Below are 72,089 nucleotides of genomic sequence, written 5' to 3'. Positions count from 1 at the left end.
GGCAATGCGTGTCTTGGGCTAAGTTTGCTTAGATGCTTGTGACACTTGCCAACCCTAGGGTCCAGGCTCGACTCCAAGGTACAAAATCTAAATATTACTTGTTTAATATAAAGTATACATGATTTTTTTGGTTGGGTTAATGTTAGTTACTACTGAATATAACACGGGCTATGAAAATAATACTACCTGGATATATGCCTCTCCTAGGTTTTTTCTCCTTGTAGTACAGTTTCGACTTTGTGAAAGATTGTAGGATTGTAAAACACACCCTTGAGTGTTTATCGACGGTCCAACCAATGAACTTGAAAATTTTAAATTATAATCAACGGTGGCAATGCGTGTCTTGGGCTAAGTTTGCTTAGATGCTTGTGATACTTGCCAACCCAAGTGTCCAGGCTCGACTCCAAGGTACAAAATCTAAATATTACTTGTTTAAAATAAAAAGTTACGTGACTTCATTCTTAAATGGATAAACTTAGTTATAGATTCTTAGGTTTCCAATTAAATTTAAATATATAGTTGCATTAATAAATAAGTCATGCTTTAATTTAATTATGTTTAAGGAAATATGGACTATTTGTACTTAATTGATGAATGCAACCGCATGGTACCCTCCTTGACAAGCTCTTTTTTCTTTTTTCGGGTATACATCAGCCCAAAAATGTAGACATGGAACTATTACTGGGGTGATTGTGATTGACATGTAAAAGACATTCTGACCAAACAAAGATTGTGACTAGTATAGATGCAAGATATAGTGAATAAAAATATATAAATGATGGAATTAATATTAAGGATGTCATCTATCCTTATCAGGAAACCTAATGATCTCAACAATGATGAAATTAGATGGAAATAGCTAATTACCACAACTCTTAACCCCTCTTTGGTTCAACTTATTTTCATTTTAAAATAGAGTTAAAAATTTAAAAAAAAAAAAAAAAAAAAAATATCATCACCTTCCTTTCTAAGAAGGTATAACTGTAACCTAGCTCTTGCTTAAAGTGTGTTTTTTTTTTTTTTGGGGGGGGGGGGGGGGTGGGGGTGGAGGGGGGGTGATATATGAAGGCCGTACATGAGGCCCCCTCAATTTTTATTTTGTTTTAAGGGAATGTTAATGGATGCTCTAAGAATTGACTTTTTTTTATAGCTTTTTATATTTATATTAAAGTAGTATCAAAACTTTTTAAAAATAATTCTTTAACAAATTCTCTCCAAACATCCGTTAACAAGACCCTTTATTTAATTCATGAGAATATATAATTGATAACTTGGGAGGTTGCTTTTGAAAAGCGTTCTCCAACATAAATACTAATGAGTTTGACAAACGGATTTGCCAATGGATATTGATGATTATTTATAGTCTGTTCTGTTTCACTTTTTGATGGATAAAGATTCTTTGCAGTCCATGCTGTAATAAGTTTGATTTCTTTGAAAGATAATTAGTATTTAATATTAAAAAAAAATTAAAGACAAATAAAAACAACTAAAGGTCTCAACTGCAGCCAATAGGTAGCATGTGACCGATTCAGAGCTTCAATAAGAGCCACCCATACTTTCATCTCAAATACAAATAAATAAAAAGTCAGGCATACATGTCACAAGTGTGACAAGATCACAAGATGTCTTCCAATCCATTACCAGAGTTTTACACACAATGTCAAAATCAATACTATAAATAAAAAAGGACCGTTGAGTAACTTGTGTTTGACAAAATGGCATGGTAAAGACTAAAACGCAGATTCTCAAAAAAAAAAAAAAAAAAAAAAAAAAAACTAAGGTGGCATTTGGATTCAGATTATCCTACGTTTTCGTTTTGCGTTTTCTGCTTCTTTTTTCCTTTTTTTTCATGTGTTTTGCTTTAGGGGATAATTATCACCGTAGCAATATTGTTCGCACTGTTCATAGGAACCACAACCACTTTATTCAAAAAAAAAAATATTAAAAATGGATCCTATAGCACTATTCACGCATTTAAAAATTATTTTGCTATAATGTTTTCAGTTTTTAGTTTTCAGCAAAATAAGTTGTATGCAAACGGACTCTAAAACACAGAAGTAGAGGTTTTCTTTTATGCTTGTTTGTTGTGTACAGGTATATTTACGTTTCTATCTTTAAAATCTTTAAATCAAAAGAGTGAAAAAGCATGGATAGTTTTGTCATTTTGGCTCCACCTTTCTTGTAAACTCAAACAACTTAGTGTCTCACTGTCTACAGCCTCTTATCTTCTTCTTCTTCTCTCTACACAATTTTTTTTCTTCTTTCTTTTCCTCCCAAACCACCAATTTGTACTATGATTTCAACTCCTTCACAACCCAATCTCTCTCTCTCTCTACTAATCTAGATCAAGAAAAAATTGGAACCCAAGAACATTTGAGAAGAGCCAGAAAAAAAAAAAAAAAAAAAAAAAAAAAAAAAAAAAAAAGCCTCAAACGCTGTTTGTGATCTCTGTTGGTTGGTGGATGTGTGAGAGATAGACAGTTGTAGGTTTGGAACTCTATTTTATTTACTTATTTTTTGTTTTTGGTACTACAAAATCATGGTTACTATGAAAATTGGGGACAAATGGAAAGAAATGGAAGGAAATTGAGGATTTTTGGTGTTCGCTTTCAGAATCGAAAATTCGGTGCTCATTTCTCCCAAAATACTGAGATTTGAGTTTTTGTACGTATGTTTGTTTGAAAGTTTGGTTTTTTACTCAAATGAGTCAGAATATTTAGTGTTATATTTAGATTATATTAATGAAATTTTGGATATTTACTCAAGTTGAATTTGTGTTGTATTTGCTATTTGTAGGTGTTCTTCTTTGCAATTATCTCTACACGTGAGATTGAAAGTTTGGATATTTTTTTACTCAAATTAGATAATATTTGTATGTTAATATTTTCTATTAGGTGTTCTTTTGTCATATCATGTATGTAATTGTGTATGTATGTATATGAATGAAAGTTTGGGGTTATTTTTATTTTTTACTAATATCCTATGAATTTTGTGTATGCAGACATTCTTTCTGCAGAGTAGGATTGGTTTTTCATAGATGAATCACTTTAATCTATAATCTTTAGTAGAATGCCTTTTTGGTTGTTGGAGTTAAAGAGATTATAGGCTCTATCTCTTATTTGAAGGGGCCCTGTGGTTTACCCCAAGCCTCGGTGAGTTGTGGTTTTAGTTAATAGTCTACTGAGGTCCTTGAGATGGCACAAGGTAAAAAAAATTTGTGACCTATTCTTTATATTTTTCATGGTTCTGTTGAATGTTATAGGCTTTTGAGGATTTTAGATTTATAGGTTTTTGTTTTTGTTCACACTGACAGTCATCAAGCAGAGGTTTGTGATTCCAAGGCTGTAGCAGAGCAAGGGTGAGTTGTGTTTTTCATGTTTTCTTTGATTTTAATTTTAAATCCTTAAAACTTTTAATATATGAAGAAGGGGCTTGGTTTTTCTTGTGTATAAATAATTGTTTAGATTTTATTTGATATAAGTGTCGAGGACAAATTTTTCACACCACATGGAATTTATTTCATTGGAAACTCGCACCACATCAACAAATTATGGATTCTAGAAAAACCTCTATTAAAGCCCAAAAGAGCCCATATTCACAAAATGACGCCAAAGCCCATGGTCCAAAACCCATGGTGATATTATCTCATTAAAGCCTATAGTTTAAGCTCATGACACAACGTCTCATTTTCAGCTTATGATCCAAGCTCATGAGTCTCATCGGGGGAATTTTAGGAGTCATAGTTTGGAGGGCCAAGAAGTATGTTTAATAAAACTCTAGCAATTCAAAGTTGATAAAGGAAAACTTGCTTAGCATGTCTTCCCCAATTCCCTGAACTCTGACGGGTTAGTATGCAATAGGTAGCATCTGGTAAGCCTCTCATATCACATAACACTTAAAATGATAAAACTCCCCATACTCTTTACATAAAAATTAATGTTCATCATATAATATAAGTTTGAAAATATAATTATATTATTTCATATAAATTATATTATTATTTTCATTTAAATCAATCTTAAGCACATGGCTAAATCTATATTAATATCTCATATCTAGCATTAAATACTCTCCTTGCTCTCCAAGATTTGGTCAAAACACAAAGAAACCATAATTACATCTCTAAAACTTCATCAAATAGCAACCAACTAGTCTGTTACTTACCAAAATTATATTGTAATAAAACCATAGACTAAACATATAATTTTCCAAAAAAGACAACTTAGCCAAAAATATCAACAATAGTTCCAACAGAAACTACCTTAACTCCAGTAGAAGCTGCAATAGCTCCAACAGAAACAGTAATAGCTCCAGCAGAAGCTATAGTAGCTCCAGCAGCAACTGCAATAGCTCCAACAGCAACTTAGGTAACTAACACATGTCCAAAAGTGACATCATCAACCCATTAATGCCCAATCCCAGTAGCTTGCTACCATACCCAAAGAAGTAAGGGTCCTATAAAAGAAATCATACCATTTTAAACTAAGATTCTTAGCCCCAAGCTGCAATACCAAAAATAAAAGGATCCCATAAAAGCTATCTTACCATTTTCAGTCAAACCCATGAATTTAATACTAAATCTTTCGTCTAACAGAAGCTATCATTCAGGTGACATCATCCAACAGTGTCAACTACTGCAGCAACTACTACTGTAAAGCTGACAGTTGTGATTGACAGTTGTAATAGTAGCTTTAGCAGCATTAAAGTCTCAAAATTTCTTCTTTTAACTAAAAAAAAAAAATCAACTAAGGAAATCACTTTTTTGTCAAAAACCTTTCCTTATTTGCTGATTTTCCCTTCAACTAATTCAAACTTTGTTACATACTTGACTCTATATAAAAAGGACCAAGCAACACACAACTCACCACACCATTACCCACTATCCATCCCTCTCTCACGCTCTTATTTTGAATCTTCATTCACTTTGCTACCCATGTCTCTAAACATTTTCATACTTCTCCATCTCTCTTATAAAATCTCTCTTCTTAGATAAGACTATTACACCACACCATTATGCACTATCCATCCCTCTCTCACACTCTTATTTTGAAACTTCATTCACTTTGTTGCCCATATCTCTAAACATTTCCATACTTCTCCATCTCTCTTACAAAATCTCTCTTCTTAGATAACACTATTACAACACACCATTACCCATTATCCATCCATCTCTCATTCCCTTATTCTGAAACTTCATTCACTTTGCTACCTATTTCTCTAAACATTTTGTTTGTTTTTAGACCCCTTAAAACACAATTGGATTAACCTAGTTAATTAGCCAAGTGACTATTTAGTCCAAATTTCAGATATAGGTTAACACACATATATCATATCATTGTAAAGTGCAGAAAATAAAGAACACAACGATATGATAACCCAGGAAAACCAAATCGGTAAAAAAACTGAGAATGATTTAACCTAGCTATCCTCAAGGTAAAAAGCAAATCCACTAGAAAGAATTGAAGTTTACACAATAGCTACTTAGACCACTAACATCCTATTGCTACCTCGAGTAAGAAACTTACTTCTACGATCCCATGATAGCTCTGAGTCCATGGACTACTTCTTTCTTAGCCTTTGCAAAAAGACAAATACCCACGTTTGTGACTTTGAGATCACACTCAAAGGGTTAGTAACACAAACTCTCCTGTTTGTGACTCCAAGACCACCCTTGAAGGTTTAGATCATCAGCACCTTTGATGACTAGAGAAGGCAACAACTTCTACAACACCAGATCTTGAGATTCTTCAAGTAATAACACCAGTAGAAGATATGAGAGAGTTTTTTAGAAAAAAAACCTAAATACAAAAGAGGCACACTCTTCTCTCTCTAAAAAGCCTTATAAAAATGTGCTTAGGGTTTCCTTTATATAGTAGGAGAAGTAGATCTGAAACCCTAATCCTTAATGGGCTTGAATTGCTATTTGGGTTTAATTAAAATTCTTCAAATACAACTTTCGATCAGTTGAGCCTGTTCTTCGATCGATCAAACTAGGCAAATTCTGAAATCTTCTTTCTACAGCTTATATGTTCTTGTGTGTTCACAATTTGCCAATTGATCTAAACTTTTAAAACCTAACAATCTCCCCCTTTGGCAATTCGTGACAAAAGTTTCATACAAAATGAAATGCTCAAATACAAGAACAACCCAATACAATAAAATGCCCAATTACATCACAAATCCCAATCTAAGACTCCTAATTTAGAAGTTGCAAGAACAGGTAGAAGGTCTTGATCAAATGTACCTGTCTTTCCTGAAACACTCAACAAACACATCACCGCATGTATGGAAAGAAAGACATATAAACAATAATATGAAACAGAATATAAAAAACAAAAGTAAATTCTAACTCTCCCCCTAAGTTAGATACATCAAAAAGTTTTTATATTCTCCCCCTTTCAAAAAAAATTTCAACTCCTCCTAAACAAAGCAAACAGGATTCCCACATTTCAACTATTTCTCCCTTTTTTTGTCATGTATTGACAAAGACAACTCATGCAAAGAGTAAACAGACAACATATGCAACAAAAGTCAAGAGAAAATAAAGAGTTAAGGGAATACAAAACAATTGAACTCTATAGAAAATAGAGACAACTCCCCCTATGAAGAGCAAAGGTTAAAAACAAGCTTCCCCCCCCCCCCCCCCCCCCACCCCTATAAAAATAGGAAAAACACAACAAGTTTTGGAAAAAAACAGTTTTGGGAAAACTTTAGGAGGTGGAAAAAAAAAAAAAAAAAAAAAAAGAACACACACACACACAAACCAAACTTAAAAACTAAGTTAGGATACACATGAAGAAAAAATATTCTCTCTTTCAATAAATGCATACATGAGACTATGTGATCCATAAACAATTGCATGAGTAGAGAAAATATTTGCACATTGATTATCTATCATATCTCTTAAAAATATTTTATGTAGGTCACACATAAAAAATAGCATATACTAAAAAGTACATAGCTCAAAAAATTAATCAATCAATTTTTAAATCAAGTTGAGTACCCAATTTAGCAAAGTGTATGCATGTTATGTGTGAAACAATGAGAGATATGACTGTAAAACTGCAAGATGGATACAGAGAACAATGCAATGCATGTGAATCCTAAACATAAATGATGCATGAAAAAATAGATTGGTCAAATACTTAAAAACTGAAAAAATTTTAGTTTCGATCGGTCGAGCATTGATCGAATACCAGTCGAGCCAGGCAGATTCAAACCAAAAATTTTATCGCAATTTCGATTGGTCGAGAGACAGATTCAATCAATCGAAAATCTGGAAAAATTAGATTTTTGAAAAACAAAGCATTTTAATGCAAAAACTTCTCAAAGCACATAGTTTTATGAATGAAATGCATGAATATGAGATTAAAGGTTTTTCAAAAACACTTGAATTCAACCCGGATCTTCCAAAAACAAATTTTTCAATCAATTTGACCTCAAGTCTCAAACTTTAAACACATTTTGCATTAAAATCAAGGAACTTTAATCTTGGATGGCCACAACAAGATCACACACAATATAATGTACCAAGTTTAGCAAAGAGTAACTTGTGTAGTGTGTGCAACTAGCAAAATCTTGAGATACATGTAAGGTGATATGTAAATAGAAATCAACCACAATTTTTACAAAATTCATCACATAGAATTGAAAGAGACTATCATCTAAAGAGTTATATTATATAACTCTCACATCTCCTAGAAAACAAACTTGCAATCATGTAAGTTTCTTGATTTGCCTCATAATATACATACCAATTTTATTTGATTGTGAAGTTATTAAAGCTCAATAATGTACACACCAATTTTAGCATTTAAACCGAGGCTACACCTTATGTTCTTTTTGTGCATCAGCTACACTTTCTTAAGCACAAAATCTTACAATATGCACTAAGGTGTTTATGATTGGCTAGTAAATAATGGTGAGATGGTTATTTATACCTTTCTCAATAAGTTCAAGTCCAACAATCAAAGGCATGTGACTTCAAGATCAAGATCAAGATCATGTGATCAAAAACTATAAACATCTTCCCACACAACATGTACTACAAAGCTCAAAGTAGTAAAGTGCAATAAAATAAGCTCATCCAAGCTAAACAAGGTACATAAACTTGTTATGTAAAGATAATATGACCAATCCTTGATTATAAATCCAAGATGTGAAATACAAAACACAAAAATCTTTTTGGTTTTTAAAAAAAATTTATGACCAAAAACAAAAAGCACACATTAAGCTAAATGAACAATGCAAATGCAATGCATGACAGTGCTTAACTAAGCTATAAAGGGTACACAAATAAGAAATATCAATTTCTTAATTAACCCTTGAGTACATGTACAAACTAGTACATACTCACATAAAATCAAAAATAGCTTAGCATTTATGGAACACATACTATTCAAGTTTCTCCACAATGTCAAGCATGCTCTAAATCAAGAGAGAGATATCATAACTCATGTAATCCTCAAGAAAAATAAATCTAGACACAAAATAAAATATTTTTGTCTTTTTGAAAATTTTCAATGTTTTTGAATTTTTTTTTAATAAAAAAAAAACCAAGCAAAAACGAAAACAAGACATGTCCACAAACAATTGAAAGAATTAAATCAGGGACAAATCAGCAACACTCACTTTAGAGAATTTTTTCTCACCCATATAGCATGAGTCTTCGGCTTTGTTGGTGAAAATCCATGAGAAGCAGAGTGTATTTAAGGCATTACACCAATCATCTGAGAAAGAATAAAATCCTGCAAATTCCTTTCACAAGCCAACAAGCTCAAATTTTCCAAAAAAATATGAAACAATTTATATGGACTTATGGCAAGAGAAATATCATCACAAATCCTAAACTGAAACATAGAATGCTTAAATTTCAATTTATGACAATTAGGACGAATGTGACCAGAGACACCACAAATGTGACAAACAGGAACAAATTTAGGAACATCAATATTCCTAACAACAAATCTAGTCTCAGATTTTGGTTTTTACCTCAACAAAGAACAATTTGGTCTAATATGACCAATAGCACCACAAAAGTGACAAGTAGGCACAAAAACAGATTTATTATGCTCTCTAACAGTAGGTTTAGACATAGGTTTAGAAACATCAGTGTCTACATCAAAACTTTTACCTTTGTCTAACCTAGCAAAATAAACTTTTTCTTTATTATTCCTCTTGAAAGGAGGGATATAAACTTTCTCAGTTTTAGGCTTAAAAGAAACAGAAAAACTTCTGTTATCAACAACAGGTTTCGTACTAGACAAAATTTCAATTTTAGCTTTAGATTCAACTAACTCTTGTTCCAAGTTTTTCATCTTCTCATCTTGAGAGGAAATTTGATTTTTCAAAAATTCATTCTTTTTATTAGATTCATCTAATCTAACAACCAATTCCTCTTTTTCAAGATTAGCCAATTTTAACTCTTTCTTGAATTTCCTAGCAATTTTCATAGATTTCAATAATTCCTTACGAAGAGTTTCACAGGCATCAATAAGATCAAAAAAAATGACAACAGGAGTCAAGGATCAACTCTTAGATCAAAAGATCTAACACAAAAGAGCTACCCGCTTTGATACCACTTGTTTGTTTTTAGACCCCTTAAAACACAATTGGATTAACCTAGTTAATTAGCCAAGTGATTACTTAGTCCAAATTTTAGATCTAGGTTAACACACATATATCATATCATTGTAAAGTGCGGAAAATAAAGAACATAACGATATGATAACCTAGAAAAACCAAACTGGTAAAAAACTTGGAGAGGATTTAACCTAGCTATCCTCAAGGTAAAAAGCAAATCTACTAGAAAGAATTGAAGTTTACACAATAGCGACTTAGACCACTAACATCTTATTGCTACCTCGAGTAAAAAACTTACTACCATGACCCCATGATAGCTCCGAGTCCACGGACTACTTCTTTCTTAGGCTTTACAAAAACACAAACACCCACGTTTGTGACTTTGAGATCACACTCAAAGGTTTAGCAACACAAACTCTCCTGTTTATGACTCCAAGACCACCTTTGAAGGTTTAGATCATCAGCACCTTTGATGACTAAAGAAGGCAGTAACTTCTACAACACTAGATCTTGAGATTCTTCAAGTAATAACACCAATAGAAGATATGAGAGAGTTTTTTAGGAACAAAACCCTAAATACAAAAGAGGCACACTTTTCTCTCTCTAAAAAGTCGTATAAAAACGTGTTTAGGGTTTCCTTTATATACTGTGAGAAGTAGATCTGAAACTCTAATCCTTAATGGGCTTGAACTACTGTTTGGGCTTAATTAAAATTCTGCAGATATAACTTTTGATCGATCGAGCCTGTTCTTCGATCGATCAAATCAGGCAAATTTTGAAATCTTCTTTCTGCAGCTTGTATGTTCTTGTGTGTTCACGATTTGCCAATTGTTCTAAACTTTTAAAACCTAACACATTTCCATACTTCTCCATCTCTCTTACAAAATCTTTCTTCTTAGATAACACCGTTACAACACACCTATTACATAACACCACTATCCATCCCTCTCTCACTCTAATATTTGAAACTTCATCATTTTGCTACCCATAAACACATCTCCATCTCCTTCTTTATTTCTCTTACAAAATTTCCCTTCTTAGAAAGCAACATAACTCATGACATAACACACACAAAAAAAAAAAAAAAAAAAAAAAAAAACCCTCTCTTGTAGCCACTATAAGCTCATGTATTTACTACATTTAACCTCCATATCTCTCATACTTCCATTTGTTTTACAAACATATTCCTCACAAAATACCTGTACATATTACAAACACCATATCTGTATGTTTTTAGACCCCTTAAATACAAACAGATTAACCTAGTTATTTAGTCAAGCGATTAACTTAGGAAAATTATTCAAATCTAGGTTAACACATGTAAATCATATCAAGTAAACAATGCAGAAAATAAAGAACACAATGATATGATAACCCAGGAAAATCAAACTGGTAAAAAACCTAAAGAGGATTTAACCTAACTATCCTCAAGGTAAAATAGATCCATTATGAAAGAATTAAAGTTTTACAATAGCAACTTAGACCACTAACATCCTATTACTACCTCAAGTAGAAAACTTACTACCAGAATCACGTGATAGCTCTGAGTCCACGAACTACTTCTTTCTTGGATTCACAAAAACCACAAGTACTCCCACTTGCATTTTTTTTTAAGCTCTTTATGCAGCAATTGAAATTGTAATAGCCCAGCCCAGCCCAAAAAAAAAAAAAAGAATCAGATTTTTAAGGAGCCACACGTGTGACCCCACTTACCACCACACATTCTCTCAAAATATCTCCCTCTCTCCCTCTTTGGCAGGTCAAAGTAAGTGTCCCTCTACACTTTTCTTTTGTTCATTTTTCCTCACAAACATAACAAGCCCTCCTCCCTCACTCTCTCCCACCGTGTACCTCCTTCCCCACCATCTCCACCATCTTTTCCGGCATGATCACCGCAAAGCTCTCTAGGAACCTCTAAGGCATATTCATCTCTTTTGATTTAAGGTAAAAATATCTAATCTTTTAGTGGGTTTTATACTTTTGCCTAAGGTTATTTTAATCTAAGCTTTGATAATGATGTTCATGAGATTTATGAGCTTCTTGGGTGATGTTCTTGTAATTATGTATATGGGTTTTTGATTTGGTGGGCTTAATTGTTAAATGGTTAAGGGTTTTTACAAATGATGATCAATTGGGGTTTCTCCATGGTTAAAATTTGGATTCCTTGAGCCATCGTGTGGATTGATCTTGTGGAAGTTTGGGTGATTTTTGGAAGTGTGTTCTTTGCATTTTAAATGACTTTGGCAAATGTAGGTGTGAGTGATAACTACGAATTTATGCAAGTTAAGTGTGAGCATGTGCTTTTGCATACCAAGGGTTTGATAAGTTGTTTATATGAGATTTTTGGGTTTGATTCCTTGTTTTTAATATGCTTTAAATCTGGTGGTTTTAATGTGAGTGAATTCTCAAATAATTTGGACTAGTCTTATAACTTTAGCAATTTTCTATAGCTGTCATGACAGATTTGAGTCAGCCGCAATGCATGATTTTTAATAAATTACAGAAAATTCATTTTGGGCTGAATTTTCTGTGGTACATTGTATACATATAGGGGAATGTTCCCTTAAAGTTTTGAAGTAATCAGATAACTTTTCATTGACCAAACAATTTTTACAAAATGGCTGCCCTGCTATGTACTGAATCTAAAGGTAAGACTAAAACGTTGAGAAATTGTGGAATTAATCTCAAACCTTGGTTGATCTTATCTTTAGCTTATATATATTATTTGTACCCAAAGAGATTCATGAGTATGCTATATTATCTTATGATGCACATTATTGCGGCAATGAATTTAAAATGTTTTGGTTGTGTCAGCAATATGAGTTTCTTGGATGCTTGTTTGGTTCCTGTTTGGGTAGGGGTACTTGTCTTGGTGGTCAAACTAGGCTTTAGGGCCTTAGGTTTGATTTTTGAGGGAACCTTCTCGGATTTATAGAGAAAAATTTGATAGTGTAATTTTGTTGTAGGCCTTGTTTTAATAGGCTTGATACTTGTGTTTCTAGGTTCTAAAGTACTTGGTGATGGAACTAGTAACTTGATTGGTTGAATGCGGTGCCCAATTGAGGTAAATTTGGAATGGACTGCTGAGGTAAATAGCTTTTTAATGGGATTTTTGGAAAATAATCATGTTGCATAAACTTTGTTTGGGTCAAACACATTTTGGAAAATTATTTGTGGAACTATGTTTTTCTTAAAAAGTATTGAGTTTTGACCCTATTATATATGATTATATATATGAAAAGCGCATCATGTTTAATATTTCATATGGGGAAATGTATGATTTGTTAGTATGGAAGAGATAAACATCTTTGATATAATTCTTGGGAATGGCTTTTATGGATTTGTTGCATTATTTGCAAATTTTAAAGATGTTTTATCTTGACTTGTAATATTTGGGAAATTGATAGAAAATGTTATTGACAAGAAATGATTTTGGAAAATTTGAGAACCTTGTGAATATATTGGGTATTTCAAGGGTTTTTGTGAAACTACTTGAAATTGAACAATGTTTTGATTTCATGTAAACTGTGAGATCTTTATGCTTTTACCCTTGGGCTGTGATATGTGACTATCCAGTGATTACCTAGCCAAATGGCATAGTCTTTGTGACATTAGTATCTTGGCACCCCGTCTTTGTGACAGATTGATGTCTTTGTGGCATAATTGATGTCTTCGTGGCATAACTAATGTCTTCATGGCATAATTGATGTCTTCGTGGTGTAACTGATGTCTTTATGGCATAACTTGATGTCTTTGTGGCATACCTAACGTCTTTATGGCAGCTTATCATGTGGCCTTGGGTTGGATTTCAAGTTTTAAAAAGGGTGTTTTGATATCTCACAATAAATAGTACGTAGTTACATGTTGGAATACTTTGAAAAAGCTTAGTGCTACATTCTTTTAATCATTCTTGTCATTTTATTAAGAAAAATGGATTTGCTGGATTTTCATGAAAATTCCCAAATTATAAAATGTTTTGTAAAATGTTTATTATCATGAAACTTGTATTTCCCCCCACCCCATTAATTATGCTACTTACTGGGCTTTAGCTCATCCTAATCTCCAACAATTTTTCAGATAAATTAGCTACACGTCAGGCATGGAGCTTAATTTATTGGTGGTGATTGGAGTGCTATATTAAATTGGGAGACTTGGGCCATTAATAGTTGATGACTCAATCTTGCAAAGTTCAACGAAATCATAATCAATTATATTGGAGGTTGGATACTTGAGATCTGTTAGCCTTGGGTGTGGTAGGCCTAGATTTTCTGTTGAGGTTGCATACCTTAGAGAGGATCATGGCTTTGTGTTTATTTTATTTGGAACGTTGGATTGTTAAGTGTATTTGGAGACACGTGATTTATAGTTTGTATTGCTTGTAAATGTGTCATAGAGCTCTGACTTGTATTGTGGAGAGATCAATATATTTATTTATTTTATCAAATGGAAAAAAAATAAAAAAAAATTCACTACAATATCTCTTGAAGGCTCGGTGTTTCATGTTTTGGACCCTTTTGGGTTTGGGGCATGACAAAAACGATCACCAAGCTCTCGACATCAATCTTGATCTTGATAACCCTAAGTATGTATGAAGGCAAACACCTCTAGATCTCACAAGAGATTCACACACACAGCATAAACAACAACCTCAAAACGTGACTAGGGTTTTTCCTTTTATACTTAAGGAAAAACATAAAACCCAACACATCATATGGGCTTGGGCTTGAGTTGGAAAAATCTGCAAAAAAGCATTCTGCATGAGTTTCAATCGATTGAGTCTAATTTTCGATCGATCGAGCCTTACAGAAAGTGAACAGTAATTTTTTGTAATTACTTGATTCCAACTTTACAATCGACGTACTTTGAGCAGCCTAAATCTAGACTCTAAGTTTTGATTATGGTTTGCCAACATTACATATTGAAGTTCTAAAACATTTAAATCCTAAATCCTTAGAACCTAACCATATCCCACAAAACATTTTTTTTTTTTTTTACCGTCTCCATACATCTTAAAAGATATCAAACACTCTTCCATGAACATGTTACAAAAGCCCTTCTCATGGAAGGCATATAATTATAATGCTAAAAACTCTTTCTTATGAAAAGCACAAACTTATAATATTAAAAGCCCTTCTTATGGAAGGCAATATTACTCATATTTGATTAAAAACTAAAAGAGCATTACATGGGGAAAATCATTTAAGTGCATGATAAAGGGGATAAACTTAACCAACCTATGCACATGGGTGGACATACTCTCTCTCCCTCTAGTTGCACTCATATTTCTCCTTAAATCATAAAGTTACCATGAAAGGACTCATAATATCATATTGTACCGCTGGACTCATTTTATCATGCTGTTGAAATGTTATAAGTTCACTGATGTTATATGGCTAGAGCCACAAACTATGAAGATAAGTCATTATATTTTTATCTCCAAAATTATACTATTGAGTATATTTTAATTCATTATCATTGCACTACTGTACTCATATTGTTATGCCACTAGAATGTTATTAGCTCACTAACGCTATACGGCGGGAGCTACAAATCATATAAAGAATGAAGTGATGCTATACAGCTGGAGTTAGAAACATAAAAGATAAGTCAATGTTTTATCTATCTTTGAAATTAAATTATTAAGTATATGTTAACTCATTATCATTATACCGCTGGATGCAAGTTAATTTAATATTGTAAGAACACGAATGTTAGGGGCCCAAACCCACATAAAATAGTGAGGCCTATACCACCCAATTAGGCCCAAAAAAATAAATTTATTAAGAGAGTGGGGAAAAACAAGTCGGGCTCAAGTTTGAAGATTCGAATCAGAAGGGAATGAAAGGAAGCGAAAAACAAGTAGTATTGATAGTTTTTCTTAAGTCCCCCCGAGGACAGTTTTCTCACACCAGGATATACCCTCCTTTCGCTCTTTCTTTCTACTGTTCTTGTTCTAATCTATTTTTCTTGATTTTTTTTTTTTCTTTTGGATTTCCTCATATGGATAGAGCCATTTGTTTTCTTTCTCTAAGATAGAAATTTTATTTTAGTCTAATTTAAATGTATGTATATAAATCTTACTTCTAGAGATTTTTTTTTTTTTTTTTAAGAACATACTTCTAGAGACTTGAACTTCAGCTTTTGTCTCCAAACCTCACAAAAACTTATACATGTAGAGGGAGTATATAGTTATCAATTTTTTTTTATTGAATAAGATATTTTTACAAAGGAGATAGGACCACGTACGTTAAATCCCGAAATATTAGGTAGAAATTGAATGCTTTAATTAATATTATGCTGAATGCCACTGGTCAAATCTCCATCTCCTCCATGCCAAGCCACCACAATCGCAAAGCCAAGTCACCCAAAGCTCACTGACCCACTGTTGTCACTCAAATCAGTCCAATCTAGATGCCATGAGATGGGGACCAAATCCAGCGACCGGACTTACGCAAGAGAGAGAGAGAGAGAGAGAGAGAGAGAGAAATGAAAAAGAAGAAAAAAAAATCACACATGCACTAATACAGAACTGGGTATAGGAGGTGTTTTTGAACTCTTGAGTTGATGTTTTTTGAATTGTAGCTTTTGAGACTTGATGGCCTCCACCACAGATTATACTGTTTTTGCTTTTCTTTTTCTTTTTATTATTATAATTTTTTTTTTGGTTAAGAGGTCATTCATTAAGAACTAACTATACAAAATAGGAGGTTCTCAAAAAAAAAAAAAAAAAAAAAAAAACCTAGCCAAAATAGGCAGAGTATTAGCGCATCGCCTTAAATATAGACCATTCACATCATTGGGGTACTTTATAGTTTTCAAAATCCATTGGCATCGTGCATCCCCTCTTCGCAAACCAATCTGCACATCTATTCACTTTTCTAAAAACATGGCTATCTGTGACTTGCCAAAACTTGCATAGAAGGTATCTGCAGTCATTTAAGAGGTGTGAATATGCAGCAATGTGGCTCGAATTAGAAACTAAAAGCTGAACAATAGCTTTGGCGTCCAATTCTACTTCTAAGTAGTTAATTCCCAACTGTATAGCAATTTGCAACCCATCTCTCTAGGCCCAAAATTTAGCTAATAAACTGGTAGCGTAGCCTATTCTTCAAGCAAATCCTTTGATCCACATCCATCTGTGATCCTTGAGGATTCCTCCACTACCTGCTCTCCCTGGGTTGCCTAAAGAGGCACCATCGATATTGAGTTTTGCCCAACCCTCCCTTGGCTTTTTCCACCTGATTTGAACTGCTGTGTAATGTTTTTCTTTTGAGGCTTCCCCAATGTAGAAAAAGTATTCAACAAACTGATTAATACAATAGGTATGGAGGCTCATATTCAAGGTAGTATTTTCGAAAACCACCTTGTTTTTGTGCTTCCATAGGTGCCAGACTGCAAACGGAAATTGGATTCTCCATGGGCATCCATTCACCATAATATTGGGATCAAAAAGACAGTAAATTTTTAGCCAATCTAGCAGCTCCGATTGAAAGGAAGCTTGAAGAGTAACTGGTGTTTTGATTTTCCTCCAGAAATCCAGAGCAAATGGACTTTCTCTCAAGGCATGGCTAAGAGTCTCTACTGCATTTTTACTAACCGGACAGGTTATATCACATTCCACTCCTCTAGCAGCAATGGTCTCCCTCACCGGCACACTTTTATGATGGCATAACCATAGAAAGGGGACTATTTTAGGTACAGTATCAAGCTTCCAAATCCATTTACCCGAGAACTCCAGAATTTGACCTTCTTCAAGCTTTGCTAATTTATAGGCTGAAGCCATGCTGAACTCTCCATTTGGGGCATATTTCCATCTAATAAAGTCCTTACTTTCTCCAAATAGAGGGATGGGGATTGCATTAATTTTTTCCTTAATGGTGCTTAGAAACACAAAGGACAACTTTTTCCAATTCCAGCAACCATCTTTGAACATTTCCTCAATGGTGAGCTTTTCGTCATTACATTGCAACAGACCTTCAATAAGTCCCCTCATCGTGGCTCCTTTAACCCAAGAGTCTATCCAAAAATTAAGCTTCGAGTTCTTGCCTACATTCCAACAAATACCCTTTGCAAATAATGGGAACCTGTGTTTGACTGCTTTCCATGTGATAGAGCATGGGAGTTTATCTGGATCCTTAGCTTTATAATAATAAAGTTCTATAGCTGATTATCAGGAAAAATTTGCCAAACAATACAATTTCCGAAATATTTCAGCCGGATAGCACACGTTCAAATCTTATCCGGGCTTAGATGGGCTTAGTAATGGTGGAGAAGAAAGATATGTCTTCAATTCTTCAAAGGCTTGCTGGCATTTGGTCATCCATTCAAACGACTTCCTTAATGTGCAAAAGAAAGGTAGGCACTTATCTATTGCTCTTGAGATGAACATGTTTAATGTAGCTATCTTTCCGTTCAAGCTCTACACTACCTTGACCGTCTTTGGCGGAGCTAACTCCATTATAGCTTGTATCTTTTCTGGATTGACCTCAATACCCCTTTGAGATACCATGAATCCTAGTAATTTTCCTACCGTCCCCCAAACACACACTTGTTCAGATTCAGTTTCATGTTGTACGACCAAAGGGTGTCAAATGTCTCTTAAAGGTCATTCAAGTGGTTGTCCTCCCGTATGCTTTTCACCAAGATGTTGTCCACGTAAAATTGCACATTCTTTCCAATCTAATGCACGATCATTCTATTCATCAACCTTTGGTACGTGGCGCCCACATTGAGTCCAAATGGCATCACTTTGTAACAAAAGAGACCCTGACTGATTACAAATGAAGTCTTCTTTTGATCCACCTCATTCAGTTTGATCTGTTTGTAACCAAAAAATGCATTCATGAAGCTCAACAGTTGGTGTCTTACAGTTGAGTCTACCAAGGTGTCAATTCGTGGGAGAGGATAGCTGTCCTTGGGGCAGGCCCTGTTTAGGTCAGAGAAATCTACGCACATTCTCCACTTTCCGTTAGCTTTCTTGACCATCACCACGTTCGTCAGCCAGTCAGGGTAGTACACTTCTTGTATGAAGTCTACTTCCTATTGTTTTTGAACCTCATCAACTATGGCTCTATCCTGCTCCTATGTGAACACTCACTTTTTCTTCCAGATGGGAGAAAATAAGGGTTATACATTTAACTTGTGGACTATGATTGATGGATCAATTTCTAGCATGTCCTCATGTCTCTAGGCAAACATGTCCTGGTTCTCCCTTAGGAATGTCGTGAGTGCTTGACGAACTGGCTAGTTAGCCAAAGTACCTATCCTCGTTGTTCGTTAGGCCTAGAATCATCAAGGATTATTTCTTCCAACCCCTCCACCGGTTCTACTACTGTCTGTTTTTCTTCTATACACATAGTCTGCAAATGACCGTCCATCTCCAGCATGGCAATGTAGCATTCACGTGCCGCTACTTGATCCCCTCTTACTTCTCCTACTCTGTTCTCAGTGGAAAACTTGATCATCAAATGGTAGGTTGAGGTTACAACCTTCCATGAATTCAAAGTAGGGTGACCCAATATGGCGTTTTACATGGATGAACAATTAACAACCAAGAATGTGACATCCCTGGTGATCTGCTGAGGTTAGTCTCCGACCGTTACTGGCAGGGTGATTGCTCCTAGGGGATGTACCCTTGTTTCTCTAAAACCTACGAGTGGTGCGTTGGTTGGAATTAACCATTCTTTCCCTATCCTCATCTGCTAGAATGCCAAGTAGTATAAGATATTGGTAGAGCTCCCGTTGTCTACAAGGACCCGGTGTGTGTTGTAATCGCCCTATGCGTATGTTGATTACAAGTGCATCGTTGTGTGGGTGATGGAGGCGTAGGCGTCTTTCACCATGAATCCAATTATGGGGTTGTCAATTCACGCCATTTTTGGAACATACCCCATCAACTGGACGTTCTAAACCATTCGTAGGTAGGTCTTTCCTGCCTTCTTGAAAGAACTGGAAGTTGTACTGCCCCCTATAATCATCCTTATGTCTCCCAAAGGTGGCTTAGGGCGCTTGTTTTCTCTTCGAGCAGGCTATCCTTAAGGCTATTTCATCCCTTCCTTACCGATGAACCTTTGCAACTTCCTTGCCTTATGAGAGCTTCTATCTGCTACTTTAAATAGTAGCATTTGGACATGTCGCAGCCGTGATCGCGGTGGAATTGGAAGTACTTATCTCTAGACCGTTTGTTGGGGTCTCCCTCTAGCTTGCTTGGGAATGTCAAGGCCCCTTCATCTTTGATCTGCATCAAGACTTGATCAATTAGGATGTTCAGAGGGGTGAAGCTTGTCAACCTTCCAGTTGGAGGCTTGGAGCAGTTGTCTTCCCTTCTATCTCCTGTCCTAGCCATCTTTCGCCCCCTGTCCTGTCATGACTCTTCCTGTGTTTCTCTCTTCTTGGGCTTCTCTTCGCAAGCCAATAGTGTGTCTTTCGCGTTCATGTATTTAGTAGCCTCATAAAGCACATCCGACATGGTTTTCAAGTTATTCTTATATAAGGAAAATAGAAACTTACCTGTCTATACCTCGTTTGTGAATGCGGCAACAAGTATCTTGTCGTCAGCTTCATCGATTAAGAGTGCCTCCTTGTTAAAGCAAGCTATGTAGGACATCAGCGTCTCATCCTCCTATTGCTTAATGCTCATTAGGCATGCAATGGATTTCTTATAACTGTGCCCCTCAATAAAGTGTGAGGCAAACCATGCGCTCAACTCCTTAAAGGTATCAATGGAATTGGGTGTCAATCTACTAAACCAAATCCTTGCGGGGCCCTTCAGCATAGTGGGGAAAATCCTGCACATAATCTCGTTTGCCACTCCTTGCAGGTGCATCAAAGTATTGAAGGACTCTAGATGATCTAGAGGGTCCTTAGATCCGTCATAGCTTTCCACCTGAGGCATGCGGAACTTTAGTGGTAGGATGAACGATGTGACAAATGTGGGTAAATGGTGAGTTAGTTCGATGGACCAGGTCATCGAGGTCGCTAGATACCTGCCCTCTAAGGGCATTCATCATGAAGTTCATCCATTCCTTTATCATCTGCATCTCCGCGACTATGTGGGGGGGAGCCGTATCTATGGCGGATGGATGGCTGGTATCCTGTCGCTCTTGTCTGCTTGGGGCATTGTTGCCTTCCGATCCCTCTTGATTCCTTTTTTTAGCGCTGGTTCCTTCCTGATCCTACTCCTGGGTGTTAAGTTCTACGTTCTTCTAGCATAGTTACTCCTCTAAGTCATGATTCTACTTGGCGAGGCATTCCACTACCGCTACGAGGGTTTAAACTTGTCTCTCTAGGGCAATGGTGCACAGTTCGTCACCCTGATTGTTAGTGTTTGTTGCCATCGAACGAGTAAGTACCACGCAACTTTTTGTGCTGGAAGCAGTAAGTATGGCTTATCTCAAACTGTTTCCCACAGACAGCACCAACTAATGATACCGAAAATCGCCAGTTAGTTACACGGTCCTCACATGCTCAAGACAACACCTGCACAATACAAAACAAGAAGACCTTAGGAGAGTACCGGTGTGGTACCAGCCAAAAACCCTCCGAAGGTTAAATTAGAGAACTCTTCACAATTCTAGAGTGCTAGAGCTAAGGTAAATTATGCGTACCTTGGTTTGTAAGGGCTTTGAAGTTTTTATAGTAGTGTAGAGTTAACATTCATTTCTTGGGGAGGAGGGTCTTTCCTTATGGGGAAGATCCTCATAAAAGTACATATTTTACGAGATCCTTTCCATATAGCGATTTTGTTTATTAGGGTTAGTCATGAAGCGCAAGATATTTCCCTTTACTTAAACTGTGTGGAGGTCATGTGACCTTATCACCGTCCACATTACATCCGTCACCTTGAGGACAGTCTTACATCATGCGGATGTTACGTGACCCTATCTCTATCTAAATTGTACCTGTCCATCTTCTTGCCCGTCCTTAAAAAAAATCCATCCTCTTCCATCTTGATTTCAACCAAAAAGGTACCGTCACTCATGTTTGATCCAGTAGAATGAGACCGTCCACGTTCATTTTATCCTCTTCACGTACAATTAAGAATCCATTTCACAATGGGTAATTGGGTATAGAAGAAGAGGTTCTTCATCTATGGCTTAGATTTTTGAGCCCAAAAATATTGGTTCAGATCATCAAAGGGTTTGGGTTTCAACTTTCAACCATGGGAGGTGTGATAGCTCCAAGATCACCAAACTGACATTGACATTATCGTTTGGGGTGGAGCTGAGGACGTATGTTAAATTTCTTGGAGTGATAATTATGTATTTCAAGCTATTTCAAACCCATTAAAATCTCACCTCTAAAGTCAGGGGAAGAAAAATGTGTTAGTATTTATAAATTCTAGAACAAACATTTAATTGTCATACCTTTCACGGTCAAAGCGGGCATTTGCCCCTTTCGTCCAAAAGATGTAGTAAAATGTCCATATTCTGAAACTATCTAGCAAAATGCCCCTGTTCTGAAACTCGATTTCATTTTAGAAAATCGAGTTTCAATAAAAAACTCGATTTAATGAAAATCGAGTAATGTGAGAAATTTTACATGAAACTCAAGTTCATGGAACTAGAGTTCCACGTATTTTTTCTTTTTTTAAAGTTTGATTTCACATAACTTGATTTTCTAAAAATCAAGTTTTTCATTGAAACTCAATTTTTAGAAAATCGAGTTTAAAACAGAGGCATTTTGTTAGATAGTTTCAGAACAGGGACATTTTGCTGGAAAGTTTTGGCGAAAGGGGCAAATGCCCATTTTGGCCTACTTATCACTATTATTACTATTAGTGTGTAACTCCATGCATATGCACAAGTATAATTAAAAATTTTAAAAGAAGTTCAAATTATACATGATATTAGTTTACACTTTTTTTAAACCTACTGTTAGATTCTTAAGTCTTAGGATTTTATGTATTTAGAACTCTAATTTGTATTGTTGGCAAACCATGATCAAAACAATGTGTTTAGAAGTGTTTAAGTCTAGCTCAAAGTTGTACATCTATGTAAAGTTGGAATCGAGTTAAAGTAGGAAAGGATTGTGCCTTTCGGCCTGGCTCGATCGATCGAAAGACAGGCTCGATCGATCGAAGCTCGGGTAGAATGTTTTTCTGTAGAATTTTCCAACTCAGCCCTAAGTGTTTTAAAACGTTTTTAGGGTTTCTTATTTGTCTTAAGTATAAAAGGCAAACTCTAGCCACGTTTTAGTGTTGCTCATAATTGCGGTTTGTGTAAATCTCTTGTGAGATCTAAAGGAGCTTTCCTTTAAACAAACTTAGGGTTTTCAAGGAGAAGATTTATCTACGCCTTGATGATCAACTCAGTTACTACCATTGAAGCATAAAGAAAACGCAAGCGGGTGTGCTTCTATCTGGTGGTGAATCCAAGAAAGAAGGAGTCCATGGATTCGGAGCTTGCACGTGGTCGTGTCAGTAAGTTCTACTAGTTGGTAGTAATAAGAAGTCGAGCGTGGGAGCTTGTAAGTCTTATTGTATGAACTTCGATTCTTTCAAGATAGTGGATTCAAGTTTACCTTAAGGATAGCTAGGTCAAATCCTCCCCAGGTTTTTACCGGTTTGGTTTCCCGAGTGATCATATCTTGTATTATTTATTTTCCGCTACTTTGCATGATTTGATCTTTATTATTGTGATAACCTAGACTTGTTTAATTGGACTAAGTAACAACTTGGCTAATTACCTAGGTTAAATCAATTGTTTTAGGGGTCTAAAAACTATCACCTACATTTCTAAAATATGTAATGGTTTTTCATTAGATATATATATATATATATATATATGATTTAGAATTTAATTGGCTTTAAACTCTTTAGTTTTTGTATTCAATAATTCACTTGCGACAAAAATAAAAAACTTAGATGGACACATGGCGAAAATTGGATTCCAATTGAGATCTAATTTAGAATTTAATTGGATTTGGACTATTTGATTTTTACACTCAACAATTCACTTGGCACAAAATTAAAAATTAAATAGGACACGTGGTGCAAAATTGAAAATCCAATTAAAATCTAATTGGATTTTCTCTCTTCTTTCTCTATTAATATATGCTAGCTTGTACCCCACGCATATACATGGATACACTTAAAGATATACAATAAGATGTATAATATAATTCCTATATATATATATATATATATATGGGTCCGGTTAATATGTGTCCAACCATTTTGAGAAAGTTTTTATGAGAAATTGAAAAAGTTGTTAAAACAGTGAATTCCTTTTTCGTTTTTCCATGAAAAGTTTCCTAAAATAAATTACTAATATATGCTCCAAGGGCACATGTTAGTAAATCCCTATATATATAATTTAAATACTATTGATATTCATTTTTATATTTAGTTAACTCTTCAAAAAAATTTGTAAAAATATTATTAGGTATAAAATGTAAATTGTCCTTTTTTTTTTTTAATTATTGTGAAGCACTTTTTTTTTTTACGACTCATTTATTCTAGACTCTTTGGGTTTTGTACTTAATAATTTACTTAGATGAATTTTTATAATGTGATCCAACATTTAATTCTAAAATTAAGAAATAAAACTCTTTAAGAATAAATAATTTAGGACATATGGCACAAAATTGGAACTCTAATTTGGAATTCTAATTTAAACTTCTCTCAACTTCACCCATTATTATTATTATAGATAGATAGTAATTTACTCATGCGATACACGAATAATGTTGTAATATTTTATATAAAATGTTTTTGGAAAATGTTGAATATATATATATATATATATTAGTATAATTTTTATAGAACTTTATTAGTAATGAGTTCATCATAAAAAGTAACATTTATAAATTACACACACATATCCATTATAATTATTCTATTGAAAAAAAAATTAGAGGAATATTATAGAATAAAATTTCATATAGAATGTGTATTTCTCTTTCTCCTTAATTCTAAAACAAAATACACATTCCAAACACCTACATAACAATGGTAGTGGCCTCTTAGATTTTTCTCTTTCCTTACAAATGTTTTGTAAATCTCAGATCTTTTATTTTAGTAATAAAGAAACAGATCATTTCATTTAACAATCCACAACATTTTTGTGTCTCTATATCTCTCCCGATGGCCTTATCTAGTTAGTTATATTAATCCTCAATATTTTTTCTTTAGTTTTTAATATAACCTACCTACTATCCTCAAAACACACCTTATGTAGGCCAAAAATAATAAGCTCTAGGAGGCTTGCATGTCAAACACATGTAACAATTCCTTAATTTTGCAACATTTCAGAAATTAAGTATTTAGGAACACAAAGTTATATTTAGAGCAAAGTCCTAGTAATGCGTTCAACAATGACAACAATAGATTTCTTATATATTGAAATATAGTTATGTAATACTTGCAATAGATTAATTTATCCAAAGGGGAAAAAAAGTAACTACACTTCACCAAAAATAACAATAATAATAAAAATATTAGGTAAGATGTTGCATTTGGGCCTTGGCTCAAGTGGTAGAGGGATGACTGATGAGATATCGGTAGCACTTAGCTACAAATCTTGCTTAACAAACAGATGCTAAGATGATGACCAGTATTTTCCTTCCAGCATCAAATTTTTAGTTCCAAGCTACCACCTAGGATTCAAAGAAAATTCAAATTAGTAAATTCAACATGCTTGACATGGGTTGAATAAGTTAGCTAAAAAAGTTGGGACACCTGCAAGCATGTACGCCATACACACATATTGATACAAATGCATGTGAAGTCATTTAATCTTACCCATAGAAGATTGAAAGAAGCAATAAAAGATATTTCAAGATATACATGACACTATTAGCTTACTGCATCAACAAAACACATGTTCTCCAAATTGCAAACAACATGAACTCCCAAGTCCAGCAGCATGTGAAATGCCCTAACAAATTGGAACCTTTGTGTAGATGCAGCATCAAGGTAAAGAGTAGCATCTTCAATGTGCTCTAATATCCAAAGACAAAGGTGAATAAATAATATTAGAATAGATCAACTAAATGTTGGACAAAAGTAATCACATGTCAAGTTAATACCATCACTAAATTCAAAGCAATTGCAATATTGAACTCTACTCAGTGCCTCTCAAAATCAAATACAAAGCAGGAACCTAAAAGTAGAAACACATTCAAATACATGCATATTAAGAAAAAAGAAAACTACTTTAAAGCTAGACAAAAGCTATGTCAGTGATTAGGAAACCATCATCAAACTTATGCTTATGCCTCTAGTAATAATGTTCCCAATAAGGATATCAAATTTGTTAGGACATATGTGGAACATGTTTTGAACATATGTCATTTAGAACTGGCTAATCCTTTAACAAAACACACTTTACTTGTAATTGGGTAGAACTAGGATGTGTTTAATACTTCAAGGAACAAAAGTTCAAGTTTAGTATTAAAGCCATACAAATCTGTCCAAGAAACAAGTGAAGAAGTGTTGTTCATTAAAGCTCGACAGATAGCTTAACAAATAAATCTATCGAGGTTTAATGAATCTCGACAGAAGGTTGACAACTGTATCTATCGAGATCTACGAAATCAGAATTTTCAGATCTGATTTTCGGCCTATGTTGACATGTATGTGTAGGGTTTCTTTTCTCACAACCCTAGACATATATAAAGCTTATTTTAAAAGTCGTCACATAAGAGAATACATGGAGAACACATGCAAAATGTGATCGAGTGCCTTATTTTCTTTGAAAGAAGTTATTGCGTCTTTTACGCCTTAGGGTTTTGTAACCAAGTATTTCTTGATCTTCATTGTTGATGAAGTGAAGAATTTTGTAGCCAATAATCTTCCTCAAGTTGGTGTGTTAGTCACGTACTAAGATTCATGCAAAGGAATTAGTCACGTACTGGGATCCGTGCAAAAAGGGTGGTGTTCATATATTGAAGAGTTCAAAGGTTCTGAAGTGGTAGAAGGTTTCAACTATAAGTTCATATATGGGGATTTTCGAGTCTAGGGAGAAAGGTTTTGTACTAGATCTGAAACTTCTCTTTATTATAGTGGATTACTTTTTGGGAAGGTTTCCCCCCAGGTTTTTTACTGTGAAACTAGTTTGTTTCATTAGTTTTCCTAGGTCATCATATCTTGTCTTATTTACTTTTCCACTGTGTATGATATTGACATGATATTGATGTTTGTTTGTTTCAACAATGTTTATACATAATAAATCTAATTAACAACTTAGGTTAAAAACTTGTTAATTCTATCAATCGGGGTCTAAATTTCCCAACAAAATTAAACACACATAGAGAACAATGAAGGCGTCATCACTCTGGGATAAAATTTGTTAACTTACAACTTATAAGGCCTCAACTATTTCACAACATTCACCAAATTGATTTTGGTCTTCAACTTTGTAGTGGCTTCAACTTGAAGCACATAAATTCATTTAGGTGCCTTATAATTGGTCCTTGTCACAAAAGACTAATCCCTGTAGCCTAGGTGTCTCCTCTACTTTCCAAAGAAAATAAAAGATGGACACTAAGAACTAAGACATCATCACAAACCTCTAACATATGCTTGTTAGATTTAAATCAAATTACATATATCTCAACTCTGATCAAGCAAACCAGAATGTTCTTTATAAAATTAGAGAGCATTTTTACAAAAATATTTTATATAGACAATTCAAAGAACTATTTAAAAACTTGAGACCAAGAATAAAATAGCTTTCACCTAACGCTACACATAAAATGGGTTGATAGAATATTGCAAATCAATTTTCATATTGGTTATCTCTAAAACAGGGAACATGAATTGGTGTGTGTACTGCTTGCTCCTACTTTATCTCATAAAAGTACATTGCATAAAAATAAGATGAAAATAAGTTGATATAAAATTGAAAAAAGGAAGAAAACCTGGAGCTAAATTATTGGGCCTTACCTCTTGTATATACTGTAGGAAGAAATAAACATGTCCATGTAATAGACTTACAAAATGGAAATTTTACAAAGTTAGATTCTACAAGAAGAAGAAAAAATTCAGGTATTTTATCAAACAATTTCCATGCATGTAATAAAAAGTTTGTTAGTTAAGTCCACCTCAGCAACAGCAAATTTTTTGAGAAAATGGGGTGATTGGTAGAGAGAGACAAACAAATTAAACTTAATAGAATAGAAAATATTCAAACCTTGAATTAGAAGGTGAAATCAACGTGACCAAAACATGCTCCAATTGAGTCAGGGAAAATAGCTTTGAGAAGGAAATAAAACGCTCCAAGCAGAATGGCATTGAAGCAGTAAAAATGCTTGAGTGTGATATAGAATTGGCTAAAAGGATAAGGGAAAATGGCTGGATTGAAGGCTAAAAGACCAAATACTAAAATCTTTTAAAGCTTCTCTATATTTATCACTTCAAATAATTAATGAATTTGGACTGGAATTCAAAGAAGTCGAAGAGTGTTGTCTAAGGGCAAGGTCATTGCTTTCATTACACTTGGGGGAGACTAAGTTGGTGTGCATAATCAAATTGCAATTGTGCTCTTGGTGGTTATTCTAAGCTTTTGCTACAATACCACCCATCATTAATCTCTTCCAAAATAGACCTTAAAAGTATAAAGGGATTAAGAAAACTATCAGAAGTAACTTCATATATTACACTATAATTTAGGTAAATCATTTACTTCTATCATTCACAAATTTAGAAGAAAAAAATCTCAATTGAGTTAAGTACCATATAAAAGCCTTAAATTACTGAATTTTCTCATGTGACTACATGACAAATTCTCTACTTACACCTCAACTTATTGAAAGTCTAAAATTTCAAGGTATTTAAATATCAAAAGGAATCCACATTTAGCAAAGTAAATTAAGAAACGTAATTGAAATTTGAAACAAACAAAAAAACAAAACTTTAGAACTAGCTGCAATTCCTTTTACTATTGTTTAATTTTTTTTTTTTCTCATTACCATACAGATTTCTAATTAACTTTCAAGAATGTAATACTACATGCAAAACCAAAAACCAAAAAACAAAAAAAAAAAATTGTTGGGAAATTTAGACTCTGGTTGATAGAATTAACAAGTTTTAAACCCAAATTGTTTATTAGATTTATTATGAATAAACTTTTTTAAAACAAACAAACATCAATATCATGCACAGCGAAATAGTAAATAGGACAAGATATGATGACCTAAGAAAACCAAAAAAATAAGCTAGTTTCACAGTAAAAAACCTGGGGGGAAACCTTCCCAAAAAGAAATCCACTATAATAAAGAGAAGTTTTAGATCTAATACAAAGCCTTTGTCCCTAGACTCTACAATCGCAATAGATGAACTTACAGCAAAAACCTTCTACCACTTTAAAACCTCTGAACTCTCTAGTATATGAACGCCACCAATGATGCACAGATCCCAATACGTGACTAATTCCCAGCAACTTGAAGAAGATGTTGTTGGCTGCAAAGTTCTTCTCTTCATCAACAATGAAGATCAAGAAGAACTTCGTTACAAAACCCTAAGGCGTAAAGACGTAGTAACTTCTTGCAGAGAGAATAAGGCATTTGGTCACTTTCTGCATGTGTTCTCCATATGTAACGGCTTTTAAAATAATCCTTATATATATGTCTAAGGTTGTGAGGAAAAAAAAAAACCCTACACATACATGTTAGTATGAGCCGAAAATTAGATCTGGAAATTCTAATTTTGTAGATCTCGACAGATTCAGCTTTTGTCGAGCTTCGTTCTTAAGTCTCGATAGACACTGTTTTTGTCGAGGTATCTGTCGGGCTTTAATGAACAGCTTTTCTTCACTTATTTCTTGGTCCAATCTTCATGGCTTTAACGCTTGGCTTGAACAACATGTTTCTTAAAGTACTAAACCCATCCTAGATCTACCCAATTACAAGTAAAGTGCATTTTGTTCAAGAATTAGCTAATTACATAAAATATGTCCTTAACAAAAACAAAACAATGTAAACACCAAAACCAAAGCTTAGGAATCTCTTAGAAAATTAATCTTTGCCACAACCTACAAAGTAATCAATTTTGTCCAAAGAACATTATACTTCAGATTTCACAATTTAAACACATTAAAACCAAACATTGAAAACAACAAAATCAAGACTTAAAAGTCTTTTTAAAAATAAATACCAACTAAAATCTACAAAGTAATAAACTTAGTATAAAAGAAAGTTATACTATTAGATTTCAAAATCCCACAATTTCACTCACCCTTAAAAAAAATAAAAAATAAAAAAGGTGAGAGGCCATTAATACTGTGGCAAGATTTTCATATTTTTAAGGGTTTTCCTCCCTGATTTAAACAAACAAAAAGGGGTTATGAATCCAAATTCCTAAATTGACAACAAACCATAATGGAAAAGAATATTAGGAAAAGAAATTAGTACCTTTGCTTTGGTAAGATTAGAGATTCTAGATTGTAGAAACATTCCACTTCATTTTTACAGAAAAAGAATTTGAATGATTTAAATCCAAAAGAGAAGAATTCAAACAAACCGATTACCAAAATAAGTTTAAAAAAATAGTCACATATCATAATTCTGATTTTCTTAACCATAATTGCTAGAACCAAAATCCAATTGAAATTGTTAAAGTTGAAAACATATAATGGAACTAATTTAACTTTAGATTTGGGGGGAAAAAGTCAGAGAAAGAATAGTAACCCATAAAAATTCAGAGGGAACTCTTTTTAGTCAGCTTCATACTTCTTCTACTTCTTTGTCTGGAAAAATCAAAAAACAAAAAGGTTGGTTTAGCGTAACTAGAAACAAAGATTTTTTGAGAGGAACTGGGAGACAATTCCCTTTTTTCTTGATCAGAATCTTTGGAAACAAAGATTGATGTGGATCAAACAAAATCTGTCATAGAACTAATCTAAAATAGACAAAAATTGAATAGAACATTGTTAACAATTAGTCATATGCAATAGAAAATTTTAAGAACTTAACACAATTATTTTTTTCCTATAATTTTAACCCAACATGAAATAAAAACATGCATAAAATGAAATAAGAATAAGACATGAAGAAAGAATAATTGTAGCAGTAAATATATGACAAATTGATTGGCCAAAAATGTATTGATCCCTTTGGCAAATTAATTATCTGACTTAATTAACTAAGTCAATTTAACATGCAATAGCTTGGTAGCACAAACAAATCACCAACTAAGTTAAATGCAGCGGAAAATAAGTTTGACTCAAGTGATTTATTTACAAATGGGGAAAACCACCGAGGCAAAACCCCAACGGGTGAATTTAAGGTCATCACTCTCGAGAATTCACTATTATTAAAACAAGCGGTTATAAGTAAAAGGAATCCCAGTACCCAATACCAACTTACAGTTGAACCCTTACCCAATACCCAATTGGACTTATATTATAGCGGCAATCTCTCCGTTCAATGCACGAATCCCACTACGTGACTAACACACCAACTTGAGGAAGATGTTGGCTGTAAAGTTCTTCGGTTCATCTACAATGAAGATTAGGAACCTATTTGGTCACAAACCCCTTGGCGTAAAGACGTAATAGCTTTTAAAGAAAATATAATGAACTAGAGCATATTCTGTCTCCAGTCACAATATGCATGGATTATTCTTTTGCAACGCCTTGCATCCTTTTTTATGGCACTTAAAATAATCATTATATATGTCTAGGGTTGTGATAAAAGAAACTTTACACAAATACTCAAGGATATGCGTGTAATCAGATCTAGAAAACCTGATTTCGTAATTCTCAACAGATACAGCTTGTGTCGAGCATCTATCAAGTTTCAACATTAAATCTCAATAGAAAGGATTCTGTCAAGACTTCTATCGAGCTTTCGTTAGCAGCACATTCTTCACTTGTTTCTTCGTCAAATTTGTATGGCTTTAATACTAAACTTGAACTCTTGTTTCTTGAAGTACTAAACTCATCCTAGATCTTCCCAATTACAAGTAAAGAGCGTTTTGTCAAAAGATTAGCCAATTACATAAATATGTCCCTAACACAAATTGACAATCAAAATCAAATTAAAAAAAAAAAAAAAATCAAACTTCTTCAATCTCCCTCTCACTCTCTAATGGAAAGAGAAGGATGTTTTTCTGTCCTCTAAATGGTATTTTAAAGTGTAATTTCGAGGGAAAAAAGTAAAAAAGGAAGACAGATCTTGTATCAAAATCATTCAATTAAATACCCAAACCTAAAACTGTATCAATTCAAACATTTAAAGCAATATTTAAAAAAAAAATTACTAATAAAGGTTTCTGGAGTTTTGACCGGAAGATGTCAGATTTCTCTGTCTTTGCCTTCCCCAAACCTAAATCATATATAACCCCAAATTTCAAAAAATCAAATCAAAACCTAATGTCACCCATATACCTAAATAAAAATCAACCCAACTAAATTTCTCAAAACTAATTCATATTTCATACCTAGATCGAAGAAAGAATGAAAAAATAATAATAATAATAATAATAATAAATTAAAAATAAAAACTACCTGTGGTAGTTCTCTCTATGTCTGTATCTCAATTCCTACGTGCATTACTAGTGCCGGTTCTATTGGTATAAGTTTGGCAAGGGGACGAACGGTGGTAGGAAAATGATGGTGATGGCTAGTCGTTCAAACTCTGTCTGCTTCTCATCTCTGTATCGCAAGATTTTTTTTTCCCTCCTCTATCTCTATATCACAAGCATAATAGTATTTTAACAGTTTATTTTTTTATATACTGAGAAAAATAGTTTTAAGAGCAAACGGTGTTAAGATGGTGAAATAATATAATTTATCACTTTTTAACTTATACAAGACAAAATTTTAAATGAGTATTTTTCCTACATAGGAGCACCTCCTTAATTTCAGGAAAAGACTTATGCTTTTATATATAGTATTAGATTTATGCTATTAGTCTCCATTTTTTGGCAAATTATTAACATTCCCTGATTCCCATATTATCATTACTAGTATATAATTAAAGTTTTATATTATAAAGTTAATAGTGTATAATAGATCACTATTACTATTATCATCATCATTAAATCATTGTCACCAACTTTACCAACTTTGTCATACCTATTAGTATATAATCTTTTATATATAAATATATATATATATATATATATATATAATAGGTGAAGCTGAGAAAAACTTAAATTAGAATTTCAAATTAGAGTTATAATTTTGCACCATGTATCCTAAATTATTTATTCTTAAAGAGTTTTATTTCTTGAATTTAGAATCAAACGTGGGACCACATCATAAATATTCATCTAAATGAGTTATTAAGTACAAAAACCAAAGAATCTTGAAAAAATGAATCATAAAAAAAATAAAAAAAAAGTGCTTCACAATAATTATTTAAAAAAATGGAAAATTTACATTTTATACCTAATAATATCCTTACAAATTTTTTTAAAGAGTTAACAAAATATAAAAATGACTATCAATAGTATTTGAATTATATATATATATAAATAATATTATAGATCTTATTATATATCTTTAAGTGTATCCATGCATATGCATAGGATTACAAACTAGTACTTATTAAAGGTCTTGCAGTTGAATTGACACCTTTTCATACCCAAAGTGCTTAAGGGTTTGATGGGGAAAGAGTTCGAGCTGCGGGATTAGCACTTAGCAACATGTTATAATTATCTCTAAAAAATGGTATAATACTCTATGGTACATTTGGTACACTAATGAAGATTATCATATGAATAGTAATTTTTATTGCAAAAAATAAAAAAATGTAATAAAATAATTATTCCTACTCATAAATTTGGTTGTAAAATTAATTGTTGCATATAAAATGTTTGCAAAAGATAGGAGAAATATATATATATATATAGAAATATTTAAGGATTCATATTTTCTGCAATGAAGATTCAACCAAAAAAGAAAATACATACAACAATAATCGAATAATTAATATTGTAGGGGTAAGGGCCCAAAATCATATATTGGACTTTGGGCTTCACCTGAGACAATTGACAAGTCCGAGAAGAGGCAAATGGTTGTTAAGGGATCCCCAGCTAAAGTCTCATAAGCAGGGAATAAATGGAAGATGATCCAAGGAGGAATACCTCCTCGGATGCGATGAATGTAGCTGAAGCGTGTACTCTAGCAATTAGAGGGACCCTCCAAAAGGCTCTAGCAATAGGAATGTGCCTCATAAACATATAGGAAAGAATGAAACACAAAATATCTAAGGAAAAGCTGCCACCACCGCATTAAATGCATTACAACTACTTTTCTGGCCACATTTATGTGGAGGAGACCTCTGAACAGTGCTGTCTTGGCTACCATAACTCACAAAAGGCTGAAAGGGGGTGTTTGATGGGAAGGGCACTCAAGCAGGGACTCAGATGATCAATAAGTGTAGGATCAAGATGGTCCAAAAGGGGCTATATAATGTGAGAGACCCTCCATGAGAGAGAGATCCGAAGGGAGTGAGAGAAAATAATATAGCAATCTGAATCATTCTGATAGTCTAGAGTGATCATAATATGCAAATTTAACCTCCTCAAAGACCCACAAGGGAATCGAGGTCAGTCCCGATCAAATCAAGGCTGTTAATAGCTTACAGCCACCTCAGAATCCCAAGGAGGTCCAAAAGCTTACCGACATGATTATTGCCTTAAGCCATTTTATTTCTCGGTCAGCAGACAAGTGCAAACCCTTCTTCCTCTTGATGAATAAATGGAAGGGATTTGAGTGGACCGAAGAATGTGATTTGGCTTTCCAACAGCTTAAAGAATATCTATCTCGGCCACCAATCATGTCCAGTCTCGAGGCCAATGTAGTCTTGTTCGCCTACATCATGGTGGCCCCTCATGCAGTAAGCCTAGTGCTAATACAAACGGACAATGGCATACAACGACTAGTCTATTACGTGAGCAAATCATTGCATGAAGCTGAGACCCACTACCTACCACTAGAAAAGGCCATCCTAGCGGTGGTTCAAGCTACACGAAAACTTCCCCATTACTTCCAAGCACACACAATTATCATTCTAACCCAGCTTCCACTCAAATCCATACTTCGGGGTGCTGATTATACAGGAAGAGTTGCTAAGTAAGGCACGATTCTAGGGGCTTTTGATATTAAGTACATGCCTCGTACCTCTATCAAGGGCCAAGTCCTTGCGGATCTGTTGGCTGAATTCGTTGAGCCTTCATTAGAAGAACAAGCAAGGACGCAAGACATGGATGAAAAATTAGTTAGCGCAATCTCTCTGTAAAGGCCCACATGCTGGAAAGTATATGTTGATAGCGCGACGAACTAAAGAGGCATTGGAGTGGGGCTAGCTTGATTTCCCCTAAAAGGATTACCATCGAAAAATCACTAAGACTGGGCTTCTCGACCATGAATAATGAGACTGAGTATGAAGCCCTACTAGAGGGGATGTCCATGGTTTAGAAATAGGGTGGAAAAGCAGTAAACATGTTCTCAGACTCAAGACTGGTCGTTGACCAAGTAAATGGGGAGTCAAAAGCAAGAGATGAAAGAATGCAAGAATACTTAGATCAAGCTAAACACCTACAATCACATTTCGATTCTTTTAGCTTACTACACATCCCTAGAAGTGGAAACACACATGCCGACTCCTTGGCCACGCTTGCCACCTCCTCGGCTCAAAGTTTGCCCCGGGTCATCCTTGTGGAAGATTTATACAAACCCTCAGTGATGAAGAGAGAAGTAATCCATGTCCACCATGTCAGAATGGGACCTCATTGGATGGACCCTCTAGTACTGTTTCTGAAGGAAGACATCTTGCCCAAAGAAAAGACCAAGGCTGACAAGATACAAAGAAACGCTTCTCAGTTCTAGTTATCCGAGGACCAAAAGCTGTATAAACGTTCCTTTTTTGGGCCATACTTGCTCTGTGTACACCATGACGTCTCAAAACTAATCCTGGAGGAATTACATGAAGGGATTTGTGGAAGCCACACAAAAGGCAAGTCCTTGTCTCATAGGGCCATTACCCAAGGCTATTGGTGGCCAAACATGTAGAAAAAAGCACACGAATACGTGAAGAAGTGTGACCAGTGTCAGAGATTTGTGCCAAACATACATCAAATAGGAGGGATCCTCAATCCACTGTCCAGCCCTTGGCCATTCGCTTAGTGGGGCTTGGATATTGTCTGGCCTTTTCCCAAGGTAGTAGGGAACAAAAGGTATCTACTCATTCGCACTGATTACTTTATTAAATGGGTTGAAGCTGAACCTTTAGCAAATATCAGAGATGTAGACGTCAAAAAGTCCATCTAGAAAAACATTATTACCCGGTTTGGGGTCCCTTACTCCCTCATCTTGGACAATGGCCTTTAGTTCGATAATAAGACCTTCAAGAGGTACTATTGCGAATTGGGAATTACGAATAGATATTCAACCCCAGTCTACCCCCAGGGGAATGGGCAAGCCGAGGCAGTTAATAAAGTCATAGTGAACGGACTTAAGAAGACGTTAGATGACGTGAAGGGAAGATGGGTGGAAGAACTGCCACATGTCTTGTGGACATATCGAACCACACCCCGCAGGTCAATAAGAGAGACCCCCTTTTCAATGACTTATGGGGCCGAGGCTGTTATTCCTCTAGAAACGAGTTTTCCAATGCTAAAAACCAACTCATTCTGTCCAAGCAGCAACAATAAGCTGCTAGAGAAAAGCTTAGATCTTATTGAAGAAAGAAGGGAAAGGGCAATGGTCCAACTGGCGTACTACCAACACAAACTTAAGCAAGGTTATGATGCCAAAGTAAAGCTGAAGCCACTAGTGCCTGGAGACTTAGTGTTGAGGAAAGTTCTGGGGACTGCAAAAAATCCAACATGGGGAAAGCTTGGACCAAATTGGGAAAGACCATATCGTATCACCTCAGTGGCTGGTATTAGGGCATATTTTCTAGAAGATTTAGATGAGCATGTAATACCATGCCCTTGAAATGTAAATAACCTGAATAGGTACTATTATTAATGAAAGTTTCCTTTCTCGATAAGTTCTTTTGTTGTATAAAGCCCTCATGCTTCTTATCTCTCAATTTACTCAAGTATTAAACAAAACCTAAGCCTTGCATGGCTCCTTGGGCTAGACATTTACTCAAGTATTAAATAAAACATAAGCCCTGCATGGCTCCTCGGATCACGGCTTAGGGGAAATTAATAACTTTTGACATTTACTCAAGTATTAAACAAAACCTAAGTCCTGCATGGCTCCTCGGACCATAGGCTTAGGGTAAATTAATTACTTTAGACATTTACTTAAGTATTAAACAGAACCTAAACCCTGCATGGCTCCTCAGACCACAGGTTTAGGGGAAATTAATAACTTTTGACATTTACTCAAGTATTAAACAGAACCTAAGTCCTGCATGGCTCCTCGAACCACAGACTTAGGAGAAATTAATTACTTTAAACATTTACTCAAGTATTAAACATAACCTAAATCCTGCATGGCTCCTTGGACCACAGGCTTAGGGGAAATTAGTTACTTTTGCCATTCTTTCAAGTATTAAACAGAACCTAAACCCTGCATGGATCCTCGGACCATAGGTTAAGAGGAAATTAACTACTTCTGATACTCAAAGAACACCTTTATAAGTGTTAGACAAAATGTAAGTTACAAGGTATATTTCTTACGCCCCTCAGATCCAACATTCACTATGTAAGAGTTAATTCATATCACAAATGTAAAATATCTCTATCTTGTTGACACTTAGTTAGATTTCTTGAAATATAAATAATGAATTACTATTGGAAATGGAGCAATAACTGTCTAGGCTCATATATAATGATAATAAAATTAAAAGCAATGAAAATAAAAACCCAAAAAATAGAAAAGAAGTTCATTCATTAACTTAAAGAAAATTTATATTACAAGCAGTGGCAAAAGCCACAAGAATGGAAAACAAAAACAAAGTAACAGAAGAAAATCCTACATCTAGAATTCTAGGCCTTGTCCTTAAGGGGATCTTTCTTGGGATCAACAGCCTTGGAATAAGCACCTTCAGTTTTGGATTTAGATTCAGTGTCCTTGGCCTGTGAGACTACATCTCTGATTCTGAGGGAGTCCTCGGATGGCTTATCCTTTATTGGTGGCTGAGCCTCTTTGTCCACTCCTGCCCCCCCAAGAACGTCGATGTCAGGAAGGGCAGCCTGGGCAGGAAGGAGCTTCTCGAAAGGAGGGTCCAACTCAAGAATCTCTCGAATATCCTCTGGGAAGAAGATGTTCTCCACCCTCTTAAGCTTAGAGCCTGTAAGGACTCCCGCCTAGTCTATTGCCACTCCCCAGGACTCGCTGCAGTAGTCCTTGCAAACCACAGCCACTTCCTCAGTCAGCCTGGTCTTTGTGTCCAGCACCCCACACTCATAAGAGGCCTTCACCGCGGCCTCAGCTACTTCCCTGGCCACCCGAGCCGCCCCCTTGGCTTGCTGTAGCTGCGCCTTGAGGTCTACGACTGCTTGCTTCTCACTGGCCAGGTTTATTTCTGTTACATGCAACTTTTGGCACATATCCTCAACCTGCCTTTCCGTGGTCTTCAGGCCCACCACGGCACTGTCACGAGCTTGGATAGCCTCCTTAACCTTCTCGGACAAGCCCTCCTTCTCCTGCCTAAGGGCTCCAACAACCTTTTCAACCACAGGGCGAGACTGGACCTCAGCATTCACCTCCTCTCGAGTGTTCTTAACCCATTCCTCGACCACATAGATTTGCTGGGTAACATGCATAAAGGTAGTGGAAGGATCATTAAAACATGGGCAACATGTAAATGAACATAGAGTTCAAAATTTATAGAATGAAGGATTTTTGGTTTACCATTTCAAGGTCCCTTTTCAGCGACATGAAGAAGTCTGGCTACCTGGTATTCTTGAGCCCGTCTATATCCCAGGGGAGCAGAAAGGGCTGCTGCAAGGCCTCAGCGAGGTATGTGGCCTGCCCCTTTGGGACTCCCAAAGTGTAGCGTCCCAAGAAATGGGAGCGCCATCTAGCTCAAGCCAAGGGGACCAAGTGTGCTACCCCCTTCGTACTGCAACCTCATCTCGGCTGTCCACCAACTTAGTCCTCTTATCTTTAGGCTCTTTGGCCTTCTTTTGCTGTTTAGCCTTCTGAAGTCTTACCTCACCCTCCTCCAAATCATCAACAGGCCTTTTTCTCCTCAAATTTGGATTGGCCTACAACCCGAGGTCAATGGGAGGAGAGGGAGAAGAAGGGAGGCTAGCAGGAACTTGTGTCTTAGGGACATCTCTAAAGGATTTTCCCTTGTTCCTATTGACCATTAGGCCCTTTAAGCCGGACCTTTGCTTCAGATCCAAGCCTTTCTCTTCAATTTCTTGGCTAGTATCAATCTGGGCAACTATCAACCTCAGAGAATGTGTCGTAGAGAATCGGTCAAGATCTACGTCAGAGTCTGAGAGCTCTACTGGCCTTATCGGCACTTCATCCTCCTCGTTAAAGCGAAATTGATCAATCTCAGCTTCAAGGGATGAGTGAGTAGAATCAATCTCCTCTCTTGGAACGGCCACCCCTTGGAGAACACGCTGAGTAGGCGACTAAACGGGTGAAAGGTCTCTCCGAGCTAAGAATCCCAGCTTAGAGACGTCAATTCAAAGCAATCTAAAACTCCTAGCCCTTATTGCCTGGCTTACGTCCTGGAAGATACAGGACAGCGGCTTGTAGTCCAAAATGAGATGAGCGGCCTATAACTGTCTATCTTCACTCACAAAAATCTCTAACCTTAGGAGGTAATTGAGAGCTTGAACGTTGACCAGACTGATCTTCAGAGCGACGTATTCTTTGTCTGCAAAAAATCCAAAAGGGAAGTTGTGATTAGTCCAAGAAAACAAATAACCAAAACAAGTAAAGGGAAAGCTCAGAAGACTAAGATCCCGACCAAGGGACCTGATCCTAGAGTACCCCACTTGGTGTTCCTGCCCTAACTGAGTAGTAAAGACCATCATGCCATTCCCCGGAAACGACCAGATAATCGCCCTTCAAGCCTTTGTTGGACTTAAGAAGGCAAGATATCAACCTCACCTCGTCAGACCAAGATTTGAGGTAATATCCCCAGGAAAGGGAATGGCACTCGTACAAGTGAGCAACATCGTGCCATGTGAGGCCGAGATTCATCTGGTCGTTTAGAGCATCTACGCACCCTAAGACTCGAAACATATTGGCAGGGCACTAGTAGGGGGTTAGCCTATGGTTAAGCAAGCAACCCCTGGTTATCCTACCCATGGGAAGCATCATTCCTCCCTCTATGAAAGCAATCATAGGAATGAAGACTTGACTCGTCTCTCTGTTAGTGAGTATTTGGTCCGTAGGACAATATTCTAAACCCACTCCTTGTGGGATATGGTATTTGGCCTTAAAACCTTCCATACCGACTGGCGAATCTACTAGGTGCTTGAACCTACCCATCTAAGTGACCAAAAATGACACAAAGAAAGGCTTCTAAAAGAAGAAGGCCGAGGAGAAAAAAGAAGAATATAAAGAAATGAAAGACTTATGGGAACATGTATGCTAAATCTCTGAAACTTTTAGAAAGAGTCGCAAAGACTTCTTACAAGAAACAGCTATGGAGACTCAGGAATTTAGAGTGTTTTGTGAGACGAGGCACTAAAGTTCTCTGGAGCACTTGAAGGTTTTTTTTTTTTTTTTAAGAAAAGAGGAGAATGATTTCCCTTAAGGCTTTATATAGAGGGAGAGAATAAGTGGGAATACTCCCGCTCAAAATTCTAGGAAAAATGTCAACTGTTGGATTTGCGCCTCACCGTTGGATTCGGGGGACATAAAGCCGCCTAAAGTAATTAATGACACCTCGTGGGCTACGAAACGTCAGTAACAATTATAAGGCATGTAAAACCGCATTCCCACACGTGTAAATCAAAGGATTAGTGGGTCTTATCCCTTAAATATCAAAACCCCACTTTTCCTCCTCGGATAAGAGGGAAAAACCAGAATTTTGAGAGGCTATTGTAGGGGTAAAGGCCCAAAATCATATATTAGGCTTTGGGCTTCACCCGGGACAATTGACAAGTCCAAAGAGAGGCAAATGGTTGTTAAGGGATCCCCAGCTAAAGTCTCATAAGCAGGGAATAAATGGAAGATGATCTGAGGAGGAATACTTCCTTGGATGCGATGAATGTAGCTCAAGTGTGTACTCTAGCAATTAAAGGAACCCTCCAAAAGGCTCTAGCAATAGGAATGTGCCTCATAAACATACAGGGAAGAATGAAACACAAAATATCTAAGGAAAAGCTGTCACCACCGCATTAAATGCATTGCAGCTACTTTTCTGGCCGCATTTATGTGAAGGAGACCTCTAAACAGTATTACCTTGGCTACCACAACTCACAGAAGGCTGAAAGGGGGTGTCTGATGGAACGGGCACTCAAATATGGACTATCAACAAGTGTAGGATCAAGATGGCCCAAAAGGGGCTATGTAATGTGAGAGACCCTCCATGAGAGAGGGATCCAGAGGGAGTGAGAGAAAATAATATAGCAATCTGAATCATTCTGATAGTCTGAAGTGATCATAATATGCAGATTTAACCTCCTCGGATTGAAAATTTATTAATATCAGCATCCTTTATTTGTGTTTGATCGTCATGCAATTCAATATTATCCGTTGTCCAACTCGTTAGGACCTAGTTCTTTGACTCATTCTCTACAAATTCATTGTATTGGGCTCATTGGACCAAGGCTGCATACATTTTGGGCTTGGGCCTTAAATTGTGACCCTACAAATATAAATAACTTACAAGATCTATTACTGCATACCAAACATGTTAGATATAATTATTCAAACGATAAAATCTTAAATTGATGGAATTGATTTTTCCATCACGTTTAAAAATTATAAGAACTTTTTAAGTCTTCATCAAAATATAATATTAGTATCAAGACTTGTAACTCTTTTGCCGGGAAGCCTTTTTTTTAAACTAGAAAAGAATGAAAAATTTTGCTTTTTGGATTTTAATTTTTAAGAAATTAAATGTTTTTTTGATAGTCAAAATTTATAAAATCGTAACTTAATTAAGTGGTCTTAACAAGTGGCCCAAAGGTTTAGCTGTAGATTAATTAAAATAATGATAATGTTGAAAAGAGAGACCATACTCAGGCTAACTGAGTCTTTTTAATTGGTATTCAGATTTTTAGTAGGTTATAAAGTGACAATCAGATATTAAAACTAATGCAGTGATATTGCGTGCACGATTCAATTAGGAAAGTATATTCTTGAAAAAGATTTGGAATATATTTTAGAGAGCTGCATGGTCATTTAAAAATTTTAATAGCAGATTATGATAAACAAACTAGATGTTGTTATGAAATTGCTATGAATTTTTGCTTAGTCTAATTTTTTCCATGGTCACTGACTTGTTAAATAAATAAACGAAGCCCAAATGAAATATATCAAGCCCAAGTGTCATTGGGAAAGACACTTAACGTTAATTGTGCTTTGGAAGAATTTCAATATATAGCCTACCTTGGGCTCCATGAGCCATGCAAATAAGCTTGGAATACTTGCAGGCCTATGGGAGCACATGGCAGGTTCACAATGCAATAAGTTGAGTTACACGAAGGTGCTGAATAAAGATCAAAAACCAACAGCTTCAAATCTGTATTTAATATTGCCTTAATCAAATGTACATTCCTTATGAAGCACACAATGTGATAAACTCAAACACCCATAAATTAACGAATAATACTAGAGATACAAATTATTTTACAAACTGTTGATGTAGTGAGTGATTATTGATAAATGAAAAAGTGATATTAATTATGGGTTTAGATGAAAACCAATAAGAGATTGGCCACATCAACATTTTGTAAAAATATTGTAAAATAATTTATGACTCTAGAATTACTCTTAAATTAATATATACATTCATAAATACACACACATGTAACCCCAAAAAGGTACATTGATATTAATTAGTGTGTATATATATATATCAAAAACCCTAGCCTCCCTTAGAGCTATTGATTGCTTCCGAAAGCATTCACATTAATTTTACCAATTTAATATTTCAGAAAAAAATTAATCTAAACTCAACCAAAAGAAGTGTGCATCAGCCGCACTAAATTAATTAAAGTTTTTAAAGATGATAGTCTCAATATTTTATCAACATTGAAATTTAATGTAGTGTGGATAGAGGCTCACTACATGAAGAGATATGAGAATTGCTTTCTAACGCGCATGAAAACTGGCCAAAGAATAGGTCTCAATTCACAATTGCTTTTTTTTTTGTACCAATTGGACTTCCTTCTCATCATATTGGAAAGCCGCACTCGTAATTCTTTATTGAAATATTACAAATGTGTATTTTTTTTTTTTAATTGGTTATCTAGAAAGTTTTCATTTTTTTATCAATTACTAGATGAAGTTTGTGTAAATTTTGGAAATGAACCAAGAATTTGACTAAAATATATGTTTGAATTGTGATTTTATGATACATGATTTTTGGATTTTATTAATTTTACTTGTATATGTGTTTGATTTAGTTAGTTGGAATTTGGTTACTTACTGAGTTGTCAAATTCAGCCCCTCCTACCCCCTTCAGATTTAGGGCTTTTGTTGTTTAGTATTGTATTCACTCTAGTTTTGGGGTTTTAATTTCCACGGATACTTTATAGATTTTTTGTTGATTTAGTTTTGGATTTTATTTGATGTCTTTTTTATTTGAGGATAATTACAAATTTGTAAGAAGAACTTACATATTTCTAAGTTAAAGGTTTTATAAGTCACCGTTATCTTAAACATACCTTATTCATTGGGTTGGGGACAAGACAAATATATTGTTGAATAGATAGCTTTATTAGGTCAATTCTATCTGCCATCAATGTAAGTATATCTTTCACACATGAACAAACATGAACTTTTAATGGTAAGTTCGTCAAGCATTTTGAACACACATATTTTAGCCAAGAGACATGATTTTAACCAACCAGAAGCATCATTTTAGTGATACCATGTATAAAAATATATATATATATATATAAATAATAAAAATAAAAATAAAAAAACCCAAGCCAAAAGGTATTGTTCTTAAACAACTTCTCATCCAAATGAAACTACCTCTATTTTTATTTTTTTATATATAAGTATATGACTTTTAGGGGGAAAAACACACTTAAGACATTGATTTGTTTTGAAAAACATTTCGAGAGCGAATGACACTTGTTTGAATTTTCCCTTCTTCCTTACCTTTGAGCCAACATTCAGTAAATTCATATTAAATAAATAAATTCTGACAATATCTAGGATAGAGGTGTTTTTATTTTCACTCTTCACTTTCCACCTTTGTATTCTTCATTCTATCCATATGTGTGTTATTGTTGCCACTCATTTCTCAATATGTCATCCTATTGAATAAAAATCATTTGTCCCATTAAGAGTTGTTGAAAAAGTAACGATGAGTTATCTCGGTAAGATATGAGGGCATGCAAAGCAGCTTGGTCAAATCTTGAGAAACTCGTCATAACTAAGTACGTTCTCCCTAAAAAAAAAAATGACAAAAATCTGCTGATCATCACTTATATGGGAACATATTAAAATTCAATTTATCACCGCTGAAAACTCTAAACACTATTCCTAGCATCAAGGGATATACCCCAAAATAAGGGGAGGCACTAAACACTATTCCTAGCATCAAGGGATATACCCCAAAATAAGGGGAGGCACTAAACACTATTCCTAGCATCAAGGGATATTCCCCCAAATAAGGGGAGGCATCACTGTTCAAATTTGGAACCCAAGCTACAATGAAAAATTTTTAAAAAATAAATTAATTAAAAATTTTAAAAATAAAAATAAAAAATAAAAAACTCCACCCTCCTAAGGTGCATAAAAGGGGAGCAAGGTCGTTAGGGAAGTTGTGAATACATAACTAAAAAATTCTCCATAGAAAACCTTTCATTTGTAAAAGACCATTTCTAATTTAAGCATAAGAGAGTCCCAATTTACACATTGCCCGGCAAACCCTTGGTTTCTTTTCCAATCCTTTGCAGGTGTGTGTACGAGGTCATACTAACTATCAATTGCAATGCATCATCAAGAGTATTCCATTACTCATACTTTGTCTTTTACTTTATGTTCCATCCATTATAATATCTTATTCTCTGTTTGTTTTTTGGTTTTTTTTTTTTTTATTTGATTCAATAAAAACCTGCTCACAGTCTTCTCTTCCTACTTTAAAAAAGGATGCTGCACTTCTTCTTCTGGACTATGGAGGATGAAAGTATCATACTAGTATCTGACTCAAAAACCATCACTAACCCAACATCTTGATCCAGTCAAAATTAACTCAGTACCCAAATGGAAAGCTGTAAGCTTCAATTTGACTTATTGTTGCCAAATACTATTATGATCTACGTAGAATATCCTTCATTCTATGGCCCATTGACCGGCTCAAGCCCTATGCCATCACTTTTTCTTTCTTTTTTTGGCTACAATTTGCCATCGCATATAGTACTAGATTGCTCTCCAGCTTAATTACTACTGGTCCTAGTTTTCTATCCTTTTGCTTACAAGAGGAGGGTGACTGAGGAATTTGAACCCAAGTTCTCTTCTATAGGAGAACTGTACAATGCAATCATGTTATGATCATCGTCACCTTAGCATGAATTTTAATGCAAAATTTATGTCTAAACTCTAAAAATACTTTTGGGTTTGATATTTACCTTATATTTGAATAGGAGATGTAAATTCTGACCACCCATTTCCTCTCCTCTTCCACATCTTCGTCTGCTCCAAACAAACCCTTAAGATTAATTTGAATTAATTGCTTGGTTGTCTTTCCATTATTGTTGTTGTTCTTATGCCACTCATCTGTTAATCCATTCTGGGTTCGACAGGCCAAGGCTAATTTGTTAAGCTGTTTAAAGTTACTTTAGGAATAAGGAGATTATTTGAGGAAGTAGCAAAAATCAGCTTATTATCAACAATGCATTAAAACACATGTATATTTATAAAATAGAGGAGAATAACCAAAAGGAAGTGATACTTTTTTAGACTTTAGACTGAGTGCATACACAGGTAATTGGTATAGCCAATAAAACCAAAGAAATTACATAAATTATTATCACACACTCAAGGAAACCCAATATAGAAGATGTTTTATGAATCCCAGATCATCACAATGGCTAGAACGGTCACTCCAAGAAGCACAGCAAGAAATTTGTAGAATGGGGTGTCAAAATAACATTCAGATTGGGGTGTGTAGCCCTTTGCCATAAGATGGTTAATGGCAACATAGACGAAAACCCCACAAGCAAGGCCCATTGAGATAGCATAGATCCAATTAGCTGTTTGTCCTTGAGTTGTGGCATCAATAGCAATGCCAATCCCAACTCCAACAGGGCTAGATATAGCAAAAGCAAACGAATAAGCCGCAGTTGACAGAAATGGCCTCTTTGGTAGCATCCTGAGCAATGCTATCCCCATTGAAATGGCTGCAAAGACTTTGTGCAAGGATATTGTCCACAGATTCTTCCATGCATCAGCCTCGGTAGCTGAAATTTAGTTGGGAGGAGTTGTAGTTAAGTTAGCTAAACGAAAACACTACTCATTCAAACTAGCAGATCGGAGATATGGGTTTTGATTCTTTTGAAGCAAATTCAAGTATATGGGTTTTACAGGAGCTAAAAACAACATACAATATTAAAAAAATCATGAAATAAGACAGTAAAACAGAAAAAAGATGGATCTAGATATGCTTGCCTAAAATACACAGTACAAATGTACTTGTTTACAATCTCTTAAAAAGATGGTAGCTATGTGCTTCTAAAATTATTTATAGAATCAAATGTGATATGGCTAGATATATAAGAAAGAAGCAGTCTCTATATATAGGTTATTATACCAATTACAAAAAGAAAAGGACACTCATATTTATAAAGAAGAAAAGCTATATTATATTCGATGATTTCTTCAAACCAAATCGCCAGCCACCCTCTATTTTTCCCATCACAATAACTTGTCAAAAAGAGCATTTGAATTTCCCACCATCTACCCAATTGACCTATTCGATCGTTTTAACAAGTCTTTTTACTAAAAAAATCAAGCCATAGAGACAAGACAGAGACAGACTGATTCCAGGAATGTTTTATAGCATGACATGGATGGACAGCCGATTGACCGATAACGAGAAAGAGAAGGGGCCGAACTTCTAACAGCCCGCCCGCTTCCATAGAACAATATCGTAACTAAAGCAAGATGAAATTTGATGGACAAGGAAAAAAAAATATATATATATATATATATATATGTATACGCAATATGTATGAATGTATCATTTACCTGAAACACCCACAGCAATACCCTCAAATACTGAATGAAAACACAAGGCGAGGATGAGTAGTAAGGCGTCTCCAAAAGAGGTTGTCTTCAAGAACTCTGGGTTGACATCAACATGCACCTCTTTAGGTTGCTCCTCAGGTGTCCTTCCTTCTTCCAAAACTCGAACTCTAGCATCTCTTGTGCCACCACTTGTAACATAAGCCACTATGAAATCAGCAAGCATGGTGAGAACATAACCTGCCGATGCTAACATGAATGCAAAAGGGTATGTTTTGGTCGTGAGGCTTGCAAAGGTCCCAGCTGAATCACTCAAGAAATGGATCAGAGAGGTTGCCAGGAAAAGCCCACCAGCAAATTGCGTTCCCAAGAGAAGAAAGCTTTCGTTCCATCGGAAAAAGTAGGGAGAGACCCCAAATGCAAAAGTGCTTACTAGTAGGATTATCAAGCACCATACTTTAACAAGAATCAAGTGCTTTGAGTGCAAATTTACTTGATCGCTGCTGCTCTGATCATTGCCATCTTGACCTTTGATGAGGGATAATTGGATGACTAGGAGACAGAAAAGCAAAGTGGTTGACTTCAGGGTTTTCAAGGAAGAAATGGAAGCCATGGATGGGGCTTAAAAAACTTTCTTGATATTGTTTTGGTTAGGTATGTCAGTTATATAACAATGTCTTTGAAAATAATACTACTTGGATCTATGCCACCGAGTTTTTGTCTTTGTAGTACAGTTTTGACTTTGTGAAAGATTGTAGGATTGTACTACACACCCTTGAGGGTTAAAAGACGGTCCAGCCAGTAAACTTAGATTTTAAAATTAGACAAAAATGCAATTAACTTTTGTTGATTTTGCCGAAAAAATATTTTAATCTTTTAAGTTTCAAATTAGTTGTTTAAATCCAGTAATTTTATCTCAAAATTATTTTAATTGGTTATTTTAGTACAAGAATTTTACCCAATAACCATTTTAGTTTTTTAAATTGGTTATTTTTAGTCATTTTTGGGAAAACTTACCCAATTAAGTGAGTAATGATTTTTAGCAAAATTATCAGACTAAAGTGACCAATTTCAAACTTAAAAAATTTTGGACAAAATTAGTGGGTGTAAATTATATTTTTGCCTTAAAATTATAATCAACAATGATTGATATTTACCTTATATTTGAATGGGAGATATGTAATTCTGGCCACTCTTTTTCTCTCCTCTAGCTTCCACATCTTCGTCTATACCGAACATACCCTTTAGATTAATTTGAATTAATTTCTTAGTTTTCTTTCCATTCTAGTAGTTGTGTTTATGACACTCATCTCTGTCAATCAACTTGTGATTCATGAAATCAAATCCACTCTGGGTTCAAACATAGCCAAGGCTAATTTGTTAAGCCCTTTAAAGGTACTCTTTTTTTTCTTTTTTTTTGAGAAATAAACACACACACATACACAAAGAGGGAAAGGGGTTATAATATAAAGGCACACTACAACTTCACTCAAAAGTTATAATAAATTTTAAAGGAGGATGAAGTAAATTATATTACACACAATACACTCTCTTAAGCAAAAAATTAACTTCTTATTTACAATGCATTAGAAGACATACTTATTAGCGACAAAAATAAAATAAAATAAAATAAAATAAAATAGAAGACATACATGTAGAAAATATAGGAGAGTAACCAAAATTAAGGTAGTGATTCTTTCTTAGACTTAAGACTGAGTGCACACACAGGTAATTTGGTATAGCCAAAAAGCCAAAGAAATTACATAAATGATATATTATCACACATTCACACTATCAAACAAGGAAACGCAATATAGAAGATGTTTTATGTATCCCAAATCATCACAATCGCTAGAACGGTCACTCCAATTAGTAGCAGAGCAAAAAATTTGTAGAATGAAGTGTCAAAATAACATTCAGATTGGGGTGTGTAGCCTTTTGCCATAAGATGGTTGGTAGCAACATAGACGAAAACCCCACAAGCAATACCCATTGAGATAGCATAGATCCAATTAGCTGTTTGTCCTTGAGTTGTGGCATCAATAGCAATGCCAATCCCAACTCCAACTGGGCTAGATACAGCAAAAGCAAATGAATAAGCCGCAATTGACAGAAATGGCCTCTTTGGTAGCATCCTGTGCAATGCCATTCCCATTGAAATGGCTGCAAACATTTTGTGCAAGGATATTATCCACAGATTCCTCCATGCTTCACCCTCAGTAGCTGAAATTTATTTGGGAGAGGTTGTAGTTAAGTTTGGTAAAACACTACTCATTCAAAGTAGCAGGTGACAGATATGGGTTTTGAAGCAAAATACAGGTATATATGGGTTTTACAACAGCTAAAAACAAAATAACATACGATAATAACAAATCATGAATATAAAAACTTAGTAAAACAGGAAAGGTTTGATCATGATATGCTTGCCTAAACTAAACAGTACAAATGTACTAGTTTACAATCTGTTACAAAGATATATAATAGCTAGGTTCTTCCAAACTTATTTACAGACTCAATAGTGTGATATGGAAAGATATATAAGAAGCAGTCTTTATAGGCTATCATATCAAGTACACAAAGAAAGGGACACTCAATCCGTCAAACTTATAAAGAAGAAACACCATATAACATTCGATATACAAACGTAATCGTCAACCACCCACTACCATCACAATGAATTAACACCACAAAGTAAAGCAAGACGAAATTCGATGGACATGGAAAAAAAGATAACCAAGGAATAATGTATACACAATATGTATATATGAATGTATCATTTACCTGAAACTCCCACAGCAATTCCCTCAAATACAGAATGAAAACACAAGGCGAGGATGAGTAGTAAGGCGTCTCCAAAAGAAGTTGCCCTCAAAAACTCTGGGTTGACATCAACATGCACCTCTTTAGGTTGCTCCTCGGGTGTCCTTCCTTCTTCCACTAACAGAACTCTAGCTTCTCTTTTGCCACCACTTGTAAGAGAAGCCACTATGCAATCAGCAAGCAATGTCGAAACATAACCTGCCGATGCTAACATGAATGCAAAAGGGTATGTTTTGGTTGTGAGGTCTGCAAAGGTCCCTGCTGAATCATTCAAGAAATGGATCAGAGAGGTTGCCAGGAAAACCCCCACCAGCAAATTGCGTTCCCAAGAGAAGAAAGCTTTCATTCCATCTAAAAAAGTAGGGAGAGAAGGATTATCAAGCACCGTACTTTAACAAGTGCAAATTTACTTTCTTTCTTTTTCTTTTTTTTTGAGAAAGGAGTGCAAATTTACTTGATCGCTGCTGCTCTGATCATTTCCACCTTGAGGTCCTTAACCTTTGATGAGGGATAATTGGAGGACTAAGAGACAGAAAAACAAAGTGGATGTCTTCAGGGTTTTAATTTCGAGGAAGAAATGGAAGCCATGGATCAAAAAACTTTCTTAATATTTTTTTGGTTAGGTTAATGTTAGTTACTACTGTATATAACAAGGGCTATGAAAATAATACTACTTGGATATATGCATCCCCTAGTTTTTTTTTTTTTTTTCTCTTTGTAGTACACTTTTGACTTTGTGAAAGATTGTAGGATTGTACTACACACTCTTGAGTGTTAATCGACTGTCCAACCAATAAACTTGGAAATTTTAAATTATAATCAACGGTGGCAATGCTTGTCTTGGGCTTAAGTTTGCTTGGATGCTTGTGATACTTTGCCAACCCAATTGTCCAGGGCTCGACTCGCCAAGGGTACTAAAACCAAATATTAGTTGTTTAATATTAAGTATACAAGATTGCCGAATAAAATAAAATAAAAAGTTACGTGTCATTAACAATTTAATTATTGATCAAGTATATTCTTTTTTTTTTTTTTTGCCACTGGGCCTTGTAGCCCAGTGGCACCGGGATCTGTAGGATACCGTGAGCTCGGGGGTTCTAGCCCCCGTAATTACCTAGCAAAAAAAAAAAAAAAAAAGCATATTCTTTTTTTTTTTTTTTTTTTTGAGAAACATCAAGCATATTCTTAAACGGATTAAACTCGGTTATAGATTCTTCTCAACAAAAAAAAAAAAAAAAAAAAAAAAAAAAAAAAAAAAAAAGAAAGAAGAGGGTTTCCAATTAAATTTAACAATAGGGGAAATTACAATAAACACACTTGTGGTTTGACCCGTTTTCACTTTGTCTACCTGTAGTTTAAAATTTTATACTTTGTCCACCGAAACTTCAATTTGCTTGCTCTCTGTTACTCACCTCACCTTCAAAGGTTAGAAAAACACATATTTAATACAAATCAAAACATAATACGGATAAAAAAACACGAACTATTGAAACTTTTCCTCACGAGCCCTAGAAACACGAAAAACCCCCTTCCACACATTCTTCTATTCCAAACATACCCTTTAGTTTAATTTGAATTAATTGCTTAGTTGTCTTTCCATTCTAGTAGCTGTGCTTGTGGCACTCATATTTGTCAATCGAAAAATTATTAAATACTCCGAGAGTACCATAAATGCGTAATCCCTCCTCTCACATGAATTATGGATCCTACCATGAATTTAATTAATGGGACCCACAATTATGTGAAAGGGGAAAATACGCATTTATGGTACTCCAGAAGTACTCAATAATTACCCTTGTTAATCAACTTGTGAATCATAAAATCAAATCCATTCTGGCTTCAAACATGGCCAAGGCTAATTTGTTAAGCTATTTAAAGGTACTTAAGGAGGTAATTTGAGGAAGTAGCAAAAAATTAACTTCTTATTAACAATGCATTAGAAGACATACATATTAGCAACAAAAAAATAGAAGAAATACATGTAGAAAATACAGGAGAGTAACCAAAATTAAGGAAATGATACTTTCTCAGACTTTAAAGACTGAGTGCACACACAGGTAATTTGGTATAGCCAATAAGCCAAAGAAATTACATAAATTATATATTATCACACATTCACACTGTCAAACAAGGAAACCCAATATAAAAGACGTTTTATGTATCCCAGATCATCACAATCGCTAGAACGGTCACTCCAAGTAGGACAGCAAGAAATTTGTAGAATGGAGTGTCAAAATAACATTCAGATTGGGGTGTGTATCCTTTTGCCATAAGATGGTTGATGGCAACATAGACGAAAACCCCACAAGCAATGCCCATTGAGATAGCATAGATCCAATTAGCTGTTTGTCCTTGAGTTGTGGCATCAATAGCAATGCCAATTCCAACTCCAACAGGGCTAGATATAGCAAAAGCAAATGAATAAGCCGCAGTTGAAAGAAATGGCCTCTTTGGTAGCATCTTGAGCAATGCTATTCCCATTGAAATGGCTGCAAACATTTTGTGCAAGGATATTGTCCAAAGATTCCTCCATGCTTCACCCTCCGTAGCTGAAATTTATTTGGGAGAGATTGTAGTTAAGTTTGCTAAACGTAAACACAACTCATTAAATTAAACTAGCAGATGAGAGTTATGGGTTTTAAAGGAAATCAAGGTATATATGGGTTTTACAACAGCTAAAAATGAAACAACATACAATAATAACAAATCATGAATATAAAAGACTTGGTAAAACAGGAAAGATTTGATCAGGATATGCTTGCCTAAATTAAACACTGCAAATGTACTTGCTTACAATCTGTTACAAAGATAGTAGCTAGGTTCTTCCAAACTTATTTACAGACTCAAGTGTGATATGGCTAGATATATAAGAAGCAGTCTCTATATATAGGCCATTATATTAATTACACAAAGAAAGGGACACTCAAACGGTCAAACTTATAAAGAAGAAACACTATATTGCATTCAATACACAAACCTAATCGGCAACCACCCTCTACCATCACAATGACTTAATACCACAAAGTAAAGCAAGATGATGAAATTCGATGGACAAGGAAAAAAAAAAAAAAAAACGTACCAAGGAATATATGTATACACAATATGTATGAATGTATCATTTACCTGAAACTCCCACAGCAATACCCTCAAATACAGAATGAAAGCACAAGGCGAGGATGAGTAGTAAGGCGTCTCCAAAAGAGGTTGTCCTCAAAAACTCCGGGTTGACATCAACATGCGCCTCTTTAGGTTGCTCCTCAGGTGTCCTTCCTTCTTCCACTACCAGAACTCTAGCATCTCTTTTGACACCACTTGTAACATGAGCCACTATGCAATCAGCAAGCAATGTCAAAACATAACCTGCCAATGCTAACATGAATGCAAAAGGGTATGTTTTGGTTGTGAGGTCTGCAAAGGTCCCAGCTGAATCACTCAAGAAATGGATCAGAGAGGTTGCCAGAAAAACCCCACCAGCAAATTGCGTTCCCAAGAGAAGAAAGCTGTCATTCCATCGAAAAAAGTAGGGAGAGATCCCAAATGCAAAAGTGCTTACTAGTAGGATTATCAAGCACCATACTTTAACAAGAATCAACTGCTTTGAGTGCAAATTTACTTTATCGCTGCTGCTCTGATCATTTCCACCTTGAGGTCCTTGACCTTTGATGAGGGATAATTGGAGGACTAAGAGACAGAAAAACAAAGTGGTTGTCTTCAGGGTTTTCGAGGAAGAAATGGAAGCCATGGATCAAAAAACTTTCTTAATATTTTTTTGGTTAGGTTAATGTTAGTTACTACTGTATATAACAAGGGCTATGAAAATAATACTACCTGGATATATGCCTCTCCTAGTTTTTTTCTCTTTGCAGTACACTTTTGACTTTGTGAAAGATTGTAGGATTTTACTACACACTCTTTGAGTGTTAATCGACTGTCCAACCAATAAACTTGGAAATTTTAAATTATAATCGACGGTGGCAAAATGCTTGTCTTGGGCTAAGTTTGCTTAGATGCTTGTGATACTTGCCAACCCAAGTGTCCAGGCTCGACTCCAAGGTTCAAAATCCAAATATTACTTGTTTAATATAAAGTATACATGATTGCATATAAAATAAAAATAAAAAGTTACGTGACTTCATTCTTAAATGGATAAAACTTAGTTATAAATTCTTAGGGTTTCCAATTAAATTTAAAAATATAGTTACATTAATAAATAAGTCATGCTTTAATTTAATTATGTTTAGGGAAATATAGACTATTTGTACTAAATTGATGAATGCAACCACATGGTACCCTCCTTGACAAACTCTTTTTTCTTTTTTCGGGTATATATCAGCCCAAAAATGTAGACATGGAATCTTTTACTGGGGTGATTGTGATTAACATGTAAAAGACATTCTGATCAAACAAAGATTGAGACTAGTATAGATGCAAGACATAGTGAATAAAAATATATAAATAATGGAATAAGAATTAATATTAAGGATGTCATTTATCCTTATCAGGAAAACTAATGATGTCAACAATGATGAAATTAGATGGAAATAGCTACTGACCACAACTCTTAACCCCTCTTTGGTCCAACTTATTTTCATTTTAAAATAGAGTTTTTTTTTTTTTTTAAATCCCTTCTTTATTAAGGTATAACTGTAACCTAGCTCTTGATGAGGGGGGGGGGGGGGGGGGGGTTGATATATGAAGGCCGTACATGAGGCCCCTCAATGTGTATTTTATTTAAAGGAAATATTAATAGGTGCCCTAAGAATATTTAATTTTAAATGCCCTAGTAAAAAGAAATCAATTGATTTTTTTGGTAGCTTTTTATATTTCTTATAAAAATAGTATCAAAATTTTTCTAAAACCTTTTTAAAATAGTTCTTTAGCAAATGCCCTAAAAGTATCGGTTAACAAGACCCTTTATTTAATTCCTGAGAATATATAATTGATAACTTGGGAGGTTGCTTCTGAAAAGTGTTCTCCAAGATAGATACTAATTAATGAGTTTGACAAACGGATTTGCTATTGGGTATTGATGATTATTTATAGTCCGTTCTGTTTCACTTTTTGATGGATAAAGATTCTTTGCCGTCCATACAGTAATAAGTTTGATTTCTTTGAAAGATAATTAGTATTTAATATTAAAAAAATATTAAAGACAAATAAAAACAAGGTAAAAATCCAAAACTGACCCTCTAATTTTCAGCTTTTTTTTTTTTTTTCAGTTCAGTCTAACTTTCAGTTTTGTCATTTTAGTCTTTTAACTTTCAATTTTTATCAATGTTGTATTCCGTTAGAACTCAGCTAGTTGCTATCATTAAGGGTGCTGAAACGAAGCCATTTTAGCTATTTTTATTTATTTATAAATTTCAAAATTAAAAGAACATAAGAAAAATCTGTAAAAAAATAAATAAAATAAAATAAAAAACATTTAAGGGGTCATTCCTCTTCCCCTGAAATCAAAACAAAGATCGCGATGGAAATAAAAACTGATTTCAAACATTTAAGTGGATGTCTTGGCCAAGGTTGTCAAAATCGGGATCCTACGTAGGATCGTTGAAGGTAGGTGGGATCGTAAATCGTAGGATCGGATCGTGAATCGTAAGATCCTACATATTTTCAGATTTAAAGCAAAAAACACATTGATTATGACTTTGTATGTTGAATAATCACGTAACTTATAAATTCATCCATAAAAAAACTTAGATTTGCATCATATGATGTAATTTGCATGTCATACATCGCTAAGTCTATACTAACGAAACAAATATATTTAAGTTTTGACTTAATGTATCTAAAAAGTTCAATAAATATTTAATTAGCAACCAAATACTAAAATATTTATCAAAACATATGGAAAATATTTTTAAGTTCTAAGTTCCAAATTTGAAATCCAAAATAAGCTAGCAAATGGAAACTAGCTAACTACAATATGAAATCCAAAAGTAAGATGAATATTAAGGTGAAGTGAACATTTAATTATTCTCATTCTAAGGTTCTTATAACCACCATCCTAAATTCCTAATCATCATCATCCATATCATCATCTATATAGACATTATATATTTGTATACTAGAGTTGTAAAAGATATCAAGATACAATTTCACACTCAACTATTCAAGTTATACCACTCAGCAACAATTAAAAAATATACTCAAAAAAATCAATCAATCAATATACAAATACAAGTATAACTGATAAAATTATATATAAAAAAAATTTTAAAAAAATTTAGTAATATTAGAACACAAATTAGTATATTGATCAAACAAATTTAACAATATTATAACTTAAAATGTAGCAAAGCCAAGTCAAATTCTTCATTTAGAAATGATGAAACATTCTTTCATTTTGATTACAAGTGAACTAGAAACTAGAAAACATTTTCTTAGGTTGACATAATTTTATAAAATAAAAAATAAAAGTCATACCATCACAACATGAAAAAATAAAAATCCTTAAAACTTCATCAAAACAAAAAATTTATCCCAAAAAAAAAAAAAACAAAACAAAAAATCTATGTTTTTGGTAGGATCGGTAGAATCCCATACGATCCTACGATCCTATACGATCCTACACGATCCTACGTACGATCCTACCATTTTTACGATCCTAGTGCGATTCTAATCGTTTTGGTGTGGTGGGATCGTAAAATCGTGCGATCCTACGATCCAGATCGCGATTTTGACAACCATGGTCTTGGCTAACATCTGCATCCAATGGTGAAGGAGTTTGGCTAACTTAAGCATTGGGTTTATGTGACCTTGAAGTGGGTATGGGATGCAAACAACATGAGGTCTAATAGCTTCTGGAATTAAGTATGGCAATTTTTCCCCGCCCCTCCCCGCTTCACCCCACGCGGGTTTTCTCCACCCCACAAAGGTGGTGGGGCGGGGAGGAGATGGGTTTAGACTTTTTAGACCCACCCCGCCCCGCCCTACCCCTCCCCATTCCCACCCTGCATTACTAAGGGTTATAATTGTAAATTTTGTATACCCTAAAACCCTACTATTTAAACAAACATATTAATATTGGCTTATTTTATTCAACCTAATGTGGTTCTCTGCCTTTATTTTGTTATGTGTTATACTATGGGATTTTTTTTTTTTTTTATGATTGTCTTGTTAAACACTTGGATATATTATTCAATTTTTTATAAAAATTGATTTGATTTGACGGGATAAATTTAGTTGTAATTTCAAGTATATTTTTATCAATGAAATAGGTTTCATTAAAAAAAATTGTACTAGTTGTAGGGCAAATTAACAAAAAGTAAAATTTTACGAGACAAGGTGGGGCGGGGCTTCGTGGGGCCCCATGGGATAGGGATGGGGTGAGAAATTTTTCCCCGTCATGCAGGGCGGGGTGGGGCGTGACGGGAATGAAGCAAGTCAAAACCATGCGAAGTGGGGACGAAGACACCATCATTCGGCCATGTCCCGTCCTATTGCCATCCCTATCTGGAATGGAACCCATCTCTCTCTCTCTCTCTCTCTCTCTCTCTCTCTCTCTCTCTCTAGAAACTACAAACACAAATAGAAAGATGGTCTTCCCAAGCCTTTTATGGCTGAACTGCATAACATAACATAACTTTTATTTCTATTTTTTTTTTCTTAAAAAATAATCTTTTGTTTAATTACTTCAATGGTATTGAGATTTGTAACCAAGAAGGTGATGGATTTCTTGACTGATTTCTAGTGGATTTTAGGGGAAGGGGAACGCCCTAAAATTATTATTATTTTTTTTTTTTTTTTTTTTACAAATTTTTCTTATTTTCTTTTAATTCCAAAATTTATAATTAAAAAAAAATAGTCAAAACAACGTCATTTCAACACCTTTAATGTCAACAACTAACTGAGGTCTAACGAAATACTACATTAACAAAAATTGAAAGTTAGAGAACTGAAAAGACAAAACTAAAAGTTAGAGAACTGAAAAGACAAAACTGAAAATTAGAAGACTGAAATAAAAAATGCTGAAAGTTAGAGGGTCAATTTTGAATTTTTACCTAAAAACAACTAAAGGTATCAACTGCAACCAATAGGTAGCATGTAGGGGTGGAAAAATAAGCCCAAACCCATTTGCCCACCTAAACCCACCCACTCTAATTAAACCCAAACCCACCCAATTATTAGTTGGATTAAATGGATATCAACCCAATTAGACCCAGTAATTATTGGGTTTCAACTAAAAACCCATTGAAACTCATTTAACCCAAAAACAATATACTCAAATTCAACCCAGCCTTCCAAAAAAAAAAAAAAACCCAGCCCTCAAACGTTTAAGGGTTTCACGATGGATTTCATTTTCCCTAATCTCTCTCTCATTTGTTAAATTTAGCTTATTTGATTTTGGATTATTGATTTGTGTGTGTTTGTGTTTTTTTTTTGTTGAAAATTTTGTTTTGGTTTGAATTGGAGATTGATTATTGTGGAGGCCTTTTTTGTGTATTGTGTATTGTGTGTTGGACTGGGCTGCCTCCTGCGGTAATAGGCCCGAATGTTTCTGAGTAAGGGAGTTGGGGCCGGTCCAATTGTAACTCAACTTGGGCCGATTTGTGCATAAACTTATGCCTTGTCTGCCAGGAGTAAGCTTACAACAAGCAGAACTGTTTCAGACGAGTTACGGTAGACAGATATAATAATAACCAAAACAGAGTATTCTGACTATTTAAATAAATGGCTATGTAATCCCTATCTATAAAGTATGATTACAGTCATGATAATGTCATTCACAGAGAAAGTAAAGGAGAAAGAAAATAATACGAACTAATCAAATGGGCATAAATCAAGTTTTAAGTTTAGTCTGCCAAAGCAAAGCCAAAGAGGGAAGAACATCTCTTCTCAATGCAAATAATCTCCCAGGAAAAAGATCCTGCCGTGGGGATTAATGGCTTTGAGGGAGTCGGACCTGAATGGTTATTGCCCAAAAGAGGTCCTTGTTGCGTTTTGGAAAAGAGCAGGATTTGAAGGGGGAGAGAGGGAAACCGATCTACCAGTGCATGCCCACTGTATTACCTCTCATTTTTTCCTTAATTTTCTCTCTTTTCTTCTTTGTTTTCTTTCTTATCTTTTTTCTTCTTCTTTTTACTCTGTTTTTTTTTTTCCTTTTTACTCCCAGAATGCTCTGTTTTTCACTCCTAGTTTCAAGACACGGCAAGGCCCCTTTTATAATGTCTGTCGTGACCAATGTTTTACCACTTTGTCCCTTAACCGCCTTTATCTGGTCTGGGCGTACTTGCCGACCACCAAGTCTGTACGACATTCACCCTTGCCAGACAAAGGTAGGTTTGTTTCGTTCCTCCGTCTACCGTAACACTTCTTTCCTGCCACGGTATAAATGCTCTCTCTCTCTACTCTCAAGGCATGCACCCAATGGTTCCCCCTCAAACTTGCCTCTTTTGGATGGTCTGTCATCCCAGCAGGACATACCTCCCAAAAGGACTTGAGCAGGAGCCGCAAAATAGATCTTTTCCCCTCTCCCCACCACCAAACCATACCCCCCTTTACCTCTTACCTTTGGCCCATGGCCCCACCACGTCCTATATTGGCTGGGAACAGGCTGGTGGTACTTGGGTCTTACGCGTGCTTTCCTTTCAAATATGTCCAAGAGTCTGCTTGCTGCTCATGCGTCTGCCGTGATCTGGAGGCTCTCCGTTCGTGTTTTTTGACCTTTTATGTGGCATTTTCTTTGGTTTCCCGCTCCATTCAAGAACTGGGTTTTGTCTGATGATGGGCCTTACATTTCTTTGGTCCACTCTTAATTTTCTTTATTTCTTGCAACGTTGGACTGCTATTCTTGCCGTAATAATTTAATCCTGCTGGACCTATTTTGGGCCAGCCATTTATCACTTTTCTCATGAGTGACCTGTCATGGGCACTATTTTGCTTTTACTTATGGGCTCCTATGTCCCTTTGAGCTTTCCTTTGGACATCCACGGCCTGATTGCTTTTTTTGGACTTACTCGGCCCGTTTGCTAATTGCACACTCTCATAGGCTTTTTACTAACTTCATTGGACTTCCTCGGCCCAATAACCTTATTCTTAACCTTAGGGTTTATGGGCCTGCCATAAACCCCTTACTTTCTTAGTTTGCATTGCCTTGGGCCTATGGTGACTCTTTCTCACTTTTCTATCTCATACACTACCCATGGGATGCTATTTCTTTCTTTCCTGACTTCTTTAAGCCTGCTTGCCTCTTCAAGACCCATTTATTTATTTGTTGGGCCTGTGATCCATTATTCCTACCGCTTGGGTCTAATGGGTTTTTGCTATCTATTTTGTCAATTCTTTGTTGCCCTCATTATTGGGCTTTATTTCTGTCTGCCTGGGCTTCCACAAATGGCCCTCAACAATTACTTTTGGGGGATTTGATGGGTTGTTTGAGATCAAAATTTCTGGCTTTGATTAGTTTTTTTTTTTGGGGGGGGGGGGGGGGGGGGGGGTTAATAATTAGAGGTTGGGCTATGTTTGGTTGTTGAGAAAATGCAGGAAAATCACAGTTTTTATTGGTTTAGGGACCCATGAATCCTATTTGGGTTCTTAGCTAAATTCAGCTATTGATTTTGCTAAAGAAGAAAAAAAGAATCCTAATCTTTTGGTTTTAGCTTATCAATTTTTAGTTATAGTCAGCTTGATTCTTATCAATATTTAATGAAATTTAATTGTTGTCTTCTGATTGTTTCCGTGGAAATTTTTACCTAAAATTGAAGTCTCATGAATAATTTTCTTTCATGATAAAATGTTCCATTTGATATTTTGGGGTTTTTAAATAATATTTTCTCTACAATTTTTGCTTGCACTTTTTTTCTTCTGTCGGGAATTAATTGCTTAGGAGTTTTGATTTAATTTCTAGCTTGGGTGGTCTTTCAATTCGCGAGTTTGTGAATATTGGTTCAGGCTTCTATTGGAATGGAATTATATGGGGTTTCTTGTAGGAGGTTTTTTGTAGTTGCATTTTGGGCATCATAGTAGCTAGGCTAGTCATGAACATTGTATGGGGTTGTGTGGATATCTAAATCTCATAGCTTTTCATCAATTTTCTTTTGGGCAATCACCTACTGTGTATGTTATGAGATAAAGGCTTATGGATTACATTTAAGTGGTATTTCTGATATATTTAAGTGTGTATTTACTGAGTATCTGCAGAAGAATGCTTTGAAAATATGGTAATCTTTCCATCAGGAAAATGTTCCCCCCTGATTTAGTTTCTAATGCAATACAGTGTCACTTTTTGTTGAGTTCACATACAATATCTACAGACTATTCATGAGTAGTATTGGGTGCTCATCTGTATAGAGGCTTGGGACCAAGTTGTGTGCAATTGGCCCCTGCTGCTGGGATATCTTTCATGTGCTATGAGGCATGCAAGAGGATACTGGTTGAGAAAGAAGAAGATGATTAACCTTAGAAGAGGCAGACTTTATTTTTACCTTTTTGAATAAACAATAGATGGTTTGAGTTCTAATAGTTTCTAGGTAGGGAAAACTAAGGTTTACTGTCGGCGAAATTGGTTCACAGGTCACATATTTGCATTTCTTTTTATCACAAGGTTGTAGCTCAAGAATCTCCATTTAAGATAATTTGAGTGAATTTTTTTACATTATAAGTGTTTTGAGAATAGCCAATTTGTTTCAGATCAGATGTTTAGCCTATTTACTTCAATGTAAGACCAATTACACAATTTTTAAATCCAAGCCCGTGGAAAGTGGAAAGTGTGGCCACACGCCCGTGGTTGACATTTTTTTAGATTTGGTATTTTGATCAGGTAGGAAGTCAAGGTGGAAAAATGAAACTCAGAGAAGGGCCCCAAACGATTCAATTTGGATGAATTATAAATTCCATTGACTTAAATCTTAAAGACCTCATTTGGATTGCAGAAAGTACTACTAAATAGCTCCTTTTGAATTTTGTTATTTTAACATATCCAATACGAGACTGGCTTTTCATGCAGTGAAGAGCTGAAAGGCATGTAAGTGGCTTTTTCAAACTATGGTATATTCAAGCATCCAAGGGGTCGTTATTGCCATTTAATAGACTTCAAATTTCTGATAAAATTTTTTAGAATCCGTTTTCTTGAGACAAGCCCAAAAGACTTTGTATATACATATGGTTATTGCCAATTAGTATTACCCAATCAGTCGGTTTTGAATTTGTAATGTCACCCTCCAACATACTTCTGAATGACATGTTGCCATTTGAACTAAAACTAAGGCTGTGTTTGTTTCAATGTAAAATATTTTCCGGATGTAAAATATTTTCTGTGTTTGGATGCATTTTAAGAATTATTTTAGAAAACAATTTTCAGTATTTGGTAACATTCTGAAAATGCTATTTTCCTACAAATTTTTCACATTTTCTCAGTCATTTTCTTAGTTTCCAAACAAATTTTATATCACAAAATCCACCACCACCCACACATCAGCACCCACAGAAAATCCACCAGCACCCACACACCAGCACCCACAAAGATTGTGGGTGGATCGGCTTTTGTAGAGGATGGGTCGGAGGTGAGGTGACTAGATCGGACTGAGTAGAGGGTGGATCAGAGGTGAGGTGAGGTTGTCAGAGTGAAATAGAGGGTGGATCGAACTCAACGTGGGTGGATCGGTGGACTGTGGGTCAGCGGAGGAGCACGAAATGGCGTGAGGAGCACGGACTAGAGGAGGAGCATGAACTGGGTCATCGGACGGTGACCTGCGTTGGCGTGTCTTGCTCTGTGGAGCTCGGTCTTCACTAAGCTTGGAGTGTTCATGTGAGAAGCTTGAGAGAGTGTATGAGAGGTGTATATGATTTGAAGGTAAAATAAAACCTGAAATGGTTTTACGGGCCAACATGGGTATTTTACGGTCAACGCAGAAAGTGATTTCCGTTTGACCCAATTTCCTATTTTTACCAAACACATAGAGGGGTGTAAAAGGCTTTCCTGAAACTCTTTTCAACCAAAACAAACACACCCTAATTGACTATTCTTTTCTTGAGAGCCACATTTGAATGCAAGAACCACATTCAAACATGTAAGGAAAAGTTTTGAAACACAACCTCATAGTTTTGGGTAGATGGTCACAACTACCCAAAAATCTATCATCATATAAGCTCGAGAACCACAATTGAATGCAAGAACCACAATTGTATTTTGGTCATTTTTTGGGTTTGGGGGTATTTTGGTCATTTTTTGGGTTCGAGGGTATTTTGGTCATTTGCTGGGTTTTAGGGATGTTTTGGTAAATTTTTAGGTTTAGGAGGTGTATTGGTCATTTTTTGGGTTTCGGGAGTATTTTGATCATTTTCTGGATTTCGAGAATATTTTGGTCATTTTTTAGGTTTGGGGGTATTTGGGTTATTTTAAGGATTTCGAGGAAATTTTGGTAAATTTTTGGGTTTAGGAGGTGTATTGGTCATTTTTTGGGGTTCGGGGGTATTTTAGTAATTTTTGGATTTCAAGAGTATTTTGGTCATTTTTTGGGTTTTAGAGGTATTTTGGTCATTTTTGGGTTTTTAGGGTATTTTGGTCATTTTTTGGGTTTCAAGGTTTTTTTGGTAATTTTTAGGTTTCGGGGGCATTTTGGTCATTCTTTGGGTTTTGAGAGTATTTTGGTCATTTTTTGGGGTTCGGGAGTATTTTGGTAATTTTTGGATTCCAAGGGTATTTTGGTTATTTTTGGTTTTGAAGGTATTTTGGTCATTTTTTGGGTTTCAGGGTTATTTTGGTCATTCTTTGGATTTCGGGGGTATTTTGGTCATTTTTTGGGTTTCGAGAGTATTTTGGTAATTTTTGGGGTTCGAGGGTATTTTTGTTATTTTTTATTTTGAGGTATTTTGGTCATTTTTTGGAGTTGGAGGGTATTTTGGTCATTTTTTAGGTTTCAAGGGTATTTTGGTCATTTTTTGTTTCAGGGATATTTTAGTCATTTTTAGATTTAGGGGTATTTTGGTCATTTTTGAAGATTTTAGAATACTTTGGTCATTTTTACTTTAGTGGCATTTTGGTAATTTTGATAATTGGGAAATTGGGTAGATTGAGGTTTACCTATAATAATTGGATTTGGTTGGATTTAAGTTAGAAGCAATTAGTTAAATGGGTTTTAATGGGTAAATGAGTTTTATATACCCAACCAAATTATGCCCACTTCAAACCCACCTATTTGACACCCCTAGTAGCATGTGACCAATTCAACACTTCAATAAGCCACCCATACTTTCATCTCAAATAAATAAAATAAAAATAAAAAGTCAGGCATACATGTCACAAGTGTGACAGTATCACAGGATGTCTTCCAGTCCATAACCAGAGTTTTACACACATGGTCAAAATATTAAAAATTGAACTATAAGAAAGAAATGACAGCTCAACAACATTGATCTACGAATAGAATATTAAGTATCTCTTTTATTTATCAAGGGAAAAAAGGAGGCATGCTTCATGCCCAAGTTAAGAAAATGCCGAGACTGAAACTTATATACATATGTAACTCAAGAGTATATTATTTTTATGCAAAAGACAATATGGAAAGCTAAATATATATATATATATATATATATATATATATATATCCTTGACTGAGTCATTAAACCATGTCTGACCCATCTGATTCACTCTCCCTTCTATCCTGCCATCCCGATCCCACACTAAATTTACAAACAGGGCATGTGCCTTGTTGCCGCAGCCATGGATCAATGCAATTGGCATGAAACTGCCCAAAAAAAAAAAAAAAAAAAAAAAACACATCAAACAATAATGATTATCATACGAATCAATTAGATATACTATATCAATACTGTTTTGTGGATTTCAGAATCTGTTGTTTATGCAGCAGCAATAGCAATCTTAGGGATGGAAATGGGGCGGGGCAGGGCCGAAGGATGAGGTCTTCATCCCTACCCCACACAGTTTTGTCTTGCCCCATCCCCGTCCCACCTTGCTCCGCATGACAGGAAAAAATTTCTAACCCCATCCCCTTAGGGCCCCGCGAAGTCCTGCCTCACCCCGTAAAACTCTACTTTTTGTTAATTTATCCTACAACTAATACAATTTTTTTAATGAAACCTATTTCATTAATAAAAATATACTTGAAATTACAATTAAATTTATCACATCAAATCAAATCAATTCAATTTAAAAAAAAAAATTGAATAATATATCCAAACGTTTAACAAGATAATCACAAAAAATAAATAAAAAATAAAAAATCTCATAGTATAACTCATAACAAAATAAAGGTAGAGATCCACATTAGGTAGAATAAAATAAGCTAATATTGATATGTTTGTTTAAATAGTAGGGTTTTAGGGTATAAAAAATTTACAATAATAACCCTCAGCAACGCAAGGCGGGGACAAGTAGGGTCGGGGTGGAGTGGTTTTAAAAAATCTAAACCTATCCCCACCCTGCCTCGTGGTGCGGGGCTAAAATTTTGCCCCATCCCCGCCCCACCACTTTTGCGGGTTAGGAAAAACCCGCGTTGAACGAAGCAGGGAGGGGTGGGTTAAGTGAGGCGGGGTAAAATTGCCATCCCTAAGCAGCATAGCATCCATAATAATTCAAGATCTTGAAATATGAGGGGGAAAAAGTATGGTGAAATTAAAAATGCTAAACATCAAGATTCAAGGTGCAATTTTTAGTATATGTGAGCATAATTCCTAAATCAGGAGATTATTGTAAAAATAAAGATTAATAATTATTTTTAGGTATGAGTATCTCAATGACTCTTTGTATATTCTTTGTGTATAATTAATGAAAAACTAAGATGTAAGAAAGCTATAGTTGATGCTTTGCTAACCATGCAAACTCTAACACTGTTGTCTCCTCTCTTATGGACGAATGCAGGCAATTGGTTACCCGGATTCTGCAATTGCATTTTAGCCATGTCTACAGAGAAGCAAATAAGAGTGCTGACTACCTAGCTAGATTAGGATTTTCTGTGTGAGTTCCAGTTAGCTCAATTGATAAAGTCTCTGATGGTTATATAAGAGATCTGGGGTTCGATTCCCGCCTACACAAAAAACTGATTGGTGTTTTGGTCTGATGATAAAGAGCTATCATCAGGAGCGAACGCCATAAGTTGAAACACTCTCTCAAAAAAAGAAAAAAAAGATTAGGATTTTCTCTAGATGTGGATTTTGTGTTGTATTCCAGTCCTCCTAAGGACTTAATCTCTATTTATGAGGTTGATTGCCGCCATTTGTACTCTACCAGGCTATGCCCAGAACCTATCTTTTCTGTTTACCTTTATGAAGTATATATCCTCTTTTACCAAAAAAAAAAATATTGCCTTTATTCTTAGATTTTGGAAATGTGTGCAACTCATTAGCTAATAAAGTGGACCAGATTCAATATGGACAGTGGAAGAACCTGATGCAAACATGGCAAGCTACGAACTAGCTCCCCCATATTAACTTGCTCCAAGCAAATGCTGCATGTCAGTTCATCATCTGGGCCCCTGATGCTCCCATCCGCCTTTCTAAAGTCTTGCTTAGTCTGCTTGCAGAAGAGAAAATAAGAAACTAAAGATGACACAAAAATGAGAGTTCCTAATAATTGAAAAACTAAAGATAACACAAAAATGAGAGTACCTAATAATTGAAAAACTATTCAATATTCCGGGTGCAATTTTCCCTCCTCTCTTATGAAGAATGGGTCTCACCTTGAATTTAATTAGTAAAACCCACTATTATGTGAGATGAGGGAGCATTTCTCTCTAAGTGCTAAATAATTACACCTAATAATCATGAAAAAGCACTTAATTCCACAAGCTGATTTGACAAAGCTCACAGGGATTCCTACCAGTTTAATTATGGACAGATACTGACTATTATAACTGGAAAGTAGTATCAGATGATTCACATTTCAAAAGGAAGAATCTTTTAAATGTAAAAGGAAAAGAAATTATCCCAGACATTTTTGTAGTGATTATGCAATCAAAATTGTAAAAGGAAAAGAAATTACCTCAGCTGGGCCCGAAGAAGATGATGCCTGTTGCCGTGATGAACTGTGACCATAAATAAACAAATCATTTTAAATTATTGCCATTGAGTTGTGAAAACAAAATAAATTTCTACACTGTCTCAAAATAAATTTCTATATACAGCATTTTAGGAGGAGAGAGGGAGGGGGGAGGAAGCATTTTGTCCAAGCATTTCAGGAAGAATGCATTCATTTTCATCCAGTTTAGTCAAACTCCGATACAAATGTTGCAAAGAAAAGAGGAAACTTTCTAAGGATCATCATAAAATTAATTAGAAGTTGGTAGTAAACTGAACAAATCAAAGTCATAGCCGACTAGCAGTTAAATTAGTTAAGCTACTACTCCAAATTACTACCATTTCATCCACTACTTAATGACATCAGAGGTTCATTCCACTCTTGACCATGTATATCATCATTGTAATGAGCAATTAGTACATAATACTAAGACTAAGGCAAGGTTCAATACTCAATTGATGATGACATAATCTATAGAGACATCCATATACTGATAACTAGCTACTAAAAAAAGTTGCAATATAATTAAAGACAAACACATTCTCACCCACTCTCTTTCAAACTTACTTCTCTGAGCCAGCAACTCTGTACTTGTGAACAGGTAAAGTATTTATCTCTTCCTCACTCATTGAAGGAGTGGTGGAAGTATTAACAGAGTCCAATGCTCTGAGAGTATCATAATCTGCAGCAGAAAAAGCAAAACAATTCATCCACAAAAAAATCAAAAACCAAGCATTTCTTTGGGCATCTGCATGTGCACCATCAATTTTCAAGAGGTGACCCAGTCATACTCATACAAAACCAAAAAATTATTTAACAAAAACTACAATACCTAGATCATCAAACTCTCGGTCAAGAAGTGCAAGCTGGAGTCTTAGTCCTTGTAATCGTCCTCTTGTTGCAAAAGCTATTGATGGTGGCATGTGTAGTCGCAGTTCAGTATGACCTAGCAAGCCACTGGCTGCCGCAGCATGAGCGCGGGCCTGAGCTTGAAGTTGTTGACAAGTTGCATACATCCTCAGGATTGTGGCCATCAAAAAGACACCCACAACTAGCCAGATCTGCACATATAGACGCGAAGTGTCCAAGCTTAATTGCTGTGTAAGTTTTATACTTCGGAATCACTTAACAGAATTAGAAGTATGCCCACAAGTAATGCTTGGTGACGACATACCAAAAAGTTTGGTGACATCTGATTAGAGTTCAAAATCATGAAAAGCAAAAGAACTGCTGAACAAAGAGGTAATGGTATGGATTAAAAAATACATTTACAAAACATCAAGCGATGGAATGAAAAAGCTGAAATCAAATACATTACCTGTGACAAGAAAAGCAAGTGAGTTGGAATTAACCGGCCGCACTGTGTGCATGCGCTGATAGGAAGAGGTCAAAGGACGAAGAATCAACACAGTGACAAGCTTACAATCACATAATCTAATCATATTATCTGATTGAGATACAGGTAAAAAGTAAACAAAAATAAATAAATATTGCAGAAATGTGCACTGGCACATGTTAACATACCATTGCTGGTGGTTCAGGAGCAAATCCTGGAAATCCACTTTCAATATCTGCTCTACTCCCTCGGAAAACAAAACTCATGGTTGATGATTTCAAAGGTTTCAAGAATTCTTCTACCTCCAAAAAGTATTAGATAGTATGAGAACACACTCAAATACAGCAAGTCGTACAGTATGTCTTGCAAACCTATAAAACCTAAAATGTTCCAAGATATATGTATTACTAATAGGAGCTAAATTCTAGTGCAGCTCCTACCATATAGTAAGGATTTAGCATATTTAATAAAGTTTAATACAAATACAAGAATCAATCATGTCTAACACTTTGCTAAGTATACTCATCAAATACATGTCAAGTACAATAATGAATCTATAAAAGTTCAGTCTACAAAATACCAAATGAATAAATGAACAGAATACACAATGATCCTGCAAACACATTCCACTTAGAGAATAGAAGTGCAAGAAGCAACAAGTTTAGCTTCTACTTCTTCACAAAGATTAAACACAAACATACATTCTAAAATCTTAAAGTCTATTAAAATTGCCCGATACAAATTCACTTTATATGACAGATTCACACGGATGCAAGCAAGTGTTTGCCTGTAGTTTATACACATGAAGTTAGAAATCTTATTCCAACACTTTCTGTGGGTGATTAGTATTTGTCACAAACTTCCCAAGAACAACCTGAAGAAAATTAGACTAGTAAACATGGTGGTGCCATGTTAGTTGTTACTTGTCCAAATAAACAGCAAAAGCTTGAGTGGCACATGGGCATAGAGTATGGAAAAGCAGAAGTCACATTTATCACTGGCCCAAAGCAAGCACAACAATGTTAAAACATAGTAATACAGATCAAGTATGGATTGGGCTTGTCACAGAATCACTTTACAAGAAAATTATTGTTCACAGGTTATAACTCAGAGACTGATTGCACAGAAGCACTATATTTGCAAATTCAAGCATATCAACACAATCAAAAGAACATAATTAGCATTCAGCTAGTGGTGACTGCTTGATGTTCAAAAGGATACGTGCAGCATAAGGAGCTTTTGAAACTAAAGGGAAAACTAATTTATCTTCTCCTAACAAACCCTCCCAATTGTTCTTTTTTAAATTCCAAAATGGTGAAGCAGTCAAAAGACAATGATTTTAATATTGCCTACTGAGATCCACACCCCAATTCCAAATCTATAAAATAACCAAAGCATTCTATTAACCAACAAATGGGGAGCACTGAAATTAGCCTAAAAAGCAAAAAAGAACTCATTGACTCCTTTTATTCCCTAGTATCATTTTCATTTCATGCTCTTGACCAAAGCTCCTTTTAGTCCCACTTTCATTAATGTAAACCATATATGGACCAAAAAAACATAGATCTAATACATACTGCAAATATATAATCATGCAAAGCAATAAACACGAAATAAAGCCATCAAATTTATTAGAAAAGAACAAAGCTTTGCTCCTAGAATGAACAATTAAGAAAAACCCAATACAAGTTTTTGAATTTCTCTACACCCATGCATTAACATTTTACTTCACAAAAGACCCACATTAATTGTGTCATTATCCAAATTCCCAATATAGTAAAAATAAGAAGAAAAAAAAATTTGTTTTGGTCCAATTTTCCCGGAGATTTTGTCGGCAGCCAAACACATTCAGTGTGTGTGAGTGCAACTGTGCAATGGCAAAGGAGGAAAAAAAAAAAACACTTACAGTTACAGTCACGGACGCGAAAAATGAATCAAAAGATGAGTCGTTCATAGGATTCGGATCAGCTTTTGTTTATTGTTGGACGGAAAGAGAGAAATTTTGAGACTTTTTAATGTTGGAGAGATCGAAACACGAAAGTTCTCGACTTCAAGGGTGTAGAGGCTTTGACACGTGGACTAGCTTAGGGATCAAACCGCTGACACGACTTCTAGAACATGCAAGTTGGTACCTACGCCGTTGGATTGGATTCATGGGTCCTCAAAATCGATCTCATGTCAGCAGATTTTTACCTTGGATTTTTTGCCTTTGAGGCAAAAGTGGGCCACATGGGGTTGGTAATCTGGGAGAATCAGATTATAGATAAAACGCTCCTTAAACGTTGGACATAAAAATTGCCAAGCCAACGAACAAACTTGCTTGTAATAAGTAAATTTTTTTTTTTTTTGATAAGATAAATATTTTTTATTTTGAGTTGGGATGTCCCAAATTAGTTATCCAAATTATATAACTTACTTTATTTTTTTTTTTTTTTTTGAGGAATAGGTAAGTCAATTTTATTAAGATAAATCACACTGAAATACATCAATTAAATCCTGTGGTAGATCTTCTAACCACACATCTAAATCAGCAGCTAAAACTGCTCTTTTTGCTAGAGAATGGGCTAAACTATTCCCCTCCCTATAGATATGACCGAAACTACATGTTTGGAACCAAGAGCTGGCTTTTTTAATATCTTCAACAACATGACCCCACTGTGTCCTATTCTTTTGTGGGTTATTAATAGCTGTAATGACCCTCAGTGAATCACCCTCCACCATCACTTGACCAAGGCAGAGCTCTTGGGCAAATAAGATAGCTCTCCGAGCGGCTAAGGCTTCGACCAAGTCTACTGAGCTAGGAAGTTTGATGTTCTGGCTTAGTGCAGCAATGATCATACCTTCAGCATCCCTCACTACCACCCCCAACCCCGCTCTCGCTGAACCTTCAAAGATGGTGCCGTCGAAATTAAGTTTATATACTCCTAACTCCGGCGGCGACCATTTCTGCCTTGGGCGCTGAACAGAGGTCCAGGATGGCCTGTCTTGAACGTCCCAATACTCCTGCAGAAACTCCCGAGCTCGTCTCGCCGTTTCCCCGACAGCCCACACCGGTAGCTTCTCTCTCAATTTATTACGTCTAACCCAAATGCACCATGCAATCATTGAAAACAGAGCAGCAAAATTTGGGCTTGTATTTTCCAACACAACAGCGACAAGATCACCAAAACCTCTGAAAATTTTTGATCGTAGGGAACTAAATGTTGGGTCCGATAGCCAAATACTTTTGGCTCCATCACACAACCATAAACAGTGAATGGAATCTTCAGGATGCTCTTTACAGAGGTTGCAGAACTGATCAGGTAAGACATGCCGTGAAAACAAATTCAGCTTGGTAGGCAACGACTCCCTTGAAGCTCTCCACACAAAATGCTTCACTTTGTTAGGTACCTGTAACTTCCATATTCCATTCCAAAAATGCTTGCCATTCTCTGTTTCAGATGAACTAGGCAGAGTAGCTCTGATTTCTGAGGATAACAGCTGGTAAGCGCTCTTAACTTAGTAGTTCCCATCCTTGGTGAGTGGCCAAATAAGCAAATCCTCCATTGGAAAGTGACTGACCGGAATGCTTTGAATCCTCTCAGCTTCCCAAGGTAAGAAAGATTGCTCGATAAGCTCCTTGTTCCAAACTTTAGTGCCAGGAAAAAATAGATTCTTCACTGAGGACAAAGATGGATTAATATTGGGAGACACAATCTTGCCACTCCCTGGACAATTCAGCCACCGATGATTCCAAATGTTTATGGATGACCCATCTCCGACTCTCCACCGTGCACCCTTGCAAATAACCTCTCTTGCTAGTAAAATACTTTTCCATGCAAAAGAGCTTCGTTGATTGAAATCTGCTTCCAGAATGCTACTTGATGGGAAGTATTTTGGTTTAAACACCTTGTACAGCAGCGTGCCTTTCTCATGAAAGAGTCTCCATACTTGTTTGCCGAGGAGTGCATCATTAAACTGTCTGAGATCCCGAAACCCCATTCCTCCCAAAGACTTTGGAGAACATAGGGTACCCCACTTCACCCACTGCATTCTCCTTTTATTATCTTGGTTGCCCCACCAAAACTTACGGATCATCGCCTCTATATCTTTAATTAATCCCAAGGGTAGTTGAAAAACACTCATTGAGTAT

The 72,089-nt window shown here is 35.3% G+C and overlaps 3 protein-coding genes across 9 annotated transcripts; all 3 read right to left on the bottom strand.

Moving 5' to 3' along the window:
- Positions 1-45,514: 45,514 nt before the first annotated feature.
- LOC126729387 (zinc transporter 2-like) lies at positions 45,515-47,506 on the bottom strand. Its single transcript, XM_050434901.1, has 2 exons — positions 46,830-47,506; positions 45,515-46,042 (listed from the first exon to the last, which is right to left on the bottom strand). The coding sequence occupies exons 1-2, from the start codon at positions 47,437-47,439 to the stop codon at positions 45,648-45,650; spliced, it is 1,005 nt and encodes a 334-aa protein (XP_050290858.1). The 5' UTR covers positions 47,440-47,506; the 3' UTR covers positions 45,515-45,647.
- Positions 47,507-48,438: 932 nt separating this feature from the next.
- On the bottom strand, positions 48,439-53,680 carry LOC126729345 (zinc transporter 2-like). 2 transcript variants are annotated; one of them, XM_050434898.1, is made up of 3 exons: positions 53,099-53,680; positions 49,608-49,936; positions 48,439-49,049 (listed from the first exon to the last, which is right to left on the bottom strand). In XM_050434898.1, the coding sequence occupies exons 1-3, from the start codon at positions 53,386-53,388 to the stop codon at positions 48,652-48,654; spliced, it is 1,017 nt and encodes a 338-aa protein (XP_050290855.1). In that variant the 5' UTR covers positions 53,389-53,680; the 3' UTR covers positions 48,439-48,651. The 2 variants fall into 2 exon arrangements, with proteins under 2 accessions (XP_050290855.1, XP_050290856.1); XM_050434899.1 differs by lacking the exons at positions 48,439-49,049; positions 49,608-49,936 and adding an exon at positions 51,551-52,195 and having other exon boundaries at positions 52,770-53,670.
- A 10,323-nt stretch (positions 53,681-64,003) lies between these two features.
- Positions 64,004-70,112, bottom strand: LOC126729262 (E3 ubiquitin-protein ligase SDIR1-like). 6 transcript variants are annotated; one of them, XM_050434891.1, is made up of 9 exons: positions 69,864-70,056; positions 68,146-68,255; positions 67,940-67,994; positions 67,796-67,851; positions 67,454-67,682; positions 67,189-67,303; positions 66,586-66,628; positions 65,992-66,117; positions 64,004-64,333 (listed from the first exon to the last, which is right to left on the bottom strand). In XM_050434891.1, the coding sequence occupies exons 2-9, from the start codon at positions 68,221-68,223 to the stop codon at positions 64,208-64,210; spliced, it is 828 nt and encodes a 275-aa protein (XP_050290848.1). In that variant the 5' UTR covers positions 68,224-68,255; positions 69,864-70,056; the 3' UTR covers positions 64,004-64,207. The 6 variants fall into 6 exon arrangements, with proteins under 6 accessions (XP_050290848.1, XP_050290849.1, XP_050290847.1 ...); XM_050434892.1 differs by having other exon boundaries at positions 68,146-68,252; XM_050434890.1 differs by having other exon boundaries at positions 68,146-68,337; positions 69,864-70,053.
- Positions 70,113-72,089: the final 1,977 nt, after the last annotated feature.

This window comes from Quercus robur, chromosome 1 (assembly GCF_932294415.1).
Source record: "Quercus robur chromosome 1, dhQueRobu3.1, whole genome shotgun sequence".
NCBI lineage: Eukaryota > Viridiplantae > Streptophyta > Magnoliopsida > Fagales > Fagaceae > Quercus > Quercus robur.
This window is presented reverse-complemented; position numbering and strand designations above follow the sequence as displayed.

What these genes read in the sequence shown, in the direction of transcription:
- LOC126729387 (XM_050434901.1), bottom strand. Translation starts at nt 47,439, where the DNA reads ATGGCTTCCATTTCTTCCTTGAAAACCCTGAAGTCAACCACTTTGCTT. An exon ending in TATTGCTGTGGGTGTTTCAG is followed by an intron (nt 46,043 to 46,829) that starts GTAAATGATACA and finishes ACTAAATTTCAG; the next exon opens with CTACCGAGGCTGATGCATGG.
- LOC126729345 (XM_050434898.1), bottom strand. Translation starts at nt 53,388, where the DNA reads ATGGCTTCCATTTCTTCCTCGAAAACCCTGAAGACAACCACTTTGTTT. An exon ending in GGTGGGGTTTTTCTGGCAAC is followed by an intron (nt 49,937 to 53,098) that starts CTCTCTGATCCA and finishes TTTCCTGGCAAC; the next exon opens with CTCTCTGATCCATTTCTTGA. An exon ending in AATTGCTGTGGGAGTTTCAG is followed by an intron (nt 49,050 to 49,607) that starts GTAAATGATACA and finishes AATAAATTTCAG; the next exon opens with CTACTGAGGGTGAAGCATGG.
- LOC126729262 (XM_050434891.1), bottom strand. Translation starts at nt 68,223, where the DNA reads ATGAGTTTTGTTTTCCGAGGGAGTAGAGCAGATATTGAAAGTGGATTT. An exon ending in CCGAGAGTTTGATGATCTAG is followed by an intron (nt 67,304 to 67,453) that starts GTATTGTAGTTT and finishes TTTCTGCTGCAG; the next exon opens with ATTATGATACTCTCAGAGCA. An exon ending in CTTCTTCGGGCCCAGCTGAG is followed by an intron (nt 66,118 to 66,585) that starts GTAATTTCTTTT and finishes TTCTGCAAGCAG; the next exon opens with ACTAAGCAAGACTTTAGAAA.